The sequence below is a fragment of the Zootoca vivipara genome, chromosome 9 (genome assembly GCF_963506605.1).
Source record: "Zootoca vivipara chromosome 9, rZooViv1.1, whole genome shotgun sequence".
Lineage (NCBI taxonomy): Eukaryota > Metazoa > Chordata > Lepidosauria > Squamata > Lacertidae > Zootoca > Zootoca vivipara.
Genome location: NC_083284.1, coordinates 22,060,901 through 22,132,989, shown reverse-complemented (window position 1 = coordinate 22,132,989; position 72,089 = coordinate 22,060,901). Strand labels below are relative to the sequence as shown.

Here is a 72,089-nt window from a genome sequence, read left to right as displayed (position 1 = left end):
TATGTTTGCGATACCGAAAAGCACTTTGATTCAAGAAGGCTTGACAGGTGCTCTGTTTCATTAGAAAAGCAATCAGAACCCGGAGAACTCCCACATTTGAAACCAGAACACTTATTTGCAAGAAGCAAACCTTGCTTTTTTGGCATTCTGAAAACATTGCTACATTTTTTAAGAGGCAAGGGAGCTTCTAGGGAGGCTGTTTACAAGGGACAAACTTGACGAGTGCTTAGAATAAAACTGACAAATGCACTTTTGATTTCAAGTCTGCTACCGGTAGTGGTCTCGCTGTACAGCAGGGATTAGCAACCTTCCTCCTATGGATGGCAGCATTCCCTTGTGGCTGATCTGTTAGAGGTCAAATTATGATGGTGCTGGGTGGAGTCAAAGCCAGGAAAGTGTGTACAGTAGAGCCTGATTCCAAGCCAACATGGTCATTCCATTTTCCTTCTAGCCTTAGCCTCCTGGAATTTGTCTAATCCTCTTTTAAAGCTATCCAAACTGGTGGCTATTACTCATTCCCATAGCAGCAAATTCCATAGTTTAACTATGTGCTCTGTGAAGCAGTTTGCCAGAATCTTCCAGCATTCAGCTTCATTGGTTGTCCATGAATTGTAGCATTATGAGAGAGGGACTAAAACATCTCCCTGTGCCCTTTCTCCAGTCTAGACCATGCATAAATTTATATGTCTCCTCTTGCTCACCATTTTTCTAAATTAGAAAGCCTCAAACACTGAAACTTTTCCTCCTAGAAGAGTTGCTCCAATCCCCTTGATCCCTTTGGTTGCTCTTCTCTGAACCTCTTCCAGATCAGCATTACACTTTTTGAGATGAAGTGACTAGCACTGTACACAAGGTTTCAAATGTAGTCACATTTGTATAATGGCTTTATGACACCGGCAGCTTTGCTTTCAATTCCTTTCCTAATGATCCCTAAGATGGAATTCATCCTTTTCACAGCTGGGTCTCTCTCTCTCCTTCGCTTTTCCTCCCTGTTGGTTGCCAGGGGGGAAAATGTCTGGTAGGCTGTCAATATGCAGTGTCAATTTTTACTGAGCATTTATTCTGACTTGATTGCAAGGAGGTTATAAATCATGGCCCAAAGTTATAATTATCCCACACTTTCCAATGCATTTTCCCATCACTTTTCTGACCAACAAAAAAATCCAGTTTGGTAGTTTGATGAGGGGCTCCAAGAGGACAAAATATGATTTAGTTGCATAACATAAATTTGCTAATATACCATGGTACCGTACCACAAAATAGCAATAATGGGCAGGCGCGTAGTAAGGGAGGGGCGAAGGGGGCTGGCCGTCCCTAGCTCCACTCTAGTGGGGGCAGCATGGGGGCAGTGCAGGGGGGCAGCGCCCCCGGCCCCTGGCCCACCCCTCGCCTCCTCCGCCTGAGCAAGAAGAAACAGAGCGCACTACGGAGCGGCAACTTGCTCCGTAGCACGCTCTGAAGCAGAGCGCTAGCAGAGCACCGCCAGCAGAGCAAAGCAGCAGCACTGATCCGTCCTGGCTTGTCCTGGCATGCGCGTCATGTGCCATGACGCATGCACGCTGCTGAGCGACATCCCGCCCCCAGGGGGTGCTGCCCAGGGCAGGGCAGCCAAGCGGCACCATTGGCCACTGGCAATGGGTCTATAAGTTACCTGGTTGCTTGCTCCATCCTTTATACCCAAGTGCCAGTCAACAGCCAGGGAGGGATGCATGTGCAAAATGATGCCAGAATTTTAAACCCTTTGTGAGAAAGATCTGCAAGAATGCCTATGGATCTTTTCTGCAAGTGACTTTCTGATTCAAACCCTTGCCATTTGTAAGTTCAAAGGAGGACGATTGATCTCCATCCAACCCCTAATTTTTTTGTGGAAGAAAAACACCACATCAGAACAACACCATACACTCAGCATTAAATGAAACACATCTTTTTTTTTCTTCCTGATTGCCTTGGGCAACCAAACAAATCAACACTGCATTCAGAAATGGAACAAAAGACACAAGAGGCAATGTCTGTCCACATTTCTATATTACTTTAGTGGGGGGGTGTTGTTATTTTTGTTAATTTGCTTCCCGGCTGACTAGAAACAGTGATTCAGAGACATATGGGAAGCTCAAAGAGAAAAGAAAACAGATTAAATCACTTCGCTGACAAAATGGATTGCCTGTCTTCCCTCACCACCCCTTAATTTGCCTCTAGATCAAGCTAAATAATATCAAGATAGCCAGCTATACTGTAGCTAAGAGAATCCTTGTCTCTGAAGCCTAGCTGCTCGGCATTCCAGAGTTTGAGAAAAGTGAGGAGTTCATCTTCCAAGGAAAGGCAGCTTATCTCACAAGACTTTCCCTCCATGTCAGATTTAGGGTATCTTATAATATTAGACACAAGCTAATAATACTAGATGTTGTTAGACTCAAGCTCCCGTCATCCTTTGCTATGTTGGCTAGGACTGATGGGAACTGGAGTTCAACATCATCTGGAGGGCTACAGTTTCCACATGGCTGCTGCACAGCAAGGATAGGGAACCTGTAACCCTTCAGATGTTGTTGGAATTCCAACATCCATCACTCCCAACCTGCATGGTCAATGGTCTGGCATGGTGGGAGTTGGAGCCTAACAACTTCTTTTTTTTTTTTTAAATAATCATTTTTATTGTTTTATCTGTACATACATCTACATCGATCGGAAAGAAACTTTACTGTACAAAGAAGAAGTTATACAAAAAGCATACAAGTTCCAAAATGTATCATGTCATTTTTTACATAAATTAAAAGTTGTTGCGATTCATCAACTTCATTTTACGACTTGTTTGTTTCAGTTCCTTTTCCCGTTTCGATAATTCTTTATGTCCAACTCCTCTTGTAATCGACTTCCACCTCTCTCTCTTTCAGACTTGTTTTTCCATATATTCAGTTTTGCGCTCTCTAAAATTAATCCCGTCACGTATTATCTTACAAGTTAAACATAGGTCTTTGACTTAGGTTACAATCACTGTTGCAGTTTGTGTTACTAACTTACAGGCGTTTCATGTCTTACCATACTCCTTCAAATATGCTGTAAATTTGTTCCATTCCTTTTGAAACCTCTGTTCCTTTTGGTCTCTTATTCTCCCCGTTAGCCTAGCCAGCTGCAAATATTCTAGCATTTTCTCTCTCCAGTCCTCTACAGTCGGGATTTCGGTCGTTCTCCACCTCTGGGCCAAAATAACTCTCGCGGCAGTGGTGGCATACATGAAAAGTTTATGGTCATCTTTTTTTATGTTCCTACTCAGTATCCCTAGTAGTATTTCCTCCGGTTTTTTTGGGAAGGTATATCTTAATAATCTTTTCAATTCATTATATATTTGCTCCCAGTAAACTTTTACCTTTTCACAAAGCCACCACTGATGGTAATAGTCACCCTCTTTGGCATTACACTTCCAGCATTTCTTGTTATTAGATTTGTTAATTTTGGCTAATTTAACGGGCGTTAAATGCCATCTGAACATCATTTTCATGATGTTCTCCTTTAGAAGGGTACAGGCCGTAAATTTAATCTGGTATTTCCAAAGATTTTGCCATTGATCAATGTGAATGTTACGGCCCAAGTCTATTGCCCATTTAATCATACATTCTTTGGTAAGTTCATCTTTTGTGTTACATTCCAACAGGAGGTCGTACATCTTTGTTAATAATTTATCTTTGCCTTCCACAATTTCCAATTGAAATTTAGATTTGTTGGTCTCGAATCCGTGATTTTTGTTATCGTTTTTAAACAGGTCCTGAATCTGGTAATACTGGAGCCACCCTATACCTTTCTCTTTCAGTTGTTCATATGTTTTGATTTTCCATCCCTCTTTCGATTCCACGAGGATATCCTCGTAACTTAACCAATTCGACTCCATGTTCGTTTTTTTTATAGTCAGGACTTCTGTTGGTGACAACCACCTTGGGGTTTTTCTTTCCAAAATACTTTTGTTTCTAGTCCACACTTCATACAGTGGTTTCCTAATCACATGGGATAGGAAGCCCCTGTGTGATTTAACTTTATCATGCCACAAATAACTATGCCATGTGAATCTGTTATTAAATCCTTCAAGATCTAGGAGGTCAGAATCTTTTAACGAGATCCACTCTTTTAGCCACACTATACAGGAGGCCTCATAATTCAATCTGAGGTCCGGCAGTGCAAAGCCCCCTCTTTCCCTTTTGTCCGTTAGGATCTTAAACTTGATCCGCGGTGTTTTTCTTTGCCAGATATATCTCGAAATTTCTTTCCTCCACTCCTCAAATATACTGACACCCTTTAAAACTGGTATCATTTGAAACAGAAATAAAAGTCTAGGGAGTATGTTCATTTTCACTGTGGCTATTCTCCCCCACAGTGAGAGATATAGTTTTTTCCAAGTTTCTAAGTCTTTTCTTATGTCATTCCAGATTTTAATGTAATTATCGTTATATAAATTTATATTCCTTTCTGACAGCCAGATACCAAGATACTTTACCCTCTTTACCATCTCGATTCCATATTTTTCCTGCAGTTCTTTCCTTTCCTTTTTTGTCATATTTTTAATGATCATTTTGGTCTTTTTCCTATTCAATCTGAATCTTGCTAGAGTTCCAAATTTGTTCATTTCTTTCAATAACTCCTCTATGCTGGTGTCAGGGTCTTCCAATGTTAAAACTAGGTCGTCGGCGAAGGCCTTCTGCTTATATTCCCTCCGACCAACTCTTATCCCTTTTATCTCTTTGTTGTTCCTGATCTTCTCCAAAAGAACTTCCAAAACCAAAATAAATAACAGGGGTGATAAAGGGCACCCCTGCCTTGTTCCTTTGGAAATATTTAATTCTTCTGTTAAGCTATTATTTATTATTAATTTGGCCCTCTGCCTTGTAAAGATCGCCTCAATACACTTTCTAAATCTTACTCCCATACCTCTTTTTTCTATTAATCTTTTCATAAATTCCCATGATATATTGTCAAACGCCTTTTCGGCGTCGACAAATATCAGTGCTGCTTTTTTATCTATTCTCCACTCCAGCAGTTCAATAATGTCGACCACATTTCTGACGTTGTTTCTCATTTGGCGTCCTGGTAAAAATCCCGCCTGATCATTATATATTATTTCTGATAGGACTTTTTTGAGTCTAGTTCCCATGATATCCGCAAATAGTTTGTAATCTAGGTTCAAGAGGGAAATAGGTCTATAATTTTTCACGTCCAGCAGGTCCGAATTTTCCTTAGGGATTAGGGTAATAAAAGCTTCCTCCCATGACTTTGGGATCTGACCACCTTCCAGGATTTGATTCATTAATTTTGTTAATATCGGTATAATTTGTTCTTGAAGTTCCTTATAGTATTTAGCTGACAACCCGTCCGGGCCTGGTGCCTTTCCCGTTTTCATCTTTCTAATTCCCTCCTGTACCTCCTCTGTTGTAATTTGGGCATTTAATATGTTAGTCTGTTCATTATTTAATTTCCCCACTCCACACTTTTCCAGAAATCTCTCTATTTCTTCTCCTTCCTCCTTCCCTTTCTGATAAAGCTCCTTATAAAAGTTCTGGAACGCGGTTCTTATCTCTTTTGGGTTTCTTATCACCTTGTTCTCCTTTTGAATTTGACTTATATAATTCCGCTTTTGCCTTTTTTTTAGCTGCCAGGCTAACAGCTTTCCGCATTTATTTGCATGTTCAAAATTCCTTTGTTTTATCCATCTTAATTTCCATTCTAATTCCATGCTGACCCACGTTGAGTATTCCGCCTTTAACAAGTTTACTTTTTGTTTTAACCCTTTGTCAGACGGATTTTTACCCAACCGTTCTTCATTCTCTGACAACTCTTTCAGTATTTGTTCAATCTTTCTTTCTCTCTCCTTTTTTTTAATACTATTTTGTTTTATTAAGAAACCCCTCATGAAAGCTTTTCCCGCGTCCCATACCCATTTAAGTTCTGACCCCTCTTTTAGATTCAGTTCTAAGTATTCCTTGAATGTTTCTCGGGCCTTGTCCACAATTTTTTGGTCTAAAAATAGCCCTTCATTCATTTTCCAACGGAAGGGTGAGGGATGTTCTTCCATCAATTCTAAATATATCGGATTGTGGTCCGAAAGGGTCCTTGGAGAAATGTCGGTTTTACTTATTTTCGGCCCTAGTTCCCTTGATACCCAAATATAATCTATCCTTCCAGAGCTCTGATTGGGCTCTGAGAAGAATGTGTACTGCCTGGTGATGGGGTTTTTATACCTCCAACTATCAATTAGGTCTAATCTTTCTACCATATTGAAGAAGGACTTTGGCAACTTGCAGTCTTTATTAGCTTTCCTCTTCCCAGTTCTATCCAACATTGGGTTAACCACCCCATTAAAGTCTCCCAGTAGGAGCATTTTTTCCTCTATAAATTCTAATAATCTTTTCTCCAGTTTTTTATAAAATGCAGCTTTCCTCTGGTTTGGTGCGTATACTCCTACTACCAGTAGTTTTTCCTCATGCACTGTAACTCTGACTGCAATTACCCTGCCCTCCTCATCTTTAAAGACCAATTCCGGTTTAAACTTCTCCTTTATATATAAAACCACACCTCTTTTCTTTTCCTCACTTAAGGTAGCAAATTCTAAGCCTAATTTTTTATTCACCAGGATCCTTTCATGTTTTTTTGTGATATGAGTTTCCTGTAAACAAATCAAATCTAATTTTTCCTTTATTAATACATATTCAAATTTATTTCTTTTACTTTTACTATTTAATCCATTCACGTTCCAAGATTTTATTTTCAATGCCATAGTTTTTATTTCTGTTAAATATATTTTATTTATTTTTCATGGAAATGCACTATACCCGCTTCTTTTATGTGCGTTCCTCCTTATCTATGTCAATATCTGAATTTTCCCCTTCTCCTTCTCCTGTACTTTTCTCTTCCCCCTCTTCTGGTAATTCCTCCTCTCTCTCTTCCCCTCCTACCGCTCCCTCTTCTTCACTCTTTTCCATTCCTAAAATATGCCCATACCTTCTGCCAAATTTATCAATGTCACCTTGGTTTTTAAACGTAAATCTCATGCCCTTAAAATGAAATGTAATTCCATTCGGAATTTCCCATCTGAAACTAATGTCATTTTTTCTGAGCACCTTGACGAACTCCCGGAATTTTTCTCTTTTGCGTAATACTCTTGTGGGCACTTCTTTAAATATGGATATCTCCCTGCCGTCAACTACAAATTTGTTTGAGAAACTTAGTTTTAGAATTTCATTTCGTATATACATCGAATTGAAAATAACTAAGCAATCCCCAGGAACCTTTTTTGTCCTTGGTTTTACCGGTTTCATCCTGATTCTGAACGCATTCATTATTGCAGCCTCAATCTCTCCCCTTTCTATGCCCATCCACTTTGCTAACTCCCCCGAGAGTTTCTCCTTTATATTCTCATCCTGCTCTTCCAGCAGGCCCCTAAATTTCAAATTCTGTTGTCTTTGCCTGTATTCCATAAGGGCCATGTTATCCAACATTTCTTCTTTCTCTTTTTTTAATTTATTTATCTCCTCTCTTAAACCTTCGGTTTCTTTTTTAGCCTCCTTCATATCTTTCTGCACCTTTTTTGCACCCTCTTCCAATCCCTTAGTTTTCCCTGCCACCTCTTTTATTTCTTCGGTTAGCTCCCCCACCACCTTTTCAAATTTTTGGTCAATTGAGTTCTGTATGTCTGCTAATTTTTTTTCAATATTCTGCTCACTTTGCTTAATTTCTTTTTTAATTTCACTTAAAAGTCCTTCCCAGTCTTTGCCCTCCTCTTGTCTGGAGGGACGTCTGTCTGATGGGGTTGCCATCGATTTCGCGCCTCTTTTTCCCCCCATTTTTAACTCAATTGACCCTCTCTTTTTGTGTCTCTTACTCCTTTCCTTCCCCGGTTCCCCTCCCTCACCTACCCAAATCAGCCCTTACCCTTCCCTTACACTGTTACAAACTCTGAAAGGCGATATTACTTAACCAGCACAAGTCTTAGGAGGTGGAGGTCCAACTCCCCCCTCCCCCCAAGTCTGTCTCGCCACTTATCACCTATTAGATGGGTCCAATAGATTGAATGACAGGAGGTAGTTCTGTCCAAGGAGGAAAAGTCCGCAAGTCCTCCTCTTAATGTTCACTGCTAACCTCCTTCGTGGTCTGATATCCGCAGATTCGATCACCCCCAATCAATTCCAGAAAACAGAAAACAGTAGGTCAAGGTAGGATAGAGGTCCCAACACACCCTTGTGAGTTCAGGTAAGTCCGTTAATCCATCTGGGTTGGGTTTATTGAAGAGGCAGTCAGTACAGGTCCAAAAGGCTCACGGAGGGTCGTTGAAAAAAGACAAAACTTAAATCACAGTCTTAGAAATAACTCAAGTTCTCATACAAAGTCCGTTCCTCCAAGCGTTTTCTCCCTCCGTTCTGAAGAGTGGGAGTGGCAGGGGCGGAGGTCGCTCCTATGGGGGTTCGCGTTTATTTTGTCTATTTATTTTCCCAGGTTTGACTTTGCTAAATTTACTTAAGGTGTTCCAGGGGGGTAACTTCGAATACTTCAAATACTTCAAAAACTTAAAATAATGTCAAAATGTCAAAATATTTTCAGTCCAGGAGAGTCCTTGTTATTTTGCTGGAATCTGCACGCCGGGAAGCGTATTTTTTACTTTACTTATTAGTTTCCCACTCTGGACCGTGGAGGTCTCATAGACGAATCTAGTTATGTGTATCTCAGAATAGCTTTACCTTCTCTTTCCCCCGCCTTCCTCTGGTGGGGGGAGGAAGCTCCTCAGTCGTTCAGTCACTCTCTCGCTGAGACCAGACTGTCGGTACACTCCTCCACGGTCGGTGAGTAATTCCTCCGTCTGTTGCTAGTTTAAGTCGGCGTTTTCTTGCAACCTTTAGTCAAGCGCCATCTTTAACTCCGGTGGAGAGAGAAGTCCTACCAAATCGACTTCGGCCCCTCTGGAGCCCGGCAAACTCCTCCGTCTATTTCTTCATTCAAATCTTTAAAATGCCTGCCGGGGCTGCAGATAGAAACCCCGGAGGCAGGCTGCTTATCACGGGAGCCTGAGGCTGCGTGAGACGCAGTTGGCGGTGCTTCCCCCTCGCGTCCACCACTCAATCCCCCCCTGAGGCCACTAATTTGGGCCCCGAAAGAGGGGAGAATGGCTTAAGGACGCCGCTGGGTAGCCTCTTTTCCAAGGTAACTCCCCTTGGGTCTCGGGTCTGTTAAGCCCTACAGAACCCGGTAAACTCCCCCGTCTTTACCGAAGCGTCACAGAGCGACCACTTCGCGCTCCCTTTCGTGTCCGCAGCTCACCGGAAGCCTAACAACTTCTGGATGGCACCAGGTTCCCCATCCTAGCTGCACACACTTACATGGGAGTAATTCCCATTGAGGTCAATGGGACACGTCTGAGGAGACATGTATAGAATTGTTAGTCAGGATTAGGAGAACAAATTGAAATGATTGGGATTTCTGTCAGGAACCTGAAGCAAAACAGGAAAAAGGTTTTGCAGATCTTAATTACAGACGTCTCTCTCAACCCCTCCTCTTCCTAATTTCATTTTGCTCCCTAGTATCCTGTTTTACTCAGAATAAATAACATGGAAAGATAAACACGTTGTTATGCCTTGGTTATAACACAGGTGTGTAGCCAGCTCTCTCAGTGAGACAAATAATATTTCTGTCTCATATTCCTTTCAACAGAACCACTGCAAAAGTTGTCATCAAAAAGGAGAAGGCTTTACTCCTCTCCTGACTGACTGCCATAGCTGCCAAGTTCTCCCTTTTTTTAAGGGAAATTTCCTTATGCTGAATAGGCTTCCTCGTGAGAAAAGGGAAAACTTGGCAGCTATGCTGACTGCCAGTCTGGGTAGGCTAGCTCACTTCCCCTTTCTAACTCCAAATTGAAGGCGAGTTGTGTGAAGGCATAGACCCCCATCTGCACTATTTAAAGTGGTATCGTGCCACTTTAAACAGCCATTGCTTCCCCAAAGAATCCTGGGAGCTGTAGTTTCTTAAGGGTGCTGAGAATTGTAAGGAGACCCCTATTCCCAGAATGATTTAACACTCAATCCCTCTTCCTTGGGGACTCTGGGAATTGTGGCTCTGTGGAGGAGATACGGATTGCCTAACAACTGTCAGCATCCTTAACAAAGTATAGTTTTTATTTTATTTTTAATTGTATTTTTATGCAGATATGTTACTGTCCTGAGCTCTTTTGGGAGGAAGGGCGGGCTATAAATATAATAAATAAATAAAATAAGTCATGCAGCTACAGACCAACAGGTGGTATTTCTACATCAATAACAAGGTCTTGTAATTGATGAGACGTGTGTGTGTGTGTGTGTGTAGGTGTAGGTGTGTACACTCCATAAAATAAGACATTCCAGACCTGGCTGGAAGAAGCACGGCATATATTAATAACAAGGTCTGCTGATCCTCTTTTAAAACCATCCACAAGAGATCACAAGTGACCTCTAAAGATTCTGATGCATAAGTGAATAATTTTACCTAAATCTCACTGTCTTTTGTATGCATGTACCTACGCCCACCATTAACTTCATTCCACAAGAGAACTGAGTGATTAACTCACAAATAAAATTTTACAGGGTCATCGTTTTGGCCCTCTGCATCATAATTCACACTACATTAGTAAAATGAATGCAGCATTCATGCTCTCAAAATGTTCTCCAGTTACAAATTTCTGATCATAATCCATGTATGGTCAAGCCACTTCTTAAAGGTCACCATGAATTAAAGAGACACCTTTCCCAAGGCAGTCTGGAGAATCTAGTCCAAGTTATAATATTTAAAACTTCATCAGTAGAGAAAGAATCTCAAGACCTTATTATGCATTATTCTTGGACCTACCTATTTTCTTCTCCTCTTGCCCTTCCTTATCCATGAAACATTTTTGATCCTTTAGCTTAACCTTGAACCCATCCAGGTTCCATATATCTACCATGAATTCACTAGTTTCTCTGCTCCTATAAAAACTAACCTACCAAGCTTCACTCTCACATGTCAGCAATTTCCCCGACAGGGAAGTGTTACTATGGAAAGTACACACTGCCTAGTTTTCTGCGCTGTTTGTCAAATTGAGCAGAAGGTTCCTGGTTCAATCTTCAGGTACGGCTGGGAGAGAACCTTGCCTGAAATTCTGAAGAGCCACTGCTAGTGTACACAGCACTGAGCTAGATTAACCAATGATCTGAATCAGTTCAAGACAGCTTCCTATCAGAACAACATCCCATTAGATGGGCATCAGAAGACACAAGCAGCCATTTCAGTTGGCCTAGATGAGCACCGCAGTGCAGATAATATATGCATCTATTCTGTATGTTCATTCTGAATAAGCTGCTCAGATCTCCTTGATTGGTCCTCGGTCCATGTGATTGACTTGACTATGGTTTGAACTGTCAAACTACATAGGATTAATTACAGGTAGGTAGCCATGTTGGTCTGACGTAGTCGAAACAAAATTTTAAAAATTCCTTCCAGCAGCACCTTAAAGACCAACTAAGTTTTTATTTTGGTATGAGCTTTCGTGTGCATGCACACTTCTTCAGATACACTGAAGCAGAAGTTCCCAGGCGCTTATGTAGGGAAAGGGTGGGAAGGGTGTATCACTCAGAAGGGTGGTGGAAATGGGTGATTGACTGACTGATAGCTGTTGATGACCGAAAACGACTGCAAATGGTCTTGCATGAAAAAGCAAGGGTTGGGATGGCTGAAGATCGCTTTATCATGTATAATGAGATAAGAATCCTATGTCTCTGTTCAAACCAGGTCCCTCCAAATAGTGACAATAGTCTTTTCAGCACCAATGGGCACCAATGCCTCAATACTTTTTTATTTAATTTGCCAGAACCAAACCAATAAGATAGCTCTCCTCTCTACTTCTTCTGGAGCAATGCTGGTTTGGTGGTGTGTGTGAAATTAGATATATATATATTTAAAAAATGAACTCTTCATTTCATGCAAAAAAAAGAAAACACTTGCAACAAATCCCAGATATAAAATATGATGACCAAGGTGGTGTGTATTACTCAGACGTGCAGAAGAAGTTCACGATGTAATAATGGGTGCAGAATTCAGATTCATTGAGAATCCCAACTTGTGTTTTTAAAAAGGATTCTAGTCCTTGCTGATATAAAGATACACTCGAAGGTTTGTGAGCAATGTCTGTTGAAATCTTAAAAGTCACATGGGTGACTTAATAAGCTTTCCCGTTATCAGAAATGAGGCTTCAGTGCTCTACAGAAACCTTTTGCCCTTTCCTGTAACTTACAGTGGATAGAATAAATTATACAAAATAAGAAAACAATGTGCAGGTTGACACAGTCTGCATTATTTAGACAGATTGCAAAACCCACCTTTCTTGGTGCAAAGTTTGACTGCCTGGCATTCACACTGACCTGAATATATTTCTCTACAGGCAGCAAAGTCCTCAGGGACAGTCTCTCTTCCTTCCACTAAAACCAGCAAAGTACGTGATTCATACACTGAGAAACTGAACTTGATTCAAGGAAGCTATTCCTGCTGGGGAAAGATTCTAATAACAGGATCCCTTTCTTTTAGAAAACAGCCTCATTTCTGAACAAAGCCGCATGAAGTAAGGACCCCTTGGTGAAAATAATTTAAAGGTGCTTTTTATACCTCCAGATTTTCTCTAGCAGGAATTTATAGCTGCATGAAATGATTAAATACATTCTCCTGGTGTTTTTTTTAAAAAAAAACACAACCCATAGGCTCGGCCATGTGAGAACAAGTTGGTCTGCCTCATCAGAGGCAGCTCTGGTCCTACTGTTAGACAAAGTGAGGCAGCTGCCTCAGGCAGCAGGTGCTGAGGGGTGGCTGCAGTCCTCCACACCATTCCCTCTGTGTACCCTAAGTTAACCTGTTCCTCACCTCCCAAGGTAGCTGCTGCCATCAGGTATGGTGTATGATGTTGTAGTGGTCCAGGGTTATAGGGGTGGGGTCGAAGACTTGCTTCTCTTTCTGCAGCATGGTTCCTGCATGGTCCCTCTCTCGTGTCCTAGAACTCACTGAAAACACAGATGTTTCAATTTCAGGAGAACGCTGTACGAGTTCGGTTACATACAGTGGAACTTCAGGAAAAGCACCACTTAAGTCACTCTGAAAGAAGGTATTGGAGCACTCCAAATCACCTGGCCAAGTATGTGCATAGAAAATGGTAGACCCGCAGCACACGGAGTGCTACACTGATCATTGCAATGCATCCCTTCTTATTATTACTACTACTACTACTAGATGGTTGCATAATCATATAAAGTTGTGTAATGTTAGAAGGGGCTGTGGGTGTGGCTATCATGAAGGGAGCCTGTTCTTCTGAATTTGCCCCTATACTACTGATGATATCCCACCTCCGGTGTTAAGCAAATATTGATTTGCCAGTCTGGTCAAATTCTTGACCCAGAATGGAGGAGAGTGCCATCCTGCCTTGCAACACAGGGAGCAAAATGTCTTGGCTGGCCTGATCAGTGGCTAACCTCCCCTCGTTCTCTTATAATGACAATGGTGCCTACCTGAGAGGTGCCGGAAATGAGTTCCATTGAGTTCCAGCTGGGGGGGGGGAGGAATCCCTGGGTATGCCAATCAAGAAGTTTGCAACAGAGGCCTCTAACCAACAGCCTGTTGCAAGGAACAAACCTCCCACTGACGAAGTAGCTTTGGAGGAGACGTGTGATGTGCTGAATGGCTCCACCGAGAAATCCAATTGCCTTCTATAAGTAATATTCAGTAAATGAAGACTAACTCATGGCAGGACAGAAAACAGATGCCTTGAACAGTACTAATTATTCCCCAAACACAACACAAGGATGATGCACAGATGCAATAAGATGGTTTTCCTGACTTGCTGCCTAAGGGATGAAGTGCAACCTTTCCCTCTCTGCATAGTCAAAAGGACTGAAAGCGGTAATATAGCCAAGGCAGATGAACATAGCCAAAAATATTGTTCTAATCCCCCTTTTTATTATTTCAGAAACCTCCTGTTCCCTGTAATAAAACCGGCAGTTACAGCTGTAACCAAAAATCTTTTAATAACAGTTATTGCCGGATTTATATTTTGCCATGAAAGAGCTACACATGCACACACAAATGTGTGCAATTTGTAACCATTGCTGCTCTCACAAAGAGAGATCCTCCTCCATCGCTACCCAACTTGAATGTTAAAGGGCAACGGCTGCAGCATACGGAAATCTTCATAATTGAAGACCAAGGTTTGCCAAGCTTCTTTCTGACTAAGACAAGTGGAGGGTTCAGAGGCTGGCGTGTAGATTCCATGATTAAGAATCAACACATGCGGCCGGCCATTGCTGAGAAAATGACTCATAATTTAAAAGTGATTTTAAAAAGAGAAAAACTGATTTTTTTATGCAGGGTATGGCGGCCATCTATTCAATGTACAAATTATACTAGTCTTAAATTCTCCAAGGCATTGTTGCAGATGTGGCTATCATGGACAGTGCAATCTGTTCTACACTCTTTTCTGGGAATGCATGTCTGTGACAGATAAGATTTTTGTGTGTGTCTGTTGTGTCCAGGACTTTATATGCTGGACTATGGGATAATATGTACGGACTGATAAGAAACCCTCATGTTAAAGTATAACTTAATATTTTTAATCGTGAGGGGAGATTAAGGATGTTATGTTATTATACAAAAGCTAATAAAAATGTTTTTTTTAAAAGAATCACTGCATACTTAAGACTTCTCCTTACTGGAATAACGTTTCATTTCTTCATTTGTATATATAAGATATGTAGATAAACTTTTCTCCTGCCAAAATGTCCATCTAGTTGGTCTTACAGACCAAATATATCTTATTAAGGGATGTCTGGAAGTGACTGAAGAAACATAAGGCATTTTTATGTAATCATGCCTTTCTACTTAGGGCATTCCTACACTACAAACATATCTGCCTTGCACCAGTGTAATAATCATGTTGTTGTTGTTGTTGTTGTTGTTGTTGTTGTTGTTGTTGTTGTTGTTTAGTCGTTTAGTCATGTCAGACTCTTCGTGACTCCATGGACCTTAGCACGCCAGGCACTCCTGTCTTCCACTGCCTCCCGCAGTTTGGTCAAACTCATGTTGGTAGCTTCGAGAACACTGTCCAACCATCTCGTCCTCTGTCGTCCCCTTCTCCTTGTGCCCTCCATCTCTCCCAACATCAGGGTCTTTTTCAGGGAGTCTTCTCTTCTCATGAGGTGGCCAAAGTACTGGAGCCTCAGCTTCACAACCTGTCCTTCCAGTGAGCTCTCAGGGCTGATTTCCTTCAGAATGGAGAGGTTTGATCTTCTTGCAGTCCATGGGACTCTCAAGAGTCTCCTCCAGCACCATAATTCAAAAGCATCAATTCTTCGGCGACCAGCCTTCTTTATTGTCCAGCTCTCACTTCCATACATCACTACTGGGAAAACCATAGCTTTAACTATACAGACCTTTGTCGGCAAGGTGATGTCTCTGCTTTTTAAGATGCTGTCTAGGTTTGTCATTGCTTTTCTCCCAAGAAGCAGGCGTCTTTTAATTTCGTGACTGCTGTCACCATCTGCAGTGATCAAGGAGCCCAGGAAAGTAAAATCTCTCACTGCCTCCATTTCTTCCCCTTCTATTTGCCAGGAGGTGATGGGACCAGCGGCCATTATCTTGGTTTTTTTGATGTAATAACCATTGCTTTCTCCAAAGACACCTGGAAATTAAAGTCTTCTGTGGAGACTGGGGCTGTGAATCTTCAGTTTGCTGCTTCTAGTGCCCCTCTCAGAACTACTGTTCCCTGGGGAGGGCATTAAGTCAGCAGTGGGAAGGAGAAATTTGCAAAAACCCTCTGGGGCCAAAGGAACAGCAGCCATCTGGTGATGCAATCCAAAGGGCCTTTATGGTCTCTCGAGCAGCAGTGGGGACCTGTTGTTGGACTCCATCTCTCACCAACCCCATCCAGCAGAACCAATGGTCAGAGGTGATAGATAGATGCTGTGGTCCAGCTTCATCTGAAGGGACACAGGTTCTTCCGCTCCCCCATCTCTCTCTCTCTCTCTCTTTCTCTCTCTTTCTCTCTCTCTCTCTCTCTCTCTCTCTCTCTCTCACACACACACACACACACACTACAGAGAGAATTTGTCTCAGGCAAACAGGTCAGTTTGTTCCCATTATTAGGCAATACATTGACCATATTTCTGATGTTCCCTAAGAAAATAATTTCCACCACTGAGTGGCAGTTCCTCTTCTCTCTCACACAGCTGTTTCAACAACCCTTTAAATTTGAGGCCCTTCCCAGCATAGCTGCCAAGTTTTCCCTTTTCTCGCGAGGAAGCCTATTCAGCATAAGGGAAAATCCCTTAAAAAAAGGGATAACTTGGCAGCTATGCTTCCCAGTCTCACCTGTAATGGAATTGTTTTTAAGAAGTGCTTCTTGTTTTATCACTTGCTGTTTGCCACCCTGGACTTCATCGGGAGCCAAGGTGGAATAACAATGTAGTACCAGTATATAAAAGGAAACAATAAATAAGTAACATGCATCTCAGTTCCCCAGGCTTTATGATGAGGAAACATGATATATATACGCTCTCGCTCGCTCGCTCGCTCTCTCACACACACACAAAAGAACAAGCAGGAATAAGCTTCCGCTCTGTGGATCCAACCAGTTTTGATGAGAACAGCTCCATAAATAAATACAATGAAAATTATCTCGACTCGGAAGCCAGGTAGGGCTGGCAAGCCCAGGAGAATAGCTTAGCACAAATAAGCTGTCACAGCAAACAAGGTATCACCGGGACATTTGTGAATGAAATAGATGAGCAAACTGCGAATCTGGAGGAAGCAGAAAGCCCCCCTAGTGTGCAAGAATTTTTTCATCTGTCAAAACACCTGCCAAGAACGACAGTGCTTCAAGCTCTCTAACCTACGATTCAGCTGAAGGATGGGGGTGCGAGAGGGTGGCAAAGGAATTCAAAGTGCCTGTGATAGAAAATTAAACCACAAAGAGCTGGTGCAGTGAGATAAAGCCTCGGGAGATCAAGCGAGGCAGAGCTAGCTGACATTGGCAAGTCAGACGAGGGATTCTAGTTTATGAATGGATCCCCGAAACCAAAGAAGGAATGTCATCTTCCCATTCGTTTCCTGCCGACGGAAAGGGAGCCCTGCATTAAATGAATGAGCAGCATGTGCGAATGTCCTTATATCTCCCAACACTGTCTGGTGAAATATAATTCCAACCAGAACTAACGAAGGTCAGCAGTGGGTAGAATAATGGGTTAGCGTCAGAGCACACAGTATTGTTAGTTTGTTTGCTGAGAATCATCTCAGCCTTCAGCACAAAAGATCCCAGAGTGGCTGACATAAACATTTCTATAACAACACAAAATACAAGTGCCCCCCCCCAAAAAAAGAACAAAACAGTAATTAAAAGAAAGCAACTCTGTTCATCAATATGCTGTCCAAAAGGGTTTTGACTAGGGTGGAATTGCTCATCTGCTGGTGCACCACTGCTGGCGAATATCAAGTGCTGAGGATCCCGGTATACCTGCTAAATCATAGAAATAGTTCCAGCTGTAATGCTGGTAGTGGTAGACCCCCAAAATGGTCCTTGGAACTCTGCCCAAGCCACAACCCTCCTTAGCATAGCTGCCAAGTTTTCCCTTTTCTCGTGAGGAAGCCTATTCAGCATAAGGGAATTTCACTTTAAAAAAGGGAGAACTTGGCAGCTATGCTCCTTAGCCCTCCTTTGCATCCTCTTGGAGTGTTTTTGCCTGGCTGGGATTTGACCTTGAACTCTGATAATGCCTCTTGCTTGCCTAGGACAGCGAGGAATGTGTGCAGAAACTAGCCTATTGTCCAAAGGCAAAGTTTACATTTGCTGCTCCTCCCACATTGACTTCTGGCCCCGCCCACCACTACCCCTGCTCCACAATTTAACCAAATGTTGTGAAGTACACCCATCTCTTAAGGAACAGCCATTGCCTTTGATCACTGAAAAATTCTGATGGGGCAGAATTCCCCAAGGTTCCCCAGGCTCCTGAGGTTCGATTGACCTTCACCAGCGACTCAGCCTTTGTTGTGGCAGGGCCTGCCCTGTGGAACTCCCTGCCAATAGAGGTTTGTCAGGAATCGTCCCTGCCTTATTCCGGACATCTTCTGAAAACTATACTGCTTAGACAGACTTTCAAAATAAGTGTTTTGTTTTAACCCACCAGAATCTACCGATGTTTTGATTATGTTTTATAGGTATTTAGACTTAATTTATTGCCATTTTTATATTATAAGCTGCCTTGATAGATATATACCTGAAAAGTGTGGATTATGAAGAGTTGAATGAATAAATAAATCCCAGCCACAGATTCATATGCACACGACTCTGTGTTCCACATGACAGGCTTTCTTTGTCAAATGTCTCTCCATCCTGAGATCTAGAACTACTACTGATTAGTTGGAAGGTCCTTCTGATTAACATTCCTCTTCTAATTGATAAACACCTCGTAAGCAAAAGACCTGATTGTGGCTCTCCCTGATTGTGCTGTCTCCCAGAATTTCTTTAAACCTCTCAGATGCCAACAAAGGCGGCCAGTGTTTCAACCACTTTTAACAGCAGCATGCTTTGCAAAGACACCAGAAGGTGTTGACTCCAATTTTTAAGCCATTCTGCTTGACAACAGGCCTCCAAGGCAGCTGCTGACAAAAGAAAACTAAGATACAAAAAACCTGTAAAATTCTTCTATTATAAAAAAAGAAGAAGGCAGAGGTAACTGGTGCTAGATATTACAGCTTCTACAGCTCCAACTGGTGCTCTTTAAAGGTTTTGTGCTGGTCAATGGTGCAGTGGAGTGGAAATGCAGGAAGCACAGATCAATGGTCGTTGTTTTTTCACGGCAGGAATGATGACAGCATCCACTAGAGTGTTGGAGTAGCTGGTGGTCCCTCCTTGCTCTGGTGAGTGAGGTGATAACGAGGCTTTCAAATTTTTGTGACAGATTAGCCTAGACTAGAGAAAGCCTAAGAATGAAAAAATAATCAAGCAATGGCTGTGTACTTCTATCCTTTCCTTTGATGCAATTGCTACTTCACACTAGCAGCTTAAACAGTAAAACACTTCTTTGCAAGAGCGTTTGCATTTCTAATTACTGTAAATGCTAAAGGTTGCAGTTCAGGTGGCTTTTGTTAAATCTCAGTATGTTTTACAAGTTCATCCTATGCAATCAGAAGCAAGCCCCACTGAACTCAATGGGGTTTACCCCCAGGAAACCTGTATAGGATTGCATTCTTGCTTATCCTAATAAATGGGGAATTAGGCTATGTCGTCTGTGTGTGAGAGGGTGAGAGTGAGCTACAGAAAAATTGCTCTGCATCTTCAGAGGGTGTAGTTAATGACTGAAACCATGCATTTATCACAGTGAGTACCAAAATAGGGGTGTTACATTCTTATAGCAAAACATTTCAGCTTCCCCGTTGCTGAGCTACTCTTCTATGAATCAAAGGGTGCTGCGACCCTTTGATTCACATCAGAGCAGCTGAAGAAGGCAAAAGCTGAAACGTTTTGCCATTAGAATTTAATATATGCTTTGTTGGTTATATTAATATATTATCAAGCCTGCATTTTCGGATTGTCTTTGGGCTTGGCTATGGGACCTGTTGTGATGAAGTTGTACACTTCAAAATGAATCATGACATCACTGAGCTATTGATGGTAATGGAAGAAACATCGCTCCCCTAGACTGCTGCAGCCAAGTGGCACAAGGTGTTTTCATCCCTGGGGAGCAGATCTTTACTTAACCTGGGCAAGTCAAGGGTCTATGACTCCCTGATCTTCCATGTGGCACTGGGGAGAGGGACCTTGATCTATTGCATGGTGTCTCTCCTGCAGCCACTGCCCAGAGTGGTTGCCTTGAATTTTTTTTTGTTACTGCTTGTTGTGGCTGGTGGCATCCTCAGTCCTGGCCACTATGTTTCCTTATGATACTGGGACTGCACATGTGTAAAGTAGCTCAAAGAGACAGGTCATGGGTATAACAGGGGGGCAGGGGGCAGCTGCACCCCCCAAAATCAAGCAAATAAATAAAAATACTTAACAAAAAGTAGAAGTTGTAGAAAGATTTTTCTGAGCACTTAGGGTCAAAAGAAATTTAAAACAACCATTGATGAGACATTTCTTTCTGAATCTGCTAGACAGAGAGTGATGGCAGGGGGGTGTCCTGCCCTGCCCCCCAACATAAATCCTAGCTACAGCCATGAGACAGGTTCTTGCAATCCTCATGCTATCTCCATGCTGTGAAATGCTTCACCTGCTGATTACCTTCACAGGAAGCAACTGCTAAATGCACAGGAGGTGGTCAGGTCAGGCCAGAACAGAGGGTGGGGGCAGGTGGACCAATTGGCAAGGGCCTGCAATTTTGAGGGGGTCAAGATTGTTGAGATGGGACCTACGTTTCCAATCTGGCTTGGGCCTATTTGAAAAGCCCTGAGACAGGTCATTGGTTAGTTAGCAACCATAGTGCCATCACCTGTCTACCAAAGGTAAAAGGTAAAGGACCGCTGGACGGTTAAGTCCAGTCAAAGGTGACTCTGGGATGCAGAGCTCATCTTGCTTTTCAGGCTGAGGGAGCCGGCGTTTGTCCACAGACAGCTTTTTGACTAAACCACTTCTGGCACAACGGGACACCTTGACGAGTATCAGAGCACATGGAAACGTTGTTTACCTTCCCGCCACAGCGGTACTTATTTATGGTGTGCTTTCAAACTGCTAGGTTGACAGGAGCTGGGACAGAACAACGAGAGCTCAACCTATTGCGGGGATTCAAACTGCCGACCTTCTGATCGGAAAGCCCAAGAGGTTCCGTGGTTTAGATCACAGTGCCACCCGCGTCTCTTTTACCTGTCTACTATAATACGTTCTAACATGCCATCTTTGTGGACAATACAAACCAGATACAATCATACCTCGGTTTAAGTCTGCTGCGGTTTAAGTACTTTCAGTTTGAGTACTCCGCAGACCCGGAAGCGTACGGCTCCCCGGAACCAATTGTGTACTTAAACCGAGGTACCACTGTAAAGTCAATGAGCCAAAACTTTACTGCTTTCCAAAATTATGATGAATAGTGGCGACAAATTGCACACCTTAAAACTATGTGTTGACCGTGTTTGCTTTCTAATAAGGGAGAGCTCAACCCTTCTTTTTCCAGAATCATTTTAAAGAAATTAACCTTCCTTTCCAGGGAAGCTGTGGTGGTTGAGGTTGAGAGGCAGCAATGGGAAATGGCAGCCTTATTTAATTTGTCTTAGAAGGATGTCACTGCTACCTTCAATTCCCATCCCTAATAACATCACAGTAGGGAGCAAATGAATCCTATTAAAAAAAATCAATGGGATTTCCCCCACTGATTTTAGTGGGGGTGTTTTTCATTGAGATATAGACTCAAGCAGAGTGGAAGGAGAGAAAAATCTTTAAATCAAGATGAGTAATTCTGGCAAAGATGTCAGGGAAAGTAATAGGGCTTTTAAACCAGAAAGTATACAAAGAATGGAAAATATTTAAAGAATATCTAAAAACATATTGTTCAAATAATAACCTCCTTGCGGAACTAAACTGATCCTTGTAAAGTATACTCAATAACTGTTATGAGATGAGAATACAAGAAGATTAAGCAGAGTAATAGAAGGATGTGCGCTAAGAAGAAGAAGAAGAAGAAGAAGAAGAAGAAGAAGAAGAAGAAGAAGAAGAAGAAGAAGAAGAAGAAGAAACACAAATACAATGCGAAGAATTGGAGGTTTTCTTTATTTAGAAATTTGAGAAATGAATTCATATGAATTTAAATTATGGTTTTGTACGCCGTGTCTATTTTTTTCCCTTTCTTTCTTCTTCTTATTCTTCTCCTCCTTTTTTGTTCTAACTTTTTATTTCTCTTTTTTGATCTTATGTATGTATATATATATATGTATTTTAACCAAATAAAGACAATAAAAAGATGAGTAATTCTGTTAAGTCTTGGGTGCAGCAAAAACAACCAAAACAAGTAGAGCTGTATGTCATAAACACATATACTTTGGTGTAAAGACCATTGAATTGGCTGCAGGGCTGCAATCCTATGTACATTTACTTGGGAGTAAAGCACCATTGTACTAATTGAGTTCTTGGTTTGATTCTTATTGGTGTAGGAAATCTTCAAGCAGGACTTGAGCAGAAGAGCAGTCTCTCCTCTGGCTATAATCAGACTGAAGACATTGTTACATGCCACCCCAGTCTCCAAGTGGTGTGAGATTCCAAGGGTTCCAGGCACTTACCCAGGGTTCACCTTTGCTTTGGAAATGAGGCACAGTGGAGTCTGTGGTGTCTTTATGATATATGGTTTATTTACATATATATACAACCTGAGCCTACAATGGAGGGACTTACAGCATTGACACCCCAAGAGGTTCTTGCTTCTCCTATGGCCACAGCAGCCTTGGATTCAAAAAGACACCAGCCATGACTCGGCCTCTCTCCAATTTGCCATGTTTTACAGACTGCAATTATTTCCCTCCAGCCCACACCGTCCCCAACTGCAACCCCCCCCGATTCCCCACTCTGCTTTATCTCTGCTAATTGTCTCAGAGCTCAAGAGTCTTTCCTTTCCTGATGGCCCATCTCACTGTCTTCTTTCTCTTTTAATGTAGGGTTACCAGACGTCCCCGTTTCCCAGGGACAGTCCCCAGATTTGCGAATAAGTCCCCGGATAAATTCCATCCCCGGAATGTCCCCGGATTTCATCTAATGTCCCCGGGAAATGCAGTAGCGGCAGTCTTAGCAGCCCGGAACAGTTGACTCTGGCTGGCTTCAGGAGCTGCTTGGAAGTCCCCATATGATGGTGGTGCAGGGGCTCTAAGATGCAGCTTCCGGGCTGCCTCCACCTTCCCTGACCCCAACAACTAAGCTGTGAAGGGAGGCTTCATGCTGCCTATTGAAGCTTGCATGCAAGCAGGAGGGGGCAGGGATCTCTCAGTTAGGCAATGGGAAGCCTCCATTCCCAGCTGAGGGATCCCCGTCCCCTCCTGCTTGCACGCAAGTAGGAATGGGATTGGGGCTGCTCCGATGGGAAGGGAGGCATCATGCTGCCTGAGCCTCACCGCCGCTGCCCTCGGCCCTCCTTCTCCGCCTTCCATGCCTGACCCACCATGCATTGCTTCCCCACCACCACCAAAGAACCAACAACTCAGCGGCTGCCCAGGCTCATGAAGAAGCCGAGATAGAAGCCTCGGAGGAAGGGGGAACGTGGCGGTTGAAGCCAAGGCGGCGGCTGCCCTTCTGCCACGGCCATAGCTGCAGCATCAACGCCCCGAATGTGTAGTATTTATTTATTTATTTATTTATTTATTTATTTATAGTGCCCCCGGATTCATTGAAAAAAATCTGGTAACCTTATTTTAATGCCCCATCTCTCAGGTGATCTCTTGAACACAGGAAGCTGAGTCCAGCTCTTAAGAGTCTGGCTGCCAGTTTAACTCTCCAAGCATTGATTAAATTCTAACACTTACTAAATCCAGAAATTATGAGTGTCTGGCGCCCACAAACTCTTAACAATATTCTGCACTATTTTCTGTTCTGCCTTGAGTTCTATTCTTCAGTTGTACTTGGATCAGTCACTTCAGGAAGGGGCAATCAAACTTCTAGCTGATAAACCTTTGTACATTATGCATTTGGTAGCTAAATTAAATGAGGGGAAGAGCCTTGAGCTCTCTAGAGAAAAAGGTGGGATATAAATTAAATAAATGAAATACAAATAATATTTTTGCACTGACAGTCAAGGGGCTGCATTCTAACCGTATCAAGAATTATAATGAATTATACATTTTAATCTAATGACATGTTACCCCTGGAGCATGGCTATTCACAGTGGCCCTGTGACTTTCCATAACAAATTTCTCCTTTAGTTCATGTATTGCTTTGAAAATTTTATATTCTGTATATTGTAAAGGTCTTTGGCTACATACAATAAAGTTGACTGTCTCCCACTTTGGGCAAAAGATTCCTGCATTGCAGGGGGTTGGACTAGATGGCCCTCGTGGTTCCTTCCAGCTCTGCAGTTCTATTCTATTCTTCCATTCTATTCTATTCCCTCCTGTGATTTCAGGCAACTGGCATTCAGAAGCATTACTGCCTCTGACCTTGGAAACAGAGCACAGCCATCATGTTCTTACAAGCATCTGATCAAATACGGTATGTGCTTCTCAGCATAAAGAATGATGGCAGGGAAGGGGAAATGGTTTAACTAATGGTTCCCAAAACTCAATACTATGATGATCTGCACAGAAGCAACAGGACGGCTTAATCTGATTTTCTGCAATACAGTAGTACAGTATAGATCTCAGCTCAGAAATAAGTCCCATTGATATCATTGAAACTACACCTGCGTAAGGTGAGAATAGGACTGCAGCCTCGAAGTATTATAAAGACTCCTTGATGAAACGCAGAAGGCATTTGTTTATTTGGTGTCTGTTTTTAAAGGACCCCTGCTCTCATCCAGGAGATTTATTTAAAGCGTTCATGAAATCACAGCATGGCCAGGCCGTGTTAGAAAAAGTCGGGCGTACAATGGACTTCAGTGGAAGCTGGGTGAATATTGGAGAATATCTGCTAATGCACAGCGGATATAGAACGAAAGAACTCAGCAGTGGTGCCGTCGACAGAAGACTAAGGCAGAAGCCAGAGGCCCCACGCAGCTGGAGAGCCCCTGGAGAAGGTCCCAGGACTCAGGCTCAATCCCTGGTTTCTCCGGGTATGACTGGGAATGCCTTCCTGAAACCCTGGAGAGCCGCTGCCGGTCAGTGCAGACAAAACTGAGCCAAATGAACCCATGGTCTGACTCATAGCTGCCAAGTTATCCCTTTTTTAAAGGGAAATTCCCTTATGCTGAATAGGCTTCCTCATGAGAAAAGGGAAAACTTGGCAGCTATGGTCTGACTTGGTATAAGGCAGCTTCCTATGTTTCCCAAACTCGGCTGGGCTGGAAGTATCACGGTCTGGGGTATCTGAAGAAGTGTGCATGCACACGAAAGCTCATACCAATGACAAACTTAGTTGGTCTCTAAGGTGCTACTGGGAGGAATTTTTTTATTTGGTCTGAGGTCATGCACCTCTCCTCCGTTTAACTCCGGAGCCTCCCATTACCTAAGCGCAGACTCCGTTTCTGCCGCCGTTCAGTCCACAGAGCTGGTCCGCGGCCACTTCATCGTCGACGACCGCTTGAAACGCACGCCGTTGGCCAAAGCTCGCCAAGGGGAGGGATCGCGCGGCGGATGGAAAGGTGGGGAGGGGGAGTGAAGGAGCTCTCCCCAGCCTATGAAGCCGAGCAGCTTCAACGCCGGATTCACGGACGCCTATAAAAGTGGCGCCGGCAGCGGAGCGCTCCCCCTTTCCAAACAGCATTCCTGAGCAACCTAGAGAAGCGCGCGAGGAGCGCACTTGGACGTCGCGGATCCTCGAGTGGCTTTGCCCCCACCGCAGCTGTCGCTTCCAGGCGCGCGCCCCCCTCTCTCTTTCCTTGCGCCTTCCTTCCCGGGCTCTCCAGGGTGGAGGGGCGCAAGGCGCGCGGTTTCTCTGCCGGGGAAGGCGCTGAGGGGTGAGATGACTTCGATCCCCGCGGCCAACTGGAGCGGCGGCGGCGGCGGCGCTGGCGCGGAGCTGGGCAGCTGGAACGAGAGCGTATCCCCGACGGCCGGGAACTGGTCGGCGGCCTCGTTCCCGCTGGCGCCCGCCGCCAACTTCTCCAACCGCTTCGTGCAGCCGTCGTGGTGCATAGCGCTATGGTCCTTGGCGTACGGCGCCGTGGTGGCCGTGGCCGTGTTCGGCAACGTGGTGGTGATCTGGATCATCCTGGCGCACAAGCGCATGAGGACGGTCACCAACTACTTCCTGGTCAACTTGGCTTTCTCCGACGCCTCTGTGGCCGCTTTCAACACGATCGTCAATTTCATCTACGCGCTCCATGGAGACTGGTACTTCGGAGAGGCCTATTGCCGCTTCCAGAACTTCTTCCCCATCACCGCCGTCTTCGCCAGCATCTACTCCATGACCGTCATTGCGGTGGACAGGTGAGGAAGGCCGGGGCGGGCGGGAGACGCGAGGAGAAGGCAGGCGGGAGAGGTAGACGCGCCCCGTCGGAACCTCCGTCGCTCGCTCCGTTTGGGTGTCACTGCTCAGCTCGAGTCCCCGCGAAAATCTGGTTGTCCCTTCCCCTTCCCTTCCCTCCCCCCCTCCCCTAATGCCTTTGCTCTCTTTTTCTACACGGTAAAGGGATTGTGATGTATATCTTACCAGCATCTTTGAAAGTTAACACAGCAATTGCCCTAACTGGACCAAACGTCGGGTGCTGTAAACGCGCCTGGCCACGTGTTTCCAAGCTCTCCTAAGCGGGGAACTACTGGGTCTTTTTCTCTTCCTCCCAGGATCTGATATTCGGGGGTTTACTGCGCCTGTCCATGGAGGCTCCACTTTATCTCGGCTTTTAGTCATTGCTACTACCTACGTGCATCACTTACCCTTTCGGCCATTCCCGGCTCCCCTCCGCCGCAGTACACACTCCCTATCAAGCTTGTGAACAGTAGTAGGTCATCCTGTAGTAAAAATGTATTTATTTTCGCGTTTTCTTTCTTAAGCCTGATTATCCCCCTTCCTTTCCCGGCCCTTTTCATTAACCTCGCAGACTGTTATACTTGCCAGCCCTCCCTCGCTGCCAGAGGATCCGCTCTGATCAGGCGATCCTATCTGCGCAAGCCGTTCAAATCTCCCTCTTCTCTGTATTCTTACGAGTCGATTATGATTATTTTAGCAGCAGTCATAGGGGAAGAACCATCTCTTCAGAGACAGTGGGAGGAGTTGTTGTTTTTGCCCTGCATTTTAGAAATAGTGTTTTCTGTTGCCTCCGTCCTTGCAACTGTTGAGGTTAATTGATCGCTTCCTGCTATTTTTCTCCCTTTTTTGTCAATGAGCTACTTGTGGCTTTGGGCGGGCTAGTGGGAGTGTCTAGGGCGGCCGTGGAACGTTCTAACAAGCGTGCGAGTCTCCTTTGGATACGTTCGGAGGGTTCCGCTCATGAATGAGATCGGCTCCATCGCTTTGCTTGGGCGGATGGGAGCGTGCTTGAGAGAGCCATCACCGCTTGCCTTTCATGTTGTGCTGTTGTAGGTTGAGTTGCTGCCATTTACTGCGTAAAGGACACAAACTTCGGTTTCTCGGAGAGTCCGAAGCAGCAGGGCACCGATCCCTTCTTTAAGTGCTTGATTTCTTTTTTTTAAATGAGAGTTTTAAAAAAATCAAATGAATTTGAGGAAACTGCGGGAGGCAGTGGAAGACAGGAGTGCCTGGCGTGCTCTGGTCCATGGGGTGTCACGAAGAGTCTGTCCGACACACGACTAAACGACTAAACAACAACAACGACTCTACTTCCAAAGATGGCGAAATGCTTGGGAAACGAGCCTGCTTATTGGGCAATGAGGGGTGCATTCTGTGCATGCTCAGAGGCAGGCTCTCCTAGTGGCGGAGCTCCATGCTCCGGCAAGGGGGGCGGAGAGCAGGCGGGGGCGCGTCCTGGGGCGCGTCCTGGGGACGGGGCACCCAGCGCTGGCGGGGGGGGGCAGGGCAGCTGCGATGGCACCCTCCTGGGATCGCGCTGCCCGGGCGGTGCGCTCCCCCCTCCTCTTCCTCCGCCAGTGGGCTCTCCTGATTACTCCAAGAATGTCCCACGGATGGGTGTTAGAATTAATTCATTATCTGATGCAAGCAAAACCAGGCTGTGATCATTCACTAATGAAGGGCAAACATTCTGTGTGTGCATGCTCAGAGGAAAGCTATTTTTATTGGTCAGTATCCAACAAAAAATCTTTTTAGCAGATCCTTGATATATTTTCAGTATTCAGTAAGTTTCTTTTTTCATTTATTTATTTTGCTAGTGCTCCATAAAAGGCCAGTCACCTGGGTGCTATTCTTCTTTGGCCAATGAGTCATTGCTGAGCCTGCAGAGATCAGGCTAAGGTTCACCATGGTGAAAACTTTTCTCTCCTCCTCAAGGAGCTGTTATCTCCAGTCAAAACAAAAGCTCAGGAAACCTCCTCTGCGTGGGATCTGCAATGGTACACTTGGACCAAGTGCAATAATAGCTCTTCAGATAATTGCTTGGCTGGCTCCCCACAGGAGTTGCCCCAAGCAGCTGAACATAAAAGAGACCATTACAGGTAGGCAGCTGGGTTGCTCTGATGTATTCGAAACAAAATAAAAAAAAATCCTTCCAGTAGCACCTTAGAGACCAACTAAGTTTGTCATTGGCACGGTATGAGCTTTCGTGGTCTCTAAGGTGCTACTGGTAGGATTTTTTAAAAAATAAAAGAGACCAAGCAGGAGACACAGTTGGTGTAAGACCTCAGCAAGGCAGCTCTCGGCTCCAGTGGGCCATTTGGCACATGGCATGGCAGTAAACTTTGGTTCACTATAGCATAGGGCAGCCTTCTTCAACACAGTGCCCTCAAAATATTCTGGACTACAACTTCCATCAGCCTCAGCCAGCATGACTAATGGTGAGGGATGTTGTAGTTCCAACATAAGAAGAATCATAGAAGGATACCAAGAGTCATCTTGTCCAACATCCTGCAATGCAGAGCCCATCTAATCCAACATCTTCTCATTGTGACCAGCTACATAGATGCCTATGGGAAGCCCTGCAAGCAATGTAGCAGCATGCTCCCCACTTGTGATTCCAAGCAACTGGTATTCAGAGGCATACATCCACAGTGGAGGGAGAGCATAGCCATCGTGGCTAGTGGTCCTAATCATAACTTCCTCTTCTTTCTGAAGGACAGAGATGAGTGTGAATCCTTATTTAGCTAGAACAGTGGCATCCACATATCAGCAAGCTTGGGGAAGGACAAAATAAATTTAGGAGTGTGGGAAATACCCTAAGGAGAAAGAGAGTAAAAAATGCTCAGCTCAATGAGGACTGGGCATGCTCAGTGGGCCTAAAAAAGTGGAACATAATGGAGTATCCAGGGAGAGGGCATGGGGAAATGGGACCATGAACAGGAACACTCCACACAAACCTTTCATTGGAAGTCCCAAATAGCTTCTTATTGTTTGTGATGCCCAGACGGAGACTTGCGAGCACACAATATATGAATAAAAATGTCCATAGTATTTTTTTTCTAGCATTTTGTGGCCTTTGAAGCTCACTGTTTACATGTATGAACGTCTGTGTGTCTAAATATATAATGTGTGTACACATTCTGCCAACTAACTTAATGCATCTGATGAAACGTTCTGTTGCCCATGAAAGCATCATAAAACCACAGGGCTCTCTGCTGATTTGACTGCAACTGGCCAACATGGATCCCACTGGCAATTTGGGTGGATTTTGTGGCACAGGTTAGGTTGCTATCAGTCCACATATTGCACACTGCTTAAAGATGATTGTAATTGAGTAGATTGTAAATGGTCGGAAATAAATAAATATTCTTCTAAAGGTGAGAAGGAGTTGTCCTGGGTTGATTCTCACATGTCTAGCAGATTGCTTCTTCCTTGAACTGCATATAGTAGTCACTCCTTGGTACAGCAACCAAGGCATGTGATCTAAAGGCACATCCACACTTTCACTCGACCTCTATTTTTATTGTATTGTGTACTGATTAACTCCCCCGGGTCCTGTAGCTTTTCCTGGTGTTCTGCTGCTGTGCCTTGCAAAAGGTGGCTCTCACCTGCTGAATCAGATCTGATCAGATGCGCAGGAAATCTGAAGAGAGATTTTGCTTAACCGAGCTTCATTTCAGCAGGTCAGACTGGGTTTTCTCAAAGCACAGCGACAGAACAAGAAAAACTCTCAGACTCATGGGAATTTATTAGTACACAATACAATCAAAATACAGATCAAGTGAAAGTGTGAATGAATGCTAACTCATTCTGTAAATCTTGCCACTAGCACAGATGGATTAGAATCCTGAAAATCCTACATTTCATTTTTTTAAAAATCTACTGTAAGGGGAACTGGATGGGTCTGTAAGGGGAACTGGATGCCTGTTTAAAAGGAGTGAGGGATGGTGTTTGCCAGATCTTGCATAGGACTGAATTCCACAACTGCAAGAGACTGAGAAAATCTGTGCTATATATCTCCCCTCTGTGATTTGGCATTTACCAAGCTCATATGTGATTTGCAAAGCATCTAAATCAGGCATCCCCAAACTTCGGCCCTCCAGATGTTTTGGACTACAATTCCCATCTTCCCTGACCACTGGTCCTGTAAGCTAGGGATCATGGGAGTTGTAGGCCAAAACATCTGGAGGGCCGCAGTTTGGGGATGCCTGATCTAAATGTGATCCTCTGTCTTTTGATGGTTCATTTGCATTAGGAAACCAAAACAGCTGTAGCTTTGTTGTTTTTGGTCATAAGTGCATGAAATTTGAAGAAGTGGTAGCCTCCCAAGAGGAGAGAAACCTTGCCAAGTTTCAGACAGGTAGCATAGCGCCAATGTTTTATTGTGATAGCCACTGTTAATGTTTGATTCCGCCCCTCACTCCCCGCCTCCAAGGCACTGTGATTGCAGAGTGTTTGGTGAGATTCTAGCTGTGGATTGGAAGCTAGAGTTGTACGTGAGCAAAGTCCTCCTATTCTCCTCACACTGACATTCGTGTTAAATGGTGTTGTAAAGATTGAGGGCACTAGGAGAAGGGGACGACAGAGGACAAGATGGTTGGACAGTGTTCTCAAAGCTACCAACATGAGTTTGACCAAACTGAGGAAGGCAGTGGAAGACAGGAGTGCCTGGCGTGCTCTGGTCCATGGGGTCATGAAGAGTTGGACACGACTAAACAACTAAATAACAACAAGAAATTACAACACTTTGGAGACACGCTACCAGGGCTTTCTTACAGAGCGTTTCTCAGCTCTAGAGTACTCAGGAGTGCTCCAAATCATTCTGGGTGGGCCTGACTTGCTCCAGAACAATCCACAACTGATTTGGTTGAATTGATTGCAAAGTCCTAGTGTTTATTGGAACCCACAGAACAGATGGCTGTGTTTGCTTGTGGGGTGTGGGTGTGTGGCTTCACAACAGTTTCTCCCATTTGCAATGTGCTCCCAAAGGTTGGTGGCCTCTGCCTTAATGGTGTTCCAAAACACACTGCTTGCTTCTCCTATGTAGGAGATGGAATCAGCCCCCCGTCCCCGTCCCTTCCCACCACCCAACCTTGAGTAGATGAAACCAGAAGTTCAGACTAGCTTTTCAAATGCTATAGCAATTTCAAATACAGTAGCAAATGAAGCAATCTTTTTATTTTTCCTACTTCACAAAAAGCCTGAGAAGCTTAATTGAGTTGGAGTCAATAGCGCACTGGGATCACTATGAAAAATGCTAAGTGTTTTTTTTTTTATTACTGCTGATATTTTACAAGCGGATCATTTCCCCATATCCTGGACAACTACGAAGCTTGGAGTATGGCATTAATATTTATCAGCAATAATTGCCACTTACTTCCCCCCCCCAAAAGCCACTGAAAGGAGCAAAATGGTATGAAGGATTCCATTGGCAGTTTGTTCATGTATTAATAGCAAATATGAGGACACGGTGCACAGGGTATCAAAATTCTTCTGCAAATGACTCTAATTTCCATATGAGTGGGAGCTTAACGTTTCTGCCATTAAAGCAAAAATAACACGGCTAAAAGCAATGATCCATATGGATCACCATGGCCAAAATGGATCAGGAAAAGGTCCTGAGCAAGATCCATTGAAATGGAAGATGGATACTGTATGTGTCACTTTGTGCAATGCCAGTTGCAGGTTTGAAGGGGGTACCCTCCTACTAGACCCATTCCTGAATCTGCAGGACATCCTGGAGGTGGGGTTGGAGGGTCAAGACTCCATGCATCAGAATTGGTGACCACATGCTTGAGGTGGTAGACAATTTTGTCTACCTGGGTTCCACCATAACCAGCATCCGGATCTTCCATCAACACTGACCTGGACAAGTGTATTGGCAAGGCAGCTACAGCAATGGCTCGCCTCTCCAAAACAGTATGGGAGAATGTGATGCTAACATGCGATATCAAGGTGAAGATCTACCAGGCTTGCATGTTGAGCACGCTGCTTTATGGAAGTGGGTCGTGAGGCAACTTATAACTGCCAGGAGCATCGCCTCAACACTTTCCACATGTGCTGTCAGGAAGCTTTTGGGCATCACATGGCAGGACAGAGTCTCAAATAAAGATGTCGTCTCCCAAACAAACATTCCCAGCATGCTCACACTCCTGACTCAGTAACTTCTATGCTAGCTTGGTCATGTCCACAAAATGGAAGATGGAAGGATCTCCAAGGACATGTTCTATGCCCGGAGCTGGCTTCGGGCACCGGGCTCATTGGGAGACCAACTCTACACTGCAGAGAAGTCTGCAAACATGACATGATGGCTGGCATGCTCAACCCCACAGTGTGGGAATCCCTTGCAGACGACTTCAGCACCTGGAGACAGACAGACAGATTGTGACCAGAGGAGGAATAACTGCTGGGAGGAGTGCAGAGAGAAGAACCACCAGGTGCATCTGCAGCAGCAAAACAGGATGCCTTCATCTGCCCCAGCTGCAACAAAACATGTCTCTCCCATATCAGCCTCTACAGCCACAGCAGCACTGTATCCTTTGGTCTGATTCAGCAGTAAAGCACAGTTTTTTCCAGGGAAAGGCTGCAGGGCAAATGGAGGCGTGGATGGACCCTGCATCAGCCCTACATAGACCAGCAGCAGCCCTACATAGACTAGCATGCAGAAGACCTTCCCAGTCTATCCTAAGATGCCAAAGATTGAACCTGGGATGTGTTGCATGCAGTACATGTGTTCTTCTACAGGCTACTAGATGGGCAGAGGGGGTTGCCCATGCATTTTTCTTCCACATTTTTCTACTTCCTATACCTAAGTTAATGTTCATTTTTTCCTGAAATGACATCCAAGCCTCATACACTTGCACAGTTTTATGTCCTGTGGGTATGCTGGCACTGAAACAATGTAATTTCACAGATGTTCTTGATGTTTATATTGCTAAAACTGTGGGAAACCTGAGTTGATTATTTCTCCTGGGTTTCCATAAAAAGTCATTGTCTTACAGTGTTTTCTGCAAATGATGTTTCCAAAGAGATGGGTACTAAAAGATTCTCTTTCTGAAATATGCCTTCTTAAAATCTTTTTTTTTCACGAGACACCGTTTTATAGACTATTTGTTTTATTTCCCTCCAGCGTACACACTGCAACTCACAACAAAGTTCTCCCCTGCCACTCTTTGCAGTAATGAGTCTGTGGAACTTTTGTTTTCTTCTACCTAATAAGAATAGGAATCTTAATTTGCCAGTTTAGGTCACTGACTGCTGGAGGCAAACAAAGATTGTGTGTTCTTGGGGCATGTGTGTTTTCCCCACTCCTTAAGTATATGGAACAACTTCCTTGATGCATCAGCAACAGAATGTTGAAATAACCATCTAACCAATCAAAACACATGTCCCAAATGTGTATCATCTCATCCAAATGAAATGCTTTTTCACCCATGTGTCTCAAATAACTCACTCGCGAAGTAATCAGGGCTGAAATCTTTCTTGGTTACCTGTCTTATAGCACAGTTTGCAATTCAAGGTTATTTCACAAACAGGAATGTACAAAAGTGATAATATTCCTTGGGGTTAGAAAACAGAGGAGCTGCATTGCAAAAAAAAAAAAATTGCTGTTTGCCTGGTGTTGTGGAGTCTCCTTCTTTGGAGGTCTTTAAACAGAGGCTTGACAGCCATCTGTCAGGAATGCTTTGATGGTGTTTCTTGCTTGGCAGGGGGTTGGACTGGATGGCCCTTGTGGTCTCTTCCAACTCTATGATTCTATGATTCTAGTGCCCTTTGATGAGCTAGAGTTGCTAGAGGTCAACACCCTCTCATTCATTGCTCCTTCCATCTCCTGGCCAGGGAAAGAGAGAATCAGCAACCCACGCCAGGTTCTCATTTGCACACTCTTATGAGGTGGGTGCATTGTGCCTAGCAATGGGGTGGGGTGGGGTGAGTGACAGTGGATGAGTAAGAGTGAAACACAAATGTAACAATAGAAACAAGACAGGAAAAGGATTCCTATAGGATTGCAGGTGAGAGACAATTGGTCTATCTAGCCCAATCTTGTCCATCCTGAGTGACAGCAGTTTTCCAGGGTCTTGGGCTGAGGTGATGGAAACGGACCCATCACCTGAACCCCCTTTAACTGGAGATGCTAGGAATTGAACTGGCAACCTTCCAGCTGCAAAGCATGGGCTACATTCCCTCCTCTGGAGAAACACAGACCCCCATTGGAAGCTGTTCAACATCTTTTCCAGGACTGATACTTTGGACCAATTGGATAAATTTCCAATGAAAGGGCAAGCCTTGGTCCCAGTCCCAACTGTACCAGCACTGCAAACTGACAAAAGGTAAAGGTAAAGGGAGCCCTGATCATTAGGTCCAGTCGTGACCGACTCTGGGGTTGCGGCGCTCATCTCGCATTATTGACCGAGGTCATGTGGCCAGCATGTCAAAGCCAGGTCATGTGGCCAGCATGTCAAAGCCGCTTCTGGCGAACCAGAGCAGCACACAGAAACTCCGTTTACCTTTCCGCTGTAGCAGAACCTATTTATCTACTTGCACTTTGATGTGCTTTCGATCTGCTAGGTTGGCAGGAACTGGGAGCGAGCAACGGGAGCTCACCCCATCGTGGGGATTCGAACCACCGACCTTCTGATCGGCAAGCCCTAGGCTCAGTGGTTTAACCCACAGCGCCACCTGCGTCCTGCAAACTGATAGGTTTCCCTTAATTTAACTGTATAAAAATCTGAAATTTTGCTCACCTCATTTTTTTTTAAATGTCCCAGTAGATTCTAGAATGGACATTGAATAGACATTCAGCTCTGTTAGAGTTTGATTAGGGTAACAGCTGTTTATTATACAATCCTGCAACAGGCAGTTCTATGTGCTCTGGCAAGTCTAGCCAGATAGGCAGGCACTTGTGATTACAAACACAGAACCAATGACCATCCTTTGAACTATCCTGATCTACCATATATATTTACAAGGTAATATTGAGAATAATACAGCTTGTTCCATCGCTTAGATTTAGTGCCCCACCAACACCAGTTCTGCTGTCAACAGCAACATAGACAAGAGCGAATGCACAAAAGGGCATTGACGCTTTATGAACATCATAAAAAATGATACATAAAAACACTAAAACGAACTGGAATAAGAATCTGCCTGTTGTGCAAATGTTCAGAGGTAATGAAAAAAAAGGAAGAAAGGCATATTGGTCTTGAAATAGCAAACGGGGAAGTTATCGTGTGAGGCCAAAAGAAAAGAAGAAAAGAATGTTAAGAAAAAAAGTTCCCTCTTCCCAGGGAGCTCTAGTAATTTTATGGGCATTGGTACACCCACTGTACATTGGTGAGTGTGATTTGAGCCATCTTCTGTCTCCATTACTTTTTTGTGATAGAGGGATGATTACATGAGTCAGACATATGCACATACATTCCAATGAATGGGGCAGCTGTGTCACACATGACCCTATGGGAGCATGCTGAGGCTTCTGCTGAGTCAAGAGGATCCAGTCCCAGGCAATGTCAAGGCAAGACATAATCACTCCTCTGCAGGGGAAATGGAAAGAGGAAAGGCCAGAACAATGAATCAAGTGGGCGACTTACTGGGCAGTTCCTCTGTGGGTTATTACTTTGGGCTCATTGAAGCCTTCAGTTATTTATCTTCTGCCTTGCGGCACTGTAGCCATCCTATTGCCCAACCACTGAGGAGTGGCGAGAGACATCACAAGAGAGTCATATTCATTTCCTGCATTGTATTGTATGAAAGAGAAAGCAGTCACACCATTCCTGATTTTGTAACGTTTTCTGCCAATTTTGTTTCCACAGATATATGGCCATTATTGACCCCTTGAAACCTAGATTGTCTGCCACAGCTACGAAAGTGGTAATTGCAAGCATATGGATTCTGGCATTCCTGCTTGCCTTGCCACAGTGCCTCTTTTCCAAGACGAACGTGATGCCCGCAAGGACTCTATGCTACGTTTCGTGGCCAGGCGGCATGAAACAGCGATTTACGTAAGTCACACTTTAAATGGCAATGCACTTTTGCATGCTTTGCTGTTGTTGTGTGGGCCTCCTAAGAGCATAGCCTATTGTGCTGGACCAAACCAAAGATTGCGTAGCTCATAGCTTGAATTAATAGTGAAAGTCCTTAGTGGAGAGGTGGGGGGAAAGGAGGAAAACAAGTGGCCTTCCTTCATCATTTCTGTTGCCATGGATGCAATGTCAGCTGGGAAGGTGGCTCCAGCAACCGCAGGCCCTCATCAGAAGATCCCGGGTGTCAAGAAAGAGCTCCTATAGGATCAAACATATCCTTAGATCATAGGTGGGCAAACAGTTGCCCTAGGTCCATACATAATCCTGGGCAGCCCTTAGCCACATTTCAACAGCTCTGGAAGCTCAGACCGCTGACAAGAGTAATCTGTCCCTGGCAGCCTTATGGGAAGGTGGGGAGAAAGTGCTTCAGATGTGCTTTAAAGATCTGACTAAGGAAAAGGGATGTGGGTGGCGCTGTGGTCTAAACCATAGAGCCTGGGGCTTGCCGATCAGAAGGTCAGCGGTTCAAATCCCCGCAACGGGGTGAGCTCCTGTTGCTCAGTCCCTGCTCCTGCCAACCTAGCAGTTTGAAAGCATGTCAAAGTGCAAGTAGATAAATAGGGACCGCTCCAGCGGGAAGGTAAACAGCATTTCCGTGTGCTGCTCTGGTTCGCCAGAAGCAGCTTAGTCATGCTGGCCACATGACCTGGAAGCTGTACGCCGGGTCCTTCTCCAAGGATGCATCAGTTCAGTTCTGCTCTCTTGCAGGTACCACATCATTGTGATCGCCCTTGTCTATTGTTTTCCACTGCTTGTCATGGGTATCACTTACACAATCGTTGGAATTACCCTTTGGGGCGGAGAGATCCCTGGCGATACATCTGACAAATATCACGAGCAGCTGAAAGCCAAGAGGAAGGTAATGTACCACTAATTCTAATTCTTGCTTGGTTAGTACAGGATTAATTCCTGTAGCTTTATGGTTGTGATTGCCTGTTTTGTAATGCACATTCCAATGGTGCAGACAGCACAGGAGGCGTGAGGTCATGGGGTGCAGGAGAAGCATCCATCTTCAGGCCAGAGGGCTGAAACTCTCCTTCTCCCCAAAGGAAGTGGGAGCACAGTAGAGTTGGTCAGGACACGGAGGCCCTGAAACTCTCAGCTCTCCTTGGTGTGACCACCAATGTGCATCGCTGCCTTGCTACTCCAAGGACCAGCACAGGACAGTGATAGAGAATGCATGGCTTTTGCACTGCCTTGTCCTTTTGCCCTTGGGATATGTAATAATGCAAAATGTGTGATGGGATGGCTCCATGCTGTGGGCTGCAATAGTCCGCCCTTGATATTATAAGTGAATGGATCATTGTAGATAAATGGTCTCTGTCCAGTAACTGCTGCAGTTGGTGTGTCACATTTATAGGCACCTTAAGCCCTACGCTGGTAAGTGGGAAAGTAGGAAAGGTAGGTAGATAGGTAGGTAGGTAGGTAGGTAGGTAGGTAGGTAGGTAGGTAGGTAGGTAGATGATAGAGATGGTAGGTAGGTAGGTAGGCAGGTAAGTAGGTAGGTAGGTAGATTATAGATAGGTACCTCTGGTTGCGGGCATGATCCGTTCTGGGGTGCCGTTCGCACCCCAAAAATCCGTAACCAGAGTGGCGCTTCTGCGCATGTGCGAAGCGTGATAGAGCGCTTCTGTGCATGCGCAAACCATGCAGAACACTTTTGCATGTGCGCACGCGGCAAAACTCAGAAGTAAACAGTTCCGGGCTTACCACGTTCTTAACCCAAAAAAACGCAACATGAAGCATTTGCAAGAGGTATGACTGTAGGTAGATGATAGATAGATTAGATAGATTAGATAGATTAGATAGATTAGATAGATAGATAGATGATAGATAGATAGATAGATAGATAGATAGATAGATAGATGATAGATAGATAGATAGATAGATAGATAGATAGATAGTGTGTGTGTGTGTGTGTGTGTGTGTGTGTGTGTGTGTGTGTGTGTGTTTATACTTGTAACTAAACTGAACAGCCTGGCTCTAATAAATCCACTATGATAACAGGATGTCAGTATCCTATCTTCTCTGCTGTTGATTCTGACTTTGCTATGGCTTTAAGAAATATCCTAAGCACTAATGAAAGAGCTCCCAATGGCCTTGGTTAAAATGATGATGCCATTTATCAACCTGACTTTCATCCATGACATTAATGAAGTCCTGCTTCTCCCTGATTGAGCTGCTTTTTGCATAATGTATGGCCTGAAATGTTTGGCTGATGGGTTTCCCACCTCCTTTTTATTTTTTTGGTCACTCTGGAAGGAACCATGGCACTTTCAATTTCAGGTGTGACTGTTATAATCTTTTCTGATTGCACAGGCTTTTGAGGACCGGCTAGAGGACAGTGTGTGCCTGTTTTTTGGGGGGAAGCTGTTAAAACGTACAGTATCTGCCTCTCCATCTTGTTGTTTTAATAAAAATATTCTTACCAGCTGTCAACGTTTGAGATGAGGGATAATACAATCTAAAATAAATAAAAGATGTGTGGCCTGCACTGGCTATATCTGAGTTCCTGGTACCTCTACAGAAGGTTCTGGAGCGAGTGGTTGCAGACCAGATCCAGGTGCTCTTGGAAGAAGCTGATTTTCTGGATCCATTTCAATCGGGGTTTTAGGCCTGGTTTTGGCACAGGAACTGCCTTGGTCGCCCTGTATGATGACCTCTGTCGAGGGAGAGTCAAGGGAAACATGTCCCTGTTAATTCTTTTCAACCTCTCAGTGGCTTTCAATACCATCGACCATGTATCTTCCTGGAACAACTCTCCGAACTAGGAGTGGGTGGCACCGCTTTGCGGTGGTTCCAGTCCTACTTGGACGGTCATGGTGTTACTTGGGGAGTGCTTTTCAGCTCTGTGGAACCTTCAATGTGGGGTTCCTCAGGGCTCAATTCTATCCCCCATGTTGTTTGACATCTACATGAAACTGCTGGGTGGGGTTATCCGGAGGTTTGGAGTACGTTGTCAGCAGTATGCTGATAACACTCAGCTCTATTTCTCCTCAGGTGAGGCAGTGGAAGCGCTGGATCAGTGTCTTGCCTCAGTAATTGACTGGATGAGAGCCAACAAACTGAAACTCAATCCAGATAAGACTGAGGATGGGTTAGTGGGTGGGTTCCTAGACCAGATGGGTGGGAGGTCGCCTGCTCTGGATGGGGTTAGGCTGCCCCTGAAGGAGCAGGTTCGTAGCTTGGGTCGTTCGTACTTGGATCCTTTGCTGTTACTTGAAGCTCAGGTGGCCTTAGTGGCCCAGAGTGCCTCCCAGCAGCTTTGGCTGGTGGCCCTATCTGGACAGGGATAGCCTAACTGCTGTTGTCTATGCTCTGGTAACCTCAAGGTTACCAAATGCAATGTGTTATATGTAGGGCTGCCTTTGAAGACAGTTTGGAAACTTCAGCTGTTGCAGAATTCAGTGGCCATGTTGCTCACCAGAGCAAGATGGTTTGAGCTATCAATTAATTTCCGGGTCCAATTCAAAGTGCTGGTTTTGACCTATAAAGCCTTAAACAGCTCAGGACCACAATACCTCAAGGACCACCTCTTCCCATATGAACCCACCCAGACCCTGAGATCACCTTCTGAGGCCCTTCTTCGTGTGCCTCCTCGAGAGGTCAGGAGGGTGGCAACATGAGAACGGGCATTCTCTGCAGTGGCTCCCCGTCTGTGCAATGCTCTCCCCAGGGAAGGTCACCTGGCGCCTTCATTATACACCTTTACGCGCCAGGCAAAAACGTTCCTTTTTAACCAGGCCTTTGCCTGACTTGATGAGCTTCCTATACTCTTTTTAAAATGCTGGCTCTTTTGGGGGGGTAGTTATTGGGTTGCTGTTTTTGTTTTGATTTTATGTATTTGATATTTTATGTGAATCGCCCTGAGACTTTTGGGTATAGGGTGGTATAGAAATTAAATTAATAATGATAATGATACAGGGTGTGCAAAGAGAAATTGGGTCTCACCAGTATTCCTGTGCCTAGCACCTATTTGGAGGGGACTGGATGAGCCATTTTACTACCTCCTTTTCATTTTGTCAGTGAAACTAAGAAGGTTGAGAATGCAGAGTATAGGATTAACTACAAGACATGGGAGAACCTGTAAATTCCAGCTTCTCCAGTCTTAAGTCCAGTTCTTAAACCCTCGTGAAAATTCAGTAGCATTTTTATTGACATATCACCCATTCCCTACTTCAGAATCCCAGTCAAATGGATTACATATTGTTTTTCTGATTGCATTTTTATCCTGCCTTTCCTCCAAGGAGTCCAACGTAGTACACAAAATTTTCATCCTCATTTTGTCCTCACAACAACCCTGTGAGGTAAGTTAGGCAGAGAGAATTTGACTGACCCAGTGAGCTTTATAGCCAAGTGGGAATTTGAACCCTGGTCTCCCAGGTCCTAGGGTTTATCTACGCTTACCTTTTCTCTGTGCTTCCCAGGCATGGTCCATGCTTCAAATCTCTGTGTCTGAGCACTCTTTCTTTCGCTCCAGAACTTTCCCCATGAAGATCTACTCTTTAAAGCTGAATTGGAGCAAACAGCAATCCACAGAAAACCCAAATTACCAGTTTTGCACTTCAGCTTTAAAGAGCAGCTTTGTTTTTTTGCAGGAAATGCTCTGGGGCAGGGAGGGGAAAGCACTTCGACATGGAGCTTCAGAGCTCAGACCTGTGCCTGGAAAACATTGGGCAAGATATATGTGTGGATAAACCCTTAATCTCGCTCTAATCACTATATCCCACTGTCTCCTGGCTTCTGAGCACAACAGACACATTTCTCCAGGTCGGGCGCCACCTCTTCCAACAGCAGTGGCAGTTTGAACGAAGGCCTCCCAAGGAGAGAGGTGAGCAAAGAGCTGTCCTGCTTCCCCCCCCCCCAAGCACCCCTCAGTCTGTGAGTTTAGCTGCCACTATAGCTATTCAAGCCATGAGTGACAGCTTACCTAGAATTCAAATCTCTACTCCTCCCATTGCAGTTGTGGCTGCAGTGCGGATAAAGGGTTGCTGGTGGGCAGCGTTTGACGGACTCGTTTTTATGTGGCAAATTAATTTCTGCTCTACTAACAGATTGCTGGAGCATCGAGCACCTTGTGCAAAACAGATGCTCTCTCCTTCATCCTAGAACTATTTCAGCAGCAGTTTTTCTGGTGCTTGATGGCAGCTTAATTGTGTGCAAGATTTAGTTGCAGCCTTCTGCTGTTTAAGAGCGGGCAAATGTCATATCTGAGAGGCAGAAACCTACTTTGGTAACTGAATGTCAAAGCTATCCATATTGCATTGATACAAAAACATTTGGAGCACATCTTCAAAAGTTTAAGCTTGACCCAAAAGCTCAAATTCAGATATACAATTTGAAAACCATTTTAATACAAAAAATTCTCTTGCAGTTATCCACATTACAAGTTAGATTTTTTCAATGAGTGAAATTACACATTTCTCCAGATTACTGATGTGGGATCCCCAACACATTAGATGTGGGATCCCCAACACATTGCCCACACACATTGTGCCTGCTAAAATAAAATGTGACTTTTTGCTCTCACTTTTCACTTTGGGGGTAGGGGTTGGAGCGATAAGGACATAAAAAGCTGCCTTATACCAAACCAGAACATTGGTTCATCTAGCTCAAAATAGTCTACACTGACTGGCAGCGGGTCTCCAAGTTTTCAGACAAGGAGACTTCCCCATTCCTATCTGGAGGTATCAGAGATAAAACCAAGGACCTTCTGTACACAAAGCAGGTGCTCTACCACTCAATTATGGTCCTTCTCCCCCAGCAAGACTTGTTTGCTCTGTTCATGTTTTTGGTCTTTTATTTGTTTTTGGGGGGGGAGGGTATTTATAATGTGTTGCTTGTTTTGCAGTGGGTGGGTGGGTTTTTAGCATCATTAGTGTCTCTCTTGTGATGCCAAGAGGTTGCCTATATGTGCCCCTGGACTCAGAAAGGTTGTAGACCTATGTGCAGTAAATCAACACTCATTTCTCCGAAAGAGCTGATCACTATGCTTTATATTGAATCACAAGGAACGAGAGACAGACAGACAGACAGACAGACAGACAGACAGACAGACAGACAGACAGACAGACAGACATCAAAACTGGCTAAAGATATGCTGAAAGTACCATTCTCGAATGCTACGTTTAGGTCATTAGCATGGTCTGTAAAGAGTGAGAATGGGAACACCATGTACCACATCATCTATTAGAAAGCTTCCCATTATCTTCAGCTTATAGGATAAATGTTATAATGAAGCAACAGCCAAAAGTAATAAATGTTGAAAATGCAAGGAAAAAGAGGAAACCTTTTATCATCTGTGGTGGGAATGCAAAAAAGTTAAACGCTTCTGGGAAATGATATATAATGAGATGAAAAAGATGTTGAAATATACCAAAACCAGAAGCATTTTTACTTGGTATTATTGGTGAGGACATTAGTAGACAAGATGAAGTTAAAGGTAAAGGGGCCCCTGACCATCAGGTCCAGTCGTGTCCGACTCAGGGGTTGCGGCGCTCATCTTGCTCTATAGGCCAAGGGAGACGGCGTTTGTCCGCAGACAGTTTCTGGGTCATGTGGCCAGCATGACAAAGCTGCTTCTGGCAAACCAGAGCAGCACATGGAAATGCCGTTTACCTTCCCACCGGAGCGGTCCCTATTTATCTACTTGCACTTTGATGTGCTTTCGAACTGCTAGGTGGGCAGGAGCTGGGACAAGATAGCAAATTGTTTTTATACACAATCACAGCAGCAAGAGGATTACTGGCACAGAAATGGAAGCAAGAAGAATTACCAACGAAAGAAGAATGGCAGATGAAATTAATGGACTATGCAGAATTAGACAAAATGACAGGAAGAATTCGAAACCGGCAGCTTTGTCATGCTGGCCACATGACCCAGAAACTGTCTGCGGACAAACGCCGGCTCCCTCGGCCTATAGAGCGAGATGAGCGCCGCAACCCCTGAGTCGGACACGACTGGACCTGATGGTCAGGGGCCCCTTTACCTTTACCTTCATCTTGTCTACTAATGTCCTCACCAATAATACCAAGTAAAAATGCTTCTGGTTTTGGTATATTTCAACATCTTTTTCATCTCATTATATATCATTTCCCAGAAGCGTTTAACTTTTTTGCATTCCCATTCGAACTGCTAGGTGGGCAGGAGCTGGGACAAGATAGCAAATTGTTTTTATACACAATCACAGCAGCAAGAGGATTACTGGCACAGAAATGGAAGCAAGAAGAATTACCAACGAAAGAAGAATGGCAGATGAAATTAATGGACTATGCAGAATTAGACAAAATGACAGGAAGAATTCGAAACCGGCAGGATCAGAGGTTCCTAGAAGATTGCCGTAAATATACAAACTATTTGAAAATCAATTGTAAACAATTGAATACACTAGTAGGACTGCAAGAAGTTTTGTAAGGAGGACTATATGAAATATTGCAGATAAAACTTATGAAAAGGACTAGTAGTTATGGAAGTCAAAGTAATAGTGAAAAATGAAATGCAGGACTAAGTGAGAAGATTGAAAATCACTAGATGTAGTTGATGGGAATCCAAAAAATGTTGTATAAGATAAGGTGTTATGTGGAGTTTGGAAAATATATGTGTAAAAATATCAATAAAAATATATATATTAAAAAAAGAAACAACAGCCAAATTCTTTACAAGACCATTTTCTAGGTTAGTGTGACTATCTCCTTTTCTGTTAGCAAAAGACCTTCTGCTGCTAAGGATCTGTCAAAGGTCTGGTGGTGGTGATAAAATGAGAAATCACTCACTGTGCCACACACTGTAAAGAACAAGTGCAGAAGAAAATTTATTTGAAAGCAATGCTCAGAACAAAGAAATCTCTTAAGGAGGAAATCCTGCACTTCATGCTAAGCCCAACCCTGATATGTGACCCAGAAGAATAACATGGTGGATGGTTTCAAAAGCTCCTGTAAGGTGTGGGAGAATGATCAGGGCAGCACTTCCATTGCCCAAATCACTCACCAAGACTATTGCCATTCCATAGCTGCACCTAAAGCCGGACTGAGATGGATTTAAGAACGAACTGGAGCACCACCTTAAGGCTTTTAAGAATCACTCCTTCCTTCAAGGAGGCATGAATCACCTCCAAGGTCCAAACACCCCACCCTGATCTCACTGATTTAGCCAGCCAGGGCAGGGAAGCAAACATGTGGAGGGCTTCATTGCTGCAGAAGTTCCACCAGAAAACAAGGAAGCTGGCACAAGTCAAGAGTGCTTTTCTACTCTAGTTGCCCCTTCATAGTTGTAATGCCTGAAGTAGACTTAAAAAGTTCACTGGCCTGCCTTGAGCAAACCACTGGTTCAGATCATAGAGCCAAACCATGGTTTACAGCAAGCCAGTGGGTTCCCAGAGAGGATATTGTGGCTGCTTTGTTCCTCCCTCTGGTTCTGCTGCTGTGCTACTCTGAAGAGAAGCCATAGTTTGGCTTAGCATGTCGTCCAAATTCGGGCTCAGTTTGTCTCCTCCAGAAAAACCACAAGCTGTAAATCCATGAACAAAGCTTTGGTTACCACTCATGGTTTGTGTGGAGCGAGGAAAACCATAAACCTATATTTACCACAGGCAGCAAAATCTCTTTTGGCTGGCTCCGGTGATCAGCAGTGCCGCCAACAGTCATCACATATGCTTGAGAGTATTTTCTGCACCTCTAGTTGAGCAGATTCTAGAATTCTGTATGCAATGGGTATTTCCTCCTTTCAGTAGCCTAGCACTGGCAATATAATAACCACCTGCCTCTCCATTTCTTGTTCCAAACATCCGGAAAGAAAGAGCATTTTTTCAGAAATCTCATCTGTATTCCCACAGGCATCTCTAATTTGAATTAAACCTGTTAACGCCAACTTTCCTGCCGCTGCATACTATTTATTTAGCCATCCCACTACTAAAGGCAATGAAACACATTTCCTTGCACTCTGCTAACAGAATAGCAATTAATTCAATTTCCAGCTCTTAATTTAACATTGAAATCGGGAGGGCAAAAGGTCTGTTGATATCAAAGTTGGTAATAAATGGATTTAATGCATAGCAATGCGGATATGAACCCACACCTTGACTTTCCCTGTGATTCATTCAAACCAAATGACTTCTCCCAAAGAACAGAGGCCTCTTCCAAATAAACGGTGTTTTATGTATCAAACAAGTTCTGTCTTTTCACTCTTATTTTTTTAATGGGGTTCTCTTATCAATATTGACAATTGCTTCATGCAGCTCAGAACCAAACTAGAGGTGGCATCATTCATGCAATTAGCAATTGCATGGATTGATAGTGGGCTGAATATTAATTAGGCTGCGGGAGCTGAGTCTCAAGTATCCCTGCATCTATGTTATTTTCAAATAGAAAAAGATAGGTGCTTCTCTGCCATGAGCCTTTGCAAGCATCCAGTATTTCATTTTGGGCCATCAATTCCAGTTTCCGTGCAAAGTTTACTGCAGTTGTTAAAAGGCAACCCCAAAGGACAAAGAAATAGTTTATTGCTGAGGGGATTGAAAAACTTGATAGCTTTGCAATTTTGTTGTAATCCTCTTGAGACCAGTGCCAGATTTACATATAAGCTAAACAAGCTGTAGCTTAGGGCCCCACTCTCTTGGGGCCCCCCAAAAAATGTAAAGAAAGAAATTGGATGTACGTTTCCAAGGGAATGTGACACTCAATAGAAAAGAAGGCCCCTCACCTCTGTCAAGGTGCATGTTAAGTCTAGGGCCCCATCTGCACTAAACATTTTAAACAATATCATGACATTTTAAATGATCATGGCTTCACCCAATGCACCTTTGTTAATGGAGCTGAGTTGATAGAGGACTCCCTGGGCTACAATTCCCAGACTTCTCTGGGAAGAGGACTTGAGTGTTCAACCACTCTGGGAATTTTAGTTCCTCGCAATTCTTGGCACCTTTAAGAAACTACAGTTTCCAGGAAGGGAAAATATTGATGGAAAGGTGCACTCATTTATACACTTCAGATTTTCAAAGTGACACGTCAGGTTGCTGGATAAAAATAAATAAATTATCTGCTGATTCCTTAGAATAAAGCAGAACTTTGGAGAAGCTGGTGAGAAACAGCCAGACTGATCACCAAGTGCTTGATCATATTGATTGATTGAAGCCATATGCCTGCCAGCTCAGTGCAAGGAACAACCTAACCAACTGAGAATGGAAGTAATGGAGTGGAGAAATGCAATTTGCTGTGAAAATTACTGGATGATTTATGACAATATAATAATAATTTTGCCTGCGGTACTGAGTACTCTTTTTCAGTCCACTAATGATGCCATACTATAGACAAGTCAGCATTTCTGGAACGTAAGATGGATAAAAGGTTGAAAATGGGACAGTGGCACCAGAGCTGAGCTTAGAACAAAGTTTGGAGTGGCTGTTTGTTACCTGACGTGATCGTGTGTCCTACTCTGCAGAAGGCAGAATTCTCTTTGAAGAGCTGTCCACTTCAAGTCTAATTTAAAGATTAAGAACCCAAAACCAGCAGCTGGACCGCAGACTGAGCAGGCACACAGTCTGCCTGATCCCAGTCGTCCCCATTTTGGAGTAACGATGGAGTGGAGTCTTTAGCAGAGGAGTCACCACTTCCTAAGCCCTGCTAGGCTTGTCCAAGTCAAGGTGCAGCGTGGGTAAAATCACCTAGCAATCTATTAGGAAGACCCCAGAGCCTGTGCTACTGAATTAATTTACAGATGATAATACAGGCTTGATAAATCCCTCCTTGGCTAATTTTGTAGCTGCACCATTGCCAGCTTTTGGAAGGATCTTAATGGAGCTAATTTAACAGCATTGTGTGAAAGGATTTGGCAGGTAGCCCTAGTAGAGAAACTTACATGTACACTAAGAATAGCTAGAAGAAGTAAATGCAGGAGACTGGTAGAAATTTATTGCTTATGCAAATATGTCAGCCTGAGGAACCAGATGCCTCCCACCAGCAGAAGGCTATGGAATAGAGGAAGTACAGTAGGTTGACGCTTTAAAGCTCTGAAGTTCTCTATTAGCCGATAGAGTCTGGAGAAGATAGTCAAGAAACAGTGACTTAAAGACTCCCAGTCTGCTCTGAACAAAAGTTGGAGCAAGTGGCTCACTTGGAGCTATCCATGGTTCTGATCAGCCTTGTTGCTTTTCCTGTGGGATCTAGCATTGGACAGCAACAGACCTCTCTCACACACTTTGGAGGTCCATAGGATTTCACCCTTAATTCAACATTTCCATATGTTTTTATGTATAACAGAAGGCTCGTTCATGTGTTACTTTGAACATAAGCACAATCTATCTCTATAGATGCACACACATGCTGATTTGTAGAGCTCAGCTAACGGACACATAGGTACACAAATTATACCCTCATAGAACACCCCTAGTGTTGCATAGCCACACACTTTCTTTCTTTCTTCCTTCCTTCTTTCATCCCAACCTCCTCTACGTTGCTGTCACCACACAAAGTTGGCTCTTGGAGATATTGCCATAGACATCTTTGCCTTCCATTCTTCTTTACTTGCATGGTATTTCCTTTCAGTTATAATCCACCAGCTACTGCAGCAATTGCATTTAGGTGCTATCCTATACCCACTAACCTGGAAGTAAGCCTCAGATTGCAAAAAAAAAGGTGATGTGACATCATCGTGTTGGGAGACCCCCTTTCCTCAAGGGGCAGGAAGGGTGGGAAAACTCATAATGCAATCCCATAATGTTTAGTAATGCAAAACATGTGACCAAAGCAGAGAGGAGGAAATGACATGGAGGCACTTGCTTTGAGGAGCAGCCATGCGTCAACTGTAATGCCTGTTTTTGGCCTAAACAAATAATTTGTTTTCAGTTTGTAAGTACTGAGGTCATGTTTCCTTCATCTCTTTTATGACTAGCAACAGGAACCTGCGTCACTTTAGTTTTTTTGACTCCAGCTCCCTTCAGACCCAGCCAGCATGGTCAGGGATGATGAAAGAGGGAGTCTTAACAACATCTAGAGAGGCACAGGTTTCCTATTCCATTTTAGCAGCTTCAATCTGAAATTGACTTCAATGATAGGGAAAGAAGCCATCCATGAACAAAAGCAAAATATTTTCTCTTTAAGTATATGCTGCCTGCCCTTTACAAAGAAATGTTCTTGTGTTGGGAGAAAATGCAATAAATAAATGCATACTGTTAAAATATACAGTAGGTGGTTGTTATTGCAGTAAGAGGAGAGCTGGACTATAATTTTCTATATTCATAGGGCTAAAGTAGCACTGAGGAAAAGCACTAGTTTTATTCCTCCCAGAGTGCAGTAATAAAACAGCTAGCATATTTGCAAAGCTTAAGCAGGGTCTGGTATGGTTTCAAATTGGATGGGGGACTGTGTGTTGAGATTCCTGCCTTGCAGGGGCTTAGACTAGATGACCCTCGGGGTCCCTTCTAATTCTACAATTCTACGATTCTATCATTCTAAGACGCAGTTTTCCAAATCCTCCAAATTCATAGCAGTGAAGCAATGATTTAGCATGTCTTCAAACTTCTTGTGCGGAAATAGATTAATCATTGCAGTTGCTGGAGCAATCAAAACAATAGAAACTCTTTTTCCGTGGTTCCACCCCTGACTGGAGTCTTTCATTTATTTATTTTACCATGTCTTGTAACCATAGAATCATTTAAAACGTTAAAATCTAGAAGTACTATTTTCATCTTTGTACTGGTGTTGTTTGACATTGCTGCTTTTAGTCTGTTTCATGCTGTTGCTGATTTTGTTTTGTTCTAATTTCATGGAGGTGCTTAAATTGCTTTCGATTATTTGTTGTGGTTGTTGCTGCTGCTGCTGCTGTTGTTCACTGCAAACTACCCAGAGAGCAAGTGTTGCTGAGCAGCACGTAAATATTACTGCTTAAGATGTGCAACTGCACTTCCAGATAAATATTTAAGGATGAATGTTTACATGGCTGACACATAGTAAGCCCTCAAAACCAAACTTTTCCACTATAACTAATTTTTCATGTTTTCATTGATGGGAACAACTATTTTTTTACCCTCCAGCCACCTTGGAGGTTGCTGACCCAAAGCTCCCTGTTACCCCCCCCCAAAAAAAATTGCCTACTGTCAATTTATTTTGACATAAATAATACTCATCTGTATCTCTCTTTCCTTGCTTCAGTTGAAAATTGGGTGGAGTATGTGTTGATGGCATCACAGAGGGCGGACAGATTTGGCCCAGTGGCCTTCAGTTGCTGTTGCCCTACTTCAGTGTTTCCCCACCTTGGGTCTACAGCTGGTTTTGGACTACAATTCCCATCATCCCTGGCCACTGGTCTCGCTAGCTAGGGATGGTGGGAGTTGTGGTCCAGAAACAGCTGGAGACCCAAAGTTGGGAAACACTGCTTTAGAGGTCACTAAATCAAGCGCCTTGAGATTCAAATGTAAATTCTGTGTGGGCAATTCCCTTCTCAAAAAAACAACGTTTGCCACACCAGGGAGAAAGTGCCCTGCAGAAAAACAGCTGCTCACACTAAGCCTTGCAGGGACTGTAACTTGATGAAAACTAACTCAGTCTCTATCCTTTGGCCTGGTTCCCTACTGGAATGCTCTGTGCTGCCTGGAGGGGCCGGGGATATTGGCACATGTTTGTCCCTGCTTGGGGGCTTCCGGGTTCAGCGCCAGCGTCGATCGGCGGGGCTTTGTCTCGTCTCCGAGACGGCCCGTCTCTGCTAGGAGTGGGGAGGGCAGCGAGAGCGACGCTGCGCCCCTTAGAACCTCGGGAAGGGCGTCCCGAGGGCAATTTGCTCGGCACAGACCCAATCCGGACTCCCCAACTCTTCGGCTAGCTCTAATAAGAGCTCCGGAGCGAGGAGGGTAGAAGTCGCGGGGGCCATTTTGAGCGGCAACGTTATTCTAGCAGGGAGAAGCTTCAAGCCGAAGGCGGAGAGCGCTGGATTCTTCCGAAAATAAAACGATTGGAAAAGACTGTAAGTAACCTCATGATTTGGATTACTATAAAACAATTTGGATCTGGGAGAGAGGGGAGAAAAGAGGAAGCCACCCCCCCCCACGGCAACAAAAGAGACAGTAAATAGAAACCCGAAGCCATAAACAGAAGATTTACAATTCAAAGGATCCCTCAAAGGCATCAAAGAGAATCTCCCCTTTGATGCAGGGTGAAAAGGGGAGAGAGACTGCGGTTTATGACTGCCCTGCAATAAGAGGCACAGCCTAAGAAAAAAACCTTTCCACTCGGGAGCCGGCAGCCCAGACAACCCAGTGAGTTGTCAGGTTTTATAAGTCAAATTTTACTTCACTTTGTATTTCTGGACTTTGTGGAATTTCTTTTTTGGCTTAAGTGTTTGTGAAATGTGAGTTCGAACTTTATTGTCAATAAGACTTGAAGAATGCAGCCAGCTTGTTAAAATGGAGTCGAAAAATAAACTGTGATCATATTCCACCCCACGTGACAAGTTTTGACCTTGGCAGGACTGAAATATGTCAACAAAAAAGTGTTCCCCTGAGTTCCAGCGGTCTGTTTTGACCTTAATGTGGGAAACAAGAATAGAGTTATGTCAAGAGGAGATACGACGGCAAGAGTTACAGGAAAAATTCCAGGAGGTGATGGCGGAATATGATTTTTTAGGAGATGAAGCTTTTGACGCTGAAAAAGATGAATGTGAGAATGACAATGATGGGGAAGGAAAAGAAGAAGATGAGGATTGTGATGATTCAACACAAAATGAAGCACACCACGAAAAAAATGATGACTTTACTCTACAAAAAGTTGGATGGAGTGCCCTGCTTTTGAGGGGGGCACGATTGGTATCATTGGAACTCCAGAACGCCCACAGGGAAGAAGGAAAAAATATGCAGAGAAGAGAAGAAATTCAGGGGTCCTGTATGGTGGCCTGGATGACAAAAGACTGTAAACAGGGGGTGGGGTGAAGGGAAAGTGATGTTGTGATTAAGGATGGATTAACAGGTTTATAACTGGTCTGCTGATTTTGGAATTTGCTGGATTGGGGGGGGAAGCCGGCAATCGGGGATGTAAGGTTAAATTGAGAATAGTTATAGTTTTAAAAGTGAATGGATTTTGGAAAATGTGAAAATATGGAGGCTTATAGAGGGAGAAAAAACAAAAAATTAGGCACGGGAAGAGAAAATGGGAGTTTGATTTCTCAGTGATTTGAATATTAGATGAAAATGTTAACAATTGATTTATAAGTTGTATAAGATGCAAAGGTGTATTTTTATAAAGTAAGAAACTGTTGCAGATGATAAAAAAGGGATGAAAACCGGGGAAGGGGGGGGGAGGGGAAGCCCACAAAATATGGTTTTACAACTATGAATGCAAGAAAAATTTTTTTTTGTTTTGTATTGTTTTTTCTTTTTTCTTTTTTCGCCCTTTCTTTTTTTTTCCCCTTTTTTCCTATTTCTATTTTTCTCTTTTTTTTTTTTTTTTGGTATGACAATAGATGGTTGGATGGATGTCCTCCTGCGTACTGCCCTGGTTTGCTGGAGCTCCCTGGTGGCAGGGGGGGGCTTTGGGGCCAGGGGAGGGGGGGGGAGGACAGAAACCCAAGCATAAAATGGACCATCTCTGACTGTTCACATACATGGGACACTTCTGTGGCAGGGGAGGACCCATGTGGGTGGGTAGGAAGGAGGTGGAAAAGGGGTTTAAGTATGTACCTTTTTTTTTTGCTTTTTTGTATTTTGTAAAATTAATAAAAAGTATGTTCAAAAAAAAAATGTTTGTCCCTGCTTGGTACTCTGCTTTGCCTCTTCCCATTATCATCCATATGTCCAGAATGTTGGTAGATTTATCTCAAATTCTAACAGCTGCAAATAGGCAACATTAATAATCTGGTGTTGCATAGAATAAAAGACGTTCAGGAGCAATTATGTCAAAGAGATTATTACACTGTGGTTTCTACCTATTTCCTACATGGAAGTTTCTGATCAAATTCCAATTTAGTATAGGTGCCTATCTCTCTACCTACCTACCTATCTCTGAATATGATGCACATGTCATATAATAAGACATATATGCTATCATTTGTGTGCTTGAAACAAAAAATTAAAAATAAATTCCTTCCAGTAGCACCTTAGAGACCAACTAAGTTTGTCATAGGTATGAGCTTTCATGTGCATTCACACTTCTTCAGATACCAATTTGTGTGCTTGTTATCCCACAAACATGATATACTATGGGCAACCCAGTCAGATGCGCAGGATTATTATTATTATTATTATTATTAGTGAGATTCTTTGTTTATTTTAGTGTTCTTGTTGTGTGTGTGTGTGTGTGTGTGTGTGTGTGTGTGTGTGTGTGTGTGTGTTTTCCCTGTATTTTAGTTCTATTTAAAAAATAAAATTCCATGATTAAAAGACATTCATGTCCGTACATTTTCCCCAAACTCCTCTCCTTTTCTGCAGGTGGTTAAAATGATGATTGTTGTCGTCCTGACATTTGCAGTCTGCTGGTTGCCGTACCACATTTATTTTATAGCTACTGGCATCTATGAGAACTTGGGCCGCTGGAAATACATTCAGCAAGTCTACTTAGCCACCTTCTGGCTTGCTATGAGCTCCACCATGTACAACCCAATCATCTACTGCTGCCTCAATAAAAGGTAAGGATGCCTCAGAATTCTGTGAGGCGTTTGTGGCTGTAATTTAGGAATAACCTGTCGGACGATTGTGGGCATTTTCATTTCACTTATTCACATTTTCAAATCAAGGTATCCTCCTACTTTTCCTTGAATCTTGTGGTACTTTATGTTTCAAGCAGAGGACTCCTTCAAACAGAGGGCAGGCCTCTGCAAAGTAGAGCACATGGTGACCTTGGTTTCTTGAGTCTTCTCTCTGCCTGATACAGTACATTCTAGGGAGGAGATGCCACTGGAACCCACTGAATGATAAAGTAGCTTTGAATTTGCTAGACAGAATCCGATTCATGTTGTTTCACACTATCACCACTTCCCTTCTGTCTACATAATGAGTAGGAACCGTGTGCCTATTTCATTGAACTCAGGTGGAATCTACACACATATAAAAAGCTGGGCAGGGTATAGATAAATTATTATTATTATTATCATTATTATTATTATTACTGTCCTGAAAATGCTTTTTAAAAATACATTGAATTTTCCATAAGGCTCACCATTGCTATCTAGCATCACATTGCATAATGCACTTAAAACACACTTAAAACATTTTATTTGTAGCATATAGCTGAGTCCTCAGACACAGAGTGGCATTGCCATCTTTTTTTTGGGGGGGGACCTGCACATTGACACTTAGAAATTCAGAAGATGAAGGTATGCTCAACATGACACCTAAAACACTATCTATCCACCGCAGTACAGCAGGGAGTGAGGGGTATTAACTTGGGAAATCAAAATTCAAATTCGTCTTCAGCTGTGAAATGTATCTTCTACTCTGATCTACTTCATAGGCTTGTTATGAAGCTGAAATGCTCCTCTGAGGTAGAATATATAAATGTTACAAACTAATGCTAGGAAACAGTTCACCAGTTGACTTCCTGCCTGCCATGAGTTTTTAATGGCATGGGAGCACATTTTGCTTTGGTGATACAGTACTGTTAAATGCCAACCAGGAACGGATAGAATTATTTCTTTAATCAGCAACCCTTCATGACTGAGCCTGATCACACCTTAAAGACTAACAGATTTACAAGCATATGCCACAATAATCTGTTCATCAATATGGTGCTACAAGACTCCGCCTTGTGTTTACTGTAGCAGACTAACATGGCTTCCCTCACCCATGCGATATTATGCAAGATGCAACGGATTGCAAGATGTGTAGATGTTAAACTTGGAACACTAAATGAAGAAGCAGAAAACATCATTTACTTTCTGCTCCCTTCAGCCTGAAATGTGAACTATGCTTTTCGATTCATCTGTTAAGGCACTGGTCTGCTTTTTAATTCGCATCTGACTTTGATTCACCTGCTTTAACTCAAACAAAGCATTTTGCCTCGGGTGGCTATAGGAACACTCCAGCTGAACTACATTTCTCACCTTGTTTCAGTCTCGAAACATATGAATGGCATTATTAATACAGAAAATAATGCATCTGTCCCTGTCCAGGGCTTCTGTTATTGCCTACATCTGTAAACATAGAATCAAACATACACAGTTTATAATCCTTTGACTTTTATCAGCACTTCTTTACAAATCCAGAGAGCTAACCTAAGCCTTTATTGCAGGGGAGAAGCTAAGCTGATCGTAGCTGGACTTCATACAAAAATCACAGGGTGGTTTGCAATATAAAAACACCAAAATGCATACCATCATAACAAACAAAAACAGTACCTCTGTTTAAAAGGTGATAGATTGTTTAATTAGCCAAAGGCCTGGAAGAAAAAGAATGTTTTTGCCTGGCGCTTAAAGATATGTAATGAAGATTCCAGGCGAGCTTCCCTTGGGAAGAGCATCCCACAAGTGGAGAGCCACCACAGAAAAGGTCTGTCCTTGTTTTGCCACTTTCTAGACCTCCTGTGGAGGAGGCACATGAAGAAGGGTCTCAGATGATGATCACAGGGTCCAGGTCACATAACTAGGCAGACAAACACCTGGAGCCCTGGCATGCATCCAAAAGAAATTGAATTTATTAAAGCTTATTGCAGGTTTATACCAGGAAACAGGCAATTTAGAAGTAAATTGAATAATCAAGTTAAAAGCTTAAAGCTAAGAAACTCAACTGGTTAGCTTCACAGAATTGTTTCTTGAAGACTTTTCTGTGGTGGCAGACCAATCAAAAACAGTTGACCAGTGGAGGTGACCTGCCAGCCAGGGATCCCGTGCTCTCCTGTCCAGCACAAGGGCAGGAGACCAAGTCCATGAAATCACACATACCTCATATTTATACTGTTCTTAAGACACTGGGGTTCCTTAAAAGCTAATGATAGACACTTCAGTATCTAATTGGTTCACCTAATTTCTCTCTTTTCCCTTAGTGTTTACCTCTGGCACTCTAGATGTCTTGCACAAGTACACCCCAGGTGTCCTCCACATGTCCTGTTCATTTCTCAAATATGCTAACAGGTCCCTAGATGTTTAACTCCCATTGATGAGTGTGCATGTGTCATGTAACACACATCCATGTGAAGAGTGCCTTCTCAGTTAAACACTTCTTTGTTCCCTGATACATCCCTTTGTGCTGCTTGTTCCCCTTTTTCCACTCCCCCTTCATCCCACAAGCCTGATTACATTTTCTGCCATAGTAACTGTTGTTGTTGTTGTTGTTGTTTAGTCGTGTCCGACTCTTCATGACCCCATGGACCAGAGCACGACAGGCACTCCTGTCTTCCACTGCCTCCCGCAGTTTAGTCAGACTCATGTTGGTAGCTTCTAGAACACCGTCCAACCATCTCATCCTCTGTCGTCCCCTTCTCCTAGTGCCCTCAATCTTTCCCAACATCAGGGTCTTTTCCAGGGAGTCTTCTCTTCTCATGAGGTGGCCAAAGTATTGGAGCCTCAGCTTCAGGATCTGTCCTTCCAATGAGCACTCAGGGCTGATTTCCTTTAGAATGGATAGGTTTGATCTTCTTGCAGTCCATGGGACTCTCAAGAGTCTCATCCAGCACCATAATTCAAAAGCATCAATTCTTCGGCGACCAGCCTTCTTGATGGTCCAGCTCTCACTTCCATACATCACTACTGGGAAAATAAAGAAGGCGATCAGCCTTCTTTATGGTCCAGCTCTCACTTCCATACATCACTACTACCGGTACATGTTGAAATGCCGCCACCTCTCCCCACCATTTTAGGTGCCTAAGCTTGCAACATTATGCTGTTTGATATCTCCCGCGGTACAAATACATTGCGAGTGACTGGGTTTCTTTGCTTTCAGGTTCAGAGCTGGTTTCAAGAGAGCTTTCAAGTGGTGTCCTTTCATCGAAGTATCTAGTTACGATGAGCTGGAACTCAAGACGACCAGGTTCCACCCTACCAGGCAAAGTAGCCTGTACACAGTTTCCAGAATGGAATCCAGCATGTCGGTGGTGTTTGACCCCAGCGATGGAGAAACCACCAAGTCTAGCCACAAGAAAAGAGCTCCTTCACAGGAACCCAGCTTCAATGGTTGCTCACATAGGAGCTCCAAAGGCATGTCAACAGCATCGAGTTATATCAACTCCCCATATACATCGGTGGACGAGTATTCCTAAAGTCTTAGGTGGATGTGGGAGAAAGGAGTATAGCTCATAGGACAATGCTGTGTTAGCTTAGAACAGGCATGGCCAAACTTAGCCCTCCAGATGTTTTGGGACTACAACTCCCATCATCCCTAGCTAACAGGACCAGTGGTCAGGGATGATGTGAATTGTAGTCCCAAAACATCTGGAGGGCCAAGTTTGGCCATGCCTGCCTTAGAACTAAACATCCAAACATCCGGAAGGCAACTAAGCTACAGATCCCAAGCACTGATTGCATGTGTGTGTGTATAAATATGTTGTCATCATAAGCCTTCTTGAGCTCAACTTGTCTCTGTGCTTTGGAAAATACAATGCTGACGTGATACCTGTTTACATCAGTCTAATGGCACGGTGCCATATTGTAAAATGGAATATTTGGTTTTTTTAAAAAAAACACAGGCTGAATCTGGAGCAAATTGGATTCCACTGACTTAAGTCCCATTGAGTTCTGGTTCCAATCCAGTGCATCTGGTTCCAATCCACATGACGTGCAGAAATTTTATTGGAAATTAAGGCAACTGGTGGCTCTTCTCTAACTTGCTGACTTGTAAACGCTAGCATTTACAATGGCACAAAACCTTTACCAGCATTTGGTTCAGTTTTACTATTTAATTTGATGGGCGAGAACTTTTTTTAAAAAAAAAAACTGGTTAAAATTCAGATTTTGCTAATCTTCCACCTAGCATTGTTGGATGGATCTAGACCAGGCACCCCCAAACTGCGGCCCTCCAGATGTTTTGGCCTACAACTCCAATGATCCCTAGCTAATAGGACCAGTGGTGGGGGAAGATGGGAATTGTAGTCCAAAACATCTGGAGGGCCGAAGTTTGGGGGTGCCTGATCTAGACTTCACTATGTAGCTGGGAGACAGCTAACCTTTCAAGAGAAGGGCTTCTGTATAGGGCTAGCAGGTTCCTACCTCATCACCTACTCCCTTCTTCAGATAATGACGCTGATGCAAATGCTGATTAATTTTATTTCTATGCCACCATTCCTCTTGACAGAGTGGGGAACAGCGTAACAAGTCCAGCCACTGTACGATGTAATTAAAAATAAAAAGCACAACTAAAATAATTTGCTACTTCGGAAAGAAGGAAGGGCGGAAGGACAGACCAAGCTTCATTTCATACAATAGTCAGAAGCTTCTACGTGCACATTTACATATGCATATCTTTCTAACCAGACAAGCAAGATAACTTATCACAGTTCAGGGACACATTCCAGCCGGGCAAAAGCACTACAGTATTTATTTATTTATAAAATATTTATATGCCACTGTATCATAAGGATATATCACAGTGGTTTACAACAATATAAAAACATAAATCAAACAATAAAACCATTAAAAGTGAACCTTTTTATTACGTTTCCAGAATTTACAAATTCTTTTAAACAACATTTATATTATCCATTGACTTCCCATTCACCCTTCCATGGTGGTTTTTTTAATCATAGAAAGCTGCTACATCAAACCCTCCAAGTGTCCCTATTTTCCAGGGATGTCCCTAATTTAGAGAAGCCGTCCCGGTTTCCGATTTGATCCCGAAATGCCCCACTTTTCCTTAGAGTGTCCCTATTTTCATTGGAGGAATGTTGGAGGGTATGGAGTTATCCGACCCCTGAGCCATCTGAAGGCAATCCCGTATAGGGAAGGTTTTTTAAATGTTTAATATTTTATTATGTTATTTATTTATGTTGGAATCTGCCCAGAATGGCTGGGGCAACCCAGTAAGATGTGTGGGGCATAAATAGTAAAATTATCATTATGGAATGGGGTGTCCCTATTTTCATCAGAGAAATGTTGGAGGGTATGCTATATTGCTTAATCTTACCCATTATATACATTAAGTGGAGGGTGCACTCTTAATTGCCTGCATAGGCCCAGTGGAACAGAAGAGTATTCAGCAGGTGTTTAAAAGTTGGCACAGAAGGCACCTGCCAAAGAAGAGTGCAGGAGGGGCATGGCCTAAAAGGGGGGATGTTGCTAGGGGAGCTTTCATGGCCTAGAGTGAGTCCTGAAGGCAAGGCAGAGATGCCTATAGGGCCACATTAACCCCTGGGTTTTCCCACCTCTGAAATACACTGGCTGGCAGTAGTTCTCCAGAACTTCAGGCAGGGGTCTCATCCAACCTTCTTGGAGTTATTGTAAATTGAAGGTGCAATGTTCTGCATGCAAATAATGTGTTGTATGACAGCTAAGAGTGGCTGGGGAAACCTAGCCAGATGGGTGGGCTCCCTTGCTGGAAAAAATCCAGGATTTCTCAGTCGGTAACTTCATAGCCCCATTCAAGCCAGGATGATGCAAGAAAATGAATAATTCACCTCAATTCCATACCTCATAATTTAAGGTCACAGAAATCTTCTTCCAAGAGTTTTCATACCGGAGATAAATGATTACCCAAATGCTCAGGGTGATTTTGAGATTGTATAATATGTGACAAGTAAAGGGACAATTGCTAAGGAAATGAAATGCAGTCATAGTTGACCTCGAAGGAGGGACCTTCTCAAAATGAGGGGACTGGTGAAATGGAAGTTGAATATTGAGTCATGATGCCTTGCCTGCAGATGCTATTGTTCCACCTGGCCTATACAATTTCTGGTTGATGGAGGAAGCTTGTCTCCAGAGTTCAATGCAGGGGTTTTTAGGTGGGAAAAAATATTCATCTGGTATCCTTTTGTTTAACAATCATTTCACCTTTCTACTGTTATTGCAACCCAGCTCCCTGGAGAGCCAATCAATAGGCTTTCTGGATCCTCATGACCACAAGACCTGGCAAGAAGGCCAAGCATAGAGAATCAACCACAGGACTGTACAAAATCAAGAAAGAGTCCTTCATTTCAGCCCAGCCCATCTTTGGTTCATTCCTCAACAGAACATGGAGGTTGACGGAAACAGTCCCATAACAGTGCTCAGTGTCCAAGGAACACTAACTTAGAAGGAACTGTGAAGATTGTACAAAAAATGGAATGTACATTACATTGCAAGGACATTTTTCTCTCTCCACTCAATTCAAACCAGTTTTGTCTGTACAGGTTTAATATTGTAATATTTTGTAAAGTATATGTCTTTACCAATGTGCGATGGCACGTGATCAAATGTAAAAAAAAAAGTAGAGAGAGAAAACGAAAACGTTTGAAAATGTTTTCTTGCTGCTGAAATATTATAGAATCAACACCTTGTGTCTCTGTTGCATGCTGAAATTTATTAGAAGAATGTCCCTGCTTTGCTTTGGAGAGATCTGTAATGCCAGATGTCATGGCAACCATGAAAGTCACTTACCAGTGTTCTCCTGTTCAGTTGCTAATTGCTATAGAGATGCACATTTAAGATGGGGAGGACCTTGGGACACCATTCAGCCAAGGACGTGTTAGGTCCCACTGGCATGTTGAAGACTCTGCTCCAGAAATCATTGGGAATTTAAATGGCATTACTTTACCTGGATTCATTGCCATGGTTTATTGAACGCTATGCGGGAATGAAATGAATTCATCCCTGGTCATAAGCTGACACTCTAAAAAAAAGGTCAAATAAAAGTGGGAAAGGAAAAGGTTGTCACTAGCTATGCCTCCTGGCATCAAATCCCATGTGATTCTGGAAGACCCCCTGACCAGAACAGGGATACAAGGGCAGATAGCAGATACCTTTTGTGGCTTCAGCTTGCGGAAACAGAAAAGTTAAAAACCAGGACCATAATCATCACACGAATGGTAAAAGTATCAAGTTAGTCAACAATGAATATTGAGAAAAACTCACAAGCGGGGAGGGGGGATTGAATGTTTAAACATTCCTTAAGAGAAGGCCAGATGGAGGCAGTTCCATGAAGGAGCGCGAAGACAAGCAGGAGCAGCCGGTGGGGCAGTGGGTTGGCTATGCCAATGTGCCCGCTCTCTGCACCACCCACCCCAGACTATCCTGGTAAGAGGCACAGATGCTACTGTTATGAGGCCAGTTCCACAGCACCAACCAACCCCATCAGTACCAATCAGCCTCTGGCATCCACTAATAGTATACAGCAGTGGAAGTCTAGCAGGAGATTAGTTTTTAAGGTTAGAGTGAAAGCAGAGAAAATAGATACAGTGAGGCAAGGCTGTGAGTAGACTTAAAAGTGAGGAAAGGGGTTAAACTCAATTTGGATTGTGCCCAGGTTTTCCAAATGTGTAGCTCTTCATGCCGGGTGCTAATACTGTAGTCACTGAGAAACAAACGATGCTTTTTGCATCACAAGAATATTGGGCTGGATCCAGGGCAAGTAGTCACAAGGATGTTCCTTTGATTTCAAGGGCCTCTGTTAGTCATGACTAACTTTTCACGTTGGTCTTAATGGGATACAGGTGTGACTAATTTGCTTTGGATCCAGTCCATTATTTATACCACTTGTGTAAGAAGAGCTTAGACAAAAATATGAAAGGGTGGTGTGTCCCAGTACATTTTATTTAAACACTATGAATATGTAGTACACATTTCCTCCAATCTTGTGCCCTCCCAGAGTTTGGGACTCCAGTTCCCATCATCCCAAGATAGCATGGCCAATGGTCAGGGATCATGGGAGCTGAGGTCTGGCAACATGTGGAAAATGCCAGGTTATGAAAGACTGTGCAATGCCCTTTGCACTGAGGTTCCCAAGACCCTGACAGTCAGCTGCCTATCAGGCACTTGGGAACCCCATGCATTGTTGGATTTTTTGAATAGTCAAGTTACTTTAGAAGTTTAGAGCCGGTCTAATGTAAATACTGTCTGTTTAAGAGAAACAGGTGCCAGTGTTTCTGTTAATTGCTCACAGGCGTGGGCTCTGCTTTTTGTATATAAGGCTCTGCCATAAAGACTTCTGCATCTCTTAGTTAGATCTTTCAGTTTGATTCATCTCTTAGTAGATCACTCTTTCAGTTGTTCTCAGTTTAAGAGATTCCTTAGTTGAATCTTAGTATGAGAGTTGCTTAGTTATAATGCTAGTTTGCTGTTAATTCTTGGGTAGTTTTGTGGGAGTTTTGGAAAGTGGGTAATAACATTGCTAAGAGAGAAAGCATTTATCTTTAGTTTAAAGTCTCTTTAGAGTCAGTTTGTTTTTCAGTTAAAGAAACCCAACCATTTGTATTTTCATCTGCATACTTTTACAAGTGTGCAGCTAGTAAGGGGTTTCATATAAGGGAAATAATACCCTACGTTCTTGGTGGTGTTTTCTTAGCCAGGTCAACTTCTGACTGCGTATACTCTGCGTGAAGCGTACTTTAAAGGGCCACTGTAAAACTGGGATATATGATTTAGGTTAAGCAGGTTTCAATATCCAGTTTTCTCCAATATTATTCTTATCATATATTATTTTCCAATATGCATAGGATGGGGCCAGATAAAGATTTGGCCCCCAGAGCCCAAAATATTCCACACTCCTGATCCTAGGCCACCATCCATAGGTAGTTAATGGCCAGAGCTTGCGTCCTTTTATGACCCTGGAGAATCCATTTCACTGAGAAACAAACAGTAAAGCAGCTTGAATGTACCTGAAGAGCAGGGAATTCATAGGTCAATTAACTTACTCATAACACAGGTTGGAAAAGTTACAGGGGAAACTCAAATCAGCCCTGCCTTTTCCTTCAAAGGTCACTCTCTGCTGCTTTGTTCAACAAATCAAAGATTGGAGGTTGTTTTCCTCCACCCCCATGGCAATTGTCAGCTTGCTTTTACACTTCATTAGGAGTAATTTCCATAATTACTGACTCAATGAAATGTCACAATACTGCAGAATCATCAAGCTGCACACTAGGAAATGAAGTCCTTGCCGCTTTGAAGCTATCCCGTGTAGGGATAGTCTGATTTTTAAAAGCCAGGTTTACAACATGAGAAAGGAGAGAGATCAATTTCCATTTGAAGCTTTCCGGAAAATATTTTTACAGTAAGAATGAAACAGTTTCTCTGGGGTCACATATGGATTCACACAGCAAAGGATGCTCTGATGTAGGTGGCCTGGTGAGAACACACCACTGAGCAGGAATTACTTTTTGCACATCCCCAGGCAGGACCCACACTTCTGAGGAGGTGAGCACCACAGGAAAGCCCACAGAAAAGGCAAGGCTGCAGTGATGGGCTCCCAAATGGATCAAAACATTGTGTGTGTGTGTGTGTGTGTGTTCACAGGACAGGACAGTATGAAAGTGTTTGAAACTACCGAGCAACCCAAACAAATGCTGCAGCTTGTTATAATATTAAAATACAAGAACATTTAATGTCTTAGCTGTGTACAGTATAGAGTTTGTTAAGAGAACTAGGAACTGTAGCTCTGTAAGGGGGTCAACTACAGCTCCCAGCATTCTTCGTATGGTGTATATGAACTCTAATCCAACTACAGATCCAGCTACTCCAATCCAAATCCTTTCTGAATGGGAAAGTCTAATATCATGGGAAATATTATGGGAAAGGCTAATAATATCTTCTAAAGAACTGGCAGTCTCTGATTTCTTTGAGACATATACACCATAACATAGAAGCCAGTACAGTACTGTGATGCCCTGCTCTATCCCGCTTGTGATGTTACTTGTGTAGCAGATGGAACTGATTATGTTAAAGGGCAGGAGGGATCCTAAAGAGTTTTCTGGAACTGCACAAGGCTACACGGGTAAGCACCAACATGTTGAAACAAGCCCAGAAATCAACTACGGGAAACTTTGGTTATACATCATATGCCCAAGTACAGTTTAAAGATAGCAAACGGTAAGAAAGGAGAGTACAGTGGTACCTCGGTTTATGAACACAATTGGTTCCGGAAGTCTGTTCATAAACTGAAGCGTTCATAAACTGAAGCGAACTTTCCCATTGAAAGTAATGGAAAGTGGATTAATCCGTTCCAGACAGTCCGCGGAGTAACCATTCATAAACTGAAGCAAACTTTCCCATTGAAAGTAATGGAAAGTGGATTAATCCGTTCCAGACGGGTCCGCGGAGTACTTAAACTGAAGCGTTCATAAACTGAAACATGGGTGTAATTGGTTCCGGAAGTCTGTTCATAAACTGAAGCGTTCATAAACTGAAGCGAACTTTCCCATTAAAAGTAATGGAAAGTGAATTAATCCGTTCCAGATGGGTCCGCGGCGTTCATAAACCGAAAATTCATAAACCGAGGTGTTCATAAACCGAGGTTCCACTGTAGAGGCTTGAAGACGCCCATCCACCTTTAACACCTGAAGAGCAGGCTGAGCTGATACACTTTGCTCTTCCGAAGGGATTGGGTAAAAGTCAGAGGCAATAAATTGAAAGGGATCCTCTTGAATCTGCATGATTTCATGCAGTGCTATTTTTCTAGAAAAAGAGGTGCCAGTATTCATCATGAATGCCTCCCTCGTTCTATTAGAATGGCAATGGTGCCCACCTGAGAGGTGCCGGAACTCACATGAGAGGTGCCAGAACTGAATTATGGTTACTTCCTGCTGAAAAAAGCCCTGATTTTACGTGGAGTCTCCCTGGGAGAAAATATCAAATTTAAGCTTTCAATGGTAGACCACACAATGAAAATCATAGCTTCAGTACTTGTGAGCACCACCAAAAACATTGGTTCAAAGCATGGATCCTTCATGAATTTTGCACAGGATGATGACAAAACTACCCAAAAAACCATAGAATACATCTGTGGATGCAGAGGTGACCTATGATTTGATGATCCCAAGGGGCAGGTTAATGACTCCTCCAGATGATCAATGTTTTGCCAAGGAGTTTCTTCTTCCTTAGAGGCAGAACATTTCTGATAAGAATATTATGTTATCTGTGTACTGGAAGAACGTTATTTTGTAGCTGGAAAATATAATTATTGTCCCCACAGCATGTTCACATTCAGTAAATTTTACGGTGCAAGAAAATTTACCCAACATGCACTTTCTGCAGTTAGGTTGTAAAGTTGAGCTTCATCTTGATTATTTGGGCTTGCCTAAGCGTCAAACCTCAGCAGGTAACCTTTGCTTCCTTGACAAAAATCTGTCACGCCCTGGACTTTTGATATAAACGCATCATAGCACCCTTTGGTACCCTTCGCAGCATAACGATACAGCAAGCTGTGTGTCGAATATATCTGGATGGTGTTATTTTTTACAGGAGAGGTGGTTGAAGAAGCTGAAATTGCCTGAAGACTGTGTGCAGCTGGCTGGCTAAAATCAGGCTGGCTCGATTGTTGAGGCCTCCTAAATATAACTTCTTGTGGTCTGGGGTGTTTTGCAAGGTAGAGCAGCTAATCTCTTCGGACAATATGCAGTGAGCTACATCAGTGGGCCAACAGGATTTGCTGTTCCAAACATGAGAGTGGCACGGAGCGTCTCTCTATGAGAAAAGTGAAGACCAAGCGACATTGGGGCTTGGATATTGCTACAAAGCAGAATACCATTTTTCTCAACCGGTGAATCTGAATTGATTCACTGAACCGGTGGATTATATGAATTGACTCTGTGAGACCACACACAAGAGAATGCCCTTGAACTACATGCCACTGAAGAAGACTTTATAAGTCAAAACACATCTGGCATGTTTTCTGAAATACATCTGAAAATAGACTTCATGTTCTGGATTTCAAGGTTTGGAGCAATCATACTTTTGTATTCCACTGCTGTGGCGCCGTTAGTATTTGAAAGCCAACATGCTGGGCCTGCATTGGGAAGTTGTGAAGCCACATAAGATTATTTGGTTATTGTCAAGCATTCGTTGGCCACCAGCTGTAGATCGGGGGGGTGTACACTTTTTAAAATTATTGCATAGCTAGGTGATAGAAATATATCATATTTATACATTTATTTAGACCGTGAATTATTCATCTGCATCCAGGGGTTGCTCAGAGATTGCCTCCTCTGGGTCTGCTTTTCTAAATATGAAAAGCAGCTTGGGAAACACCCTTTAAAAATCAAAACGGATATAAAGGATACAGGCAGACTTTGCTCTCACAACCTCTCACCTCCTAGCATATGAAACCATATCCATTTTGCAACATTCACTAGGCACAGAATCAGGAATATCTTCATCTGGAAATCTATCTTCCCTCTGGGGACCTGGGCTCCTTCACTTGCACTCTGATTTCAGGATAATTCCACTGACATTTCCATGCTGACTTGTGCAATCAATATAATTGTAGAGTGTTTATTGTTTGACATACAGCACTGGCCTGTGACTGATCATGGAATATTAAGCTCAGTGAAGCTTAGTCCCAAGTAAGAGGGCATAGACTTGCAGGGATGGATGGATGGAGGAGAAGTTTCATTCACTTCGCACTTAAAGGCAAACCTGCCTGATTTGCAATTTCTTTTAAAAAAAACCATGAAAAAACGAAAATGCAGCTATCCTTCAAATCTTTGTGAATTTCCTTTAAAATAGTTCAACAACTTTTGTGTTCGGGTTTTCACTTTTTGAAATATGGCAACCCATAGAAACCCATAGAAATGCATGTATCAGTGAAAATAGCATTAATATATATTATATTAGGGTAAATGTGCTTTGCAGAAATGTTTGTTTCAAGCAAAATCACATATAAGTGTATCTTATAGTTTTAATTACCTGTACTTTAATAGATCTGTTTTTCATATTGTTTTAATTAAAGTCTGGTTATTTTAAAATGATTTTCTTTTGTATACTTTTAGCTTTCTGTATTTTATCCACCTTTTAAAATGTCAGAAGCCTTACTGGGTACCTTCAGCTGAGTCATCATTTCTCAGGGGTAATTCTGTTCTGCTTTCCTTGGCAGATGCCGATTACAAATGTAACCACCTTTGACTAAATCCCCTCTTGTCACAGAACAACAAAGAATCTTGTGGCATCTTAAAGACCAGCACACTTACTATGGCATAAGTTTTTTGTAGACTGCAAGCAGATGCATGAAGTCTTATCCTGGGTTGCAGAGGTGTGTATACACATAAGTACAGGGATTATGAACAGCAGCCTCATAATGAATTCTAATTCAGTAGCTTAACATTGCCATCTTCCCGATAAGCTCCTTTGTCCAAGAATGACTGCTTTCAGGTAAGTTACAGAGTACGCTGGGTGGTTGTAATATTCCTCCACTGAGTTATGGATGTTGCCATTTCTGATCTCACGTTCATGTACTGGGCCTCAGCCCAGTATACCTGAAGGAGAGTCCCGTCCCCCATCATTCTGCCTGGACACTGAGGTCCAGCTGTGAGGGCCTCCTGGCAGTTCCCTCACCGCAAGAAGTGAAGCTACAGGGAACCAGGCAGAGGGCCTTCTTGGTAGTGGTACCTGCCTTGTGGAACGTCCTCCCACCAGTGAAGGAAATAAACAGCTATCTGACTTTTAGAAGACATCTGAAGGCAGCCCTGTTTTTAATGTTTAATGTTTTATCGCTTTTGAGTGGCTGGGGAAACCCAGCCAGATGGGCACGGTATAAATTTATTATTATTATTATTATTATTATTATTATTATTATTATTATTCGTGTCCATTTATCCTTTTGTGTAAACAAAAGTTTCTGCACAGCATCCATGGGCACCAGTAGCACATACAGAAAAGGTTTCAGTAAATATCCTCTCAGTGATTCACAATGCACAATGATGGATTGTTATGGGGTGGGGGACAGTAGTCTGTATGCTGAGCCCCTTCTAACACCTGAATCCAGCAAGTGTTAAAATATAAGCCAAGCTGGTGAAGAGATCGCCTAGGTGATGGGCCATTAAGGGGAACAAAGGAAGGGGGCTTTGTGCAAGATGGCAAATGGGCAAGGCCCTTCCCTCACTTCATGGATAATTAGAAAGACAAAGCCAGAGTGGAGAGTGGAAAGTTGCCATGATGTCTAGAGGGAAAGCCGCAAGCTAAAGAACAAGTTTATTATTATTATTATTATTATTATTATTATTATTATTATTATTATTATATTTATACCTCACCCTCCCCAACCAAGACCGGGCTCAGGGCTGCTAACATTAAATATATAAAATACATTAAAAACACAAAATCAAAATACAATACTTCCTATCAAAACCCAGCCCTCTTCCGCAGGGCAGGGAGAAGCCAGGAAGAGGGAGGGAGGAGGGAGGAGACACCGCCGTGGTGAGGGAGGGAGGGGGGAATTGCAAAAAATTGTGGCCCCCCCCCAAAAAAAAATTTGGACAAAATGGCGATCACGCCGATCCAAGCAGTGATTTCAGAACCGTTTGCGGGCCAGATCCAGAGGGTGATTGGGTCGGATCCAGCCCGCAGCCCTTAGTTTGCCGACCCCTGCCCAAGGCAGCTTAAAAAAAATCATAATTACAAACGTAAAAATTAGTCATGAGCCATAAATAAAACATCAAAAAGTAGATGAAAAGTTTTTTAAAAAATTCCAAGAAATCATAATACCGTAAGTATTAAAAGTAAAGAAACAAAAAAAAAGGAATATCAATAACAGCACACATTTAAAAAGCCCAATAAAATCCCTAAACAATACCACAGCCCAAGTGTCTCAGCTTTTGTAGCTGGAGTCAGTCGGGGCGCCAGCCTCCCAGGCCAGGTGAGAAATGTCTGCAAGGCAGGGAAGCAGGTCTTCCAGGACTTACAGCCAAGATGGTATAGCGGTTTGCATGTCAGACTAGGACCTGAATAAAACTCACTGCAAGACCTTGGACCAGTCACTGTCTCTCAGCTTAACCTACCTCACAGTGTTGTTGTGGGGAGGGGGAGAGCTGTTTATGCCACCTTGAGCTCCTTGGAGAAAAAGGATGGATATAACTGCAACAATAAATAAAAATAAAAATAAATGTTCTGTTGTGCAAAAGGAATCTATCCACATTTCTGTTACTGCTCAAGGGGAATGTAAACCTCTTTCTATTTCTTTCACACCATTTTTGGAGAAGCGGGATTTATCATTTCCACACCAATGGTTCACTGAGCTTTTAACAGGGACTGCTCACACTAAAAGGAATACATATGCTAAACTTAGCCTTTAAACAGAACATTTCTTAATGTGCTGCTGCTAGGTGACACCAAGTCTCAACATGGTTCCCCTTCTAGTTGACATTAGAGATTGACGAATCTGTCATCTTTGGCTTCTCTGGGCTTCTCATCTTTCCAGTCTTAAATTCAGTTCAGTGAGGTAATATTTTGTAATCAGTGATGATGAACAACATTATTATCCTTGGAGGTTATTACATTAGATTCCCCCCCTAGCAAATGCTTTCTCTAGGGGACGTGAGGAAAAGGAGAGTAGGGGAGAGAGTGTGAAATCTCAGGGCATCAGGCAGGATAATTCCCACATCCTGATCTTTCAATGTGCTTGCACCAGCACATTAAGCCATTGTGAGTGAGGGAAATCAGCTAGGAAGCAAGAACACTGCATCCTGAGACTTGCCTACTTGATTTATGAGAGATTTCTGTAGCTAAAGTAAAAAAGAAAAGAAAAAAAGGACCCATTCATTCTTTGCATGTTTATTACTTGAATCTAGTGTTAAAAAAGCAAGGAACCCATTCAAAATGATTTAAATGCACATCAATATTCTGAAATATCAGTGCAAAGCACACTACCATATTCCATAGGTGCAAATGCCCTGTTCAGTGGTTATCATAATGTAGAAATTCCACATGAGATGGGTTGAGGCTGCTAACTCTGCCCCATCACTGGTGTGTGTGTTGATGTTATTTTAAGGGACATTTGGTATCGGAAACTCTAACATAGATGAACGGTTTCTCCATTTTACCAAACATGACCACAGCTGACTTCTTAACAGAGAAACAGCCTGGAAATGACTGAAAGGAGACTAGGAAAATAAATGAATCCTTAATATTTGCTCTCAATCCCTCTTATCAAACAGCTTGATTGCTTGACATTTCAGCTGACCCGTAAGCCATAAAAGCAAGATCCGGTGGGCAGAGTGGATGATTTAGACACCTTTCAAAACAAAACCAGCAGCTCACCAAGGCTCAAAGAACAACAATGGAGATTGATTTTAAAATTGGTTCCGTTTTGTTCTTTTTAAGGGAATTGTGTGATTTGTCACAACAGAAGCAGCCACAAACATGTTTACCTCACAATTTACAGCCACAGACCCTGGTCTGCAGTGATCCAGGAAAGCTGGCCATTAGGTAAGCTGTTACACCTGTAGAGTTGGAATAATAATATCATAATAATTTATTATTTATATTATTTACTTATACCCTGCCCATCTGGCCGGTTTTCCCCAGCCGCTCTGGGCGGCTTCCAGCAGAATATTAAAATACAATGATTCATCAAATATTAAAAGCTTCCCTAAACCGGGCTGCCTTCAGGTGTCTTCTAAAAGTCTGATAGTTGTTTATTTCTCTGACATCTGATGGGAGGGCGTTCCAGAGGGTGGGTGCCACTACTGAGGTTCCCCACCCACATTCTAGTACATATATGTTTTTTAACCAAAAGACCCTTTGCCCCCAGCTGGCTTTTAAATCACTGCAGGACAAGCTAGGACAGACAACAAACCCTTTGTGCCGCTCCTCTGTTTAGAGTGAGTGGGTGGGTGGGTGTCCAATCCTGGCATTCTTTGAAATGTTGCTGTGTTTAAGGGCCCGTGTTCAATGTAGCTGAGGCCAAAGCGGTGCAAAGAAGAACTGGCCAGGAACAGAAAAAGCCGTCATGCATTGTGAGGTTGGGAAGGGATATTTTCTGAGATCTTTCGTGGGCCCTATAGAAGGTAAAGGTAAAGGGACCCCTGACCATTAGGTCCAGTCATGACCGATTCTGGGGTTGCAGCGCTCATCTCACATTATTGGCTGAGGGAGCCGACGTACAGCTTCCAGGTCATGTGGCCAGCATGACTAAGCCGCTTTCTGGCGAACCAGAGTAGCACACAGAAACACTGTTTACCTTCCCACTGTAATAATAATAATAATAATAATAATAATAATAATAATAATAATAATAATAATATATTATTATTATTATTATTTATACCCCGCCCATCTGGCTGGGTTTCCCCAGCCACTCTGGGCGGCTTCCAACAGAAAAATAAAACACAGTAATCTATTAAACATTAAAAGCCTCCCTGAACAGGGCTGCCTTCAGATGTCTTCTAAAAGTCTGGTAGTTGTTTTCCTCTTTGACATCTGTTGGGAGGGCAACCACCCAACAGGCGCCACCACCGAGAAGGCCCTCTGCCTAGTTCCCTGCAACTTGGCTTCTCGCAATGAGGGAACCGCCAGAAGGCCCTCAGCGCTGGACCTCAGTGTCCGGGCAGAATGATGGGGGTGGAGATGCTCCTTCAGGTATACTGGGCTGAGGCCGTTTAGAGCTTTAAATGTCTGCACCAACATTTTGAATTGTGCCCGGAAACGTACTGGGAGCCAATGTAGGTCTTTCAGGACTGGTGTTATGTGATCTCGGCGTCCGCTTCCAGTCACCAGTCTAGCTGCCACATTCTGGATTAGTTGTAGTTTCCGGGTCACCTTCAAAGGCAGCCCCACGTAGAGCGCATTGCAGTAGTCCAAGCGAGAGATAACCAGAGCATGCACAACTCTGGCAAGACAGTCCACGGGCAGGTAGGGTCTCAGCCTGCGTACCAGATGGAGCTGGCAGACAGCTGCCCTGGACGCAGTATTAACCTGCGCCTCCATGGACAGCTGTGAGTCCAAAATGACTCCCAGGCTGCGCACCTTCAGAGGCACAGTTACCCCATTCAGGACCAGGGAGTCCCCCACACCCACCCACACCCTTTCCCCCAGAAACAGTACTTCTGTCTTATCAGGATTCAACCACAAAGAAAAGTACATAGAGGGAAATAAAATCACAGCACTGGAGATCCCAGTGTCGGAATCTCAAAAACAGGTTCCCTGTGACATTAATCTAAACTAATCTAAAACAGCCAGAAGCATAAGGACCAAGGCTGCAAATGCTTGTCTGGCAACAAGGGGACTTGCTGGAGCAATTTAGCCACTGCTCATTCTGGCCAGGGAGCAGGAGAAAATGCACCAGTCAACTACCAAGATGGCGCAGCAAAGAGGCCCAGATGGGACCCGATGCTGTCTTTTGAGAGCAGCAAGTCTGGCTCAGGATTCAGAATGCTGGCCCAGCTCTATCCCTCCCACACCTTCAGAAGGCCCCATTTTCAGAGTGTCCACTGATCTGCCCTTCTACTGTGTGGGATGGTGCGTTGTGATGCTCCTCGCCAGTGGGGCTCCTCTTGTGAGGAGTTCTGGCAGCAGAACTGAACTGTGCATTTCAGAGGGATACCTCCACCTCATGCAAACGCCCTCCAGCATTTGGGGATTGGGGATTGGGAAATGTTTAATGCTTCAACTACACCTAAGCCTGTGTAACAAACCACCAAAGTGTGTTATACCCAAGGGGAAGCAGCTTTGGGATTGAGCGATCAAAAGGGAGAATCAAGAAGGCGTTTCATCCTTTGCCCATATCCTGTGTCTCTCCTCCAAATCACCTACACCCACCCCATCAACTCACCAAATCGGGTTTAAAATGCCTCTCATCTGCCACATTGGGTTGTTGTGAGGATAAACAGAGGGGAGAGGAAGTGTTTACACCACACTGAGCTCCTTGGGTGGTGTATGAATGTAAAAATAAATAAAATAACTATTTCCAAAGAACAAGAACATATCTGTACTTCATGAACTTCTGTCACAAGAGCACAACATCTTGCACAGAATGTACCATCAAATTCCTTTATGTTGTCTCAATGTGCACTGTGTCTATTTTTAGCTTACCTTTAGAACTTGGAAACTTCAAAGTTTGCCTAAGTATGTAGAAGTGGGAAATGAATCATGCCCTCCTAATAATAAGCTTTCCATTTGTG

At 43.4% G+C, this 72,089-nt stretch overlaps 1 protein-coding gene across 1 annotated transcript; it reads left to right on the top strand.

The window, feature by feature from the left end:
* The first annotated feature begins 25,585 nt into the window (after positions 1–25,585).
* TACR3 (tachykinin receptor 3) lies at positions 25,586–56,422 on the top strand. Its single transcript, XM_035111997.2, has 5 exons — positions 25,586–26,052; positions 35,905–36,093; positions 36,883–37,033; positions 52,580–52,776; positions 56,024–56,422. The coding sequence occupies exons 1-5, from the start codon at positions 25,586–25,588 to the stop codon at positions 56,337–56,339; spliced, it is 1,320 nt and encodes a 439-aa protein (XP_034967888.2). The 3' UTR covers positions 56,340–56,422.
* Positions 56,423–72,089: the final 15,667 nt, after the last annotated feature.

Coding starts and splice junctions, on each gene's coding strand:
- TACR3 (XM_035111997.2), top strand. CDS start 25,586: ATGACTTCGATCCCCGCGGCCAACTGGAGCGGCGGCGGCGGCGGCGCT. Junction 26,053..35,904: donor ACCGTCATTGCGGTGGACAG/GTGAGGAAGGCC, acceptor TTGTTTCCACAG/ATATATGGCCATTATTGACC. Junction 52,777..56,023: donor TACTGCTGCCTCAATAAAAG/GTAAGGATGCCT, acceptor CTTTGCTTTCAG/GTTCAGAGCTGGTTTCAAGA.